The following is a 70,607-nucleotide window of genomic DNA, read 5'->3' as shown; positions in this document are numbered from 1 at the left end:
CTGGCCTGGTGACTTTTATTTCTCTGGGTAAAGGCCCTCATTCGTGTCCAGTGCCCCGCGGCCTGGAGTGGCCGGCTGCCTGCTGAAATTCCTCACGGTTGAGGATACCTCCCAGATGAAAGGTGCCCCCACAGGTAACTGTGGCTGATTTGACACTGCCAAGTGCCTCCTGCAAACTGACATCAGGAACCTGGCCTGCTGACTTTTGTTTCTCTGGGGAAAGGCCATGGTTCATGTCCATGGCCTGGGGGCCCGGAGTGGCCGGCTGCCTGCTGAAATTCTGCATGGATCCGGATGCCGCTGAGATGGAAGGTGCCACCACAGGCAACTGTGGCTGGTTTGACAGTGCCAAGTGCCTCCTGCAAACTGACATCAGGAACCTGGCCTGGTGACTTTTGTTTCTCAGGGGAAAGGCCATGGTTCATGTCCAGTGCCTGGTAGCCCGGAGTGGCCGGCTGCCTGCTGAAATTCCACATGGATCTGGATGCCTCCCAGATGAAAAATGCCCCCAGAGGAAACTGAGTCAGGTTTGACAGTGCCAAGTGCCTCCTGCAAACTGACATCAGGAACCTGACCTGGTGACTTTTGTTTCTCTGGGGAAAGGCCATGGTTCATGTCCAGGGCCTGGGGGCTCGGAGTGGCCGGCTGCCTGCTGAAATTCCGCATGGATCAGGATGCCTCCCACATGAAAAATGCCCCCACAGGCACCTGTGGCTGGTTTGACAGTGCCAAGTGCCTCCTGCCAACTGACATCTGGAACCTGGCCTGGTGACTTTTGTTTCTCTGGGGAAAGGCCATGGTTCATATCCTGAGACTGGTGTCCTGGAGTGGCCGGCTGCCTGCTGAAACTCTGCACGGACCAGGATGCCGCCCAGATGAAAGGCACCACCAGAGGCAACTGCGGCTGGTTTGACAGTGCCAAGTGCCTCCTGCAAACTGACATCAGGAACCTGGCCTGGTGACTTTTGTTTCTCTGGGGAAAGGCCATGATTCTTTTCCGGGGTACGGTGGCCCGGAGTGGCCGGCTGCCTGCTGAAATTCCAAAAGGATCAGGATGCCTCCCATACCGAAAGTACCACCCAAGGCAACTGTGGCTGGTTTGACAGTGCCAAGTGCCTCCTGCAAACAGACATCAGCGACCTGGCCTGCCGAGTTCTGTTTCTCTGGGGAAAGGCCATCGTTCCTCTCCAGGGCCCGGTGGCTCGAGTGGCAGGCTGCCTGCTGAAATTCCACATGGATCAGGAGGCCTCCCAGATGAAAGGTGCCCCCACAGGCAACTGTGGCTGGTTTGACAGTGCCAAGTGCCTCCTGCCAACTGACATCAGGAACCTGGCCTGGTGACTTTTATTTCTCTGGGGAAAGTCCATGGTTCATGTCCAGGGCCTTGTGGCCAGGAGTGGCCGGCTGCCTGCTGAAATTCCGCACGGATGAGGATACATCCCAGTTGCAAGGTGCCCCCACAGGCAACTGCGGCTGGTTTGACAGTGCCAAGTGCCACCTGCAAACTGACATCAGGAACCTGGCCTGGTGAATTTTCTTTGTCTGGGGAAAGGCCATTATTCTTGTCCGGGTCCCGGTGGCCCGGTGTGGCCGGCTGCCTGCTGAAATTCCTCACGGTTCAGGATACCTCCCAGATGCAAGGTGCTCCCACAGGCAACTGCGGCTGGTTTGACAGTGCCAAGTGCCTCCTGCAAACTGACATCAGGAACCTGGCCTGGTGACTTTTCTTTATCTGGGTAAAGGCCATGGTTCAGGTCCAGGGCCTTGTGGCCAGGAGTGGCCAGCTGCCTGCTGAAATTCCGCACGGATGAGGATACATCCCAGTTGCAAGGTGCCCCCACAGGCAACTGTGGCTGGTTTGACACTGCCAAGTGCCTCCTGCAAACTGACATCAGGAACCTGGCCTGGTGACTTTTGTTTCTCTGCGGAAAGGCCATGGTTCATGTCCAGGGCCTTGTGGCCAGGAGTGGCCGGCTGCCTGCTGAAATTCCGCACGGATGAGGATACATCCCAGTTGCAAGGTGCCCCCACAGGCAACTGCGTCTGGTTTGACAGTGCCAAGTGCCACCTGCAAACTGACATCAGGAACCTGGCCTGGTGACTTTTGTTTCTCTGGGGAAAGGCCATCATTCTTGTCCGGGGCCCAGAGTGGCCGGAGTGGCCGGCTGCCTGCTGAAATTCCACACGGTTGAGGATGCCTCCCAGATGAAACATGCCCCCACAGGCAACTGCGTCTGGTTTGACAGTGCCAAGTGCCTCCTGCAAACTGACATCAGGAACCTGGCCTGGTGTTTTTTGTTTCTCTGGGGAAAGGCCATGGTTCATGTCCAGGGCCTTGTGGCCAGGAGTGGCCGGCTGCCTGCTGAAATTCCGCACGGATGAGGATACATCCCAGTTGCAAGGTGCCCCCACAGGCAACTGCATCTGGTTTGACAGTGCCAAGTGCCACCTGCAAACTGACATCAGGAACCTGGCCTGGTGACTTTTGTTTCTCAGGGGAAAGGCCATCGTTCCTCTCCAGGGCCCGCTGGCCCGGAGTGGCCGGCTGCCTGCTGAAATTCCACATGGATCAGGAGGCCTCCCAGATGAAAGGTGCCCCCACAGGCAACTGTGGCTGGTTTGAAAGTGCCAAGTGCCTCCTGCAAACTGACATCAGGAACCTGGCCTGGTGACTTTTATTTCTCTGGGTAAAGGCCATCATTCGTGTCCAGTGCCCCGCGGCCTGGAGTGGCTGGCTGCCTGCTGAAATTCCTCACGGTTGAGGATACCTCCCAGATGAAAGGTGCCCCCACAGGTAACTGTGGCTGGTTTGACACTGCCAAGTGCCTCCTGCAAACTGACATCAGGAACCTGGCCTGGTGACTTTTGTTTCTCTGGGGAAAGTCCATGGTTCATGTCCATGGCCTGGGGGCCCGGAGTGGCCGGCTGCCTGCTGAAATTCTGCATGGATCAGGATGCCGCCGAGATGGAAGGTGCCACCACAGGCAACTGTGGCTGGTTTGACACTGCCAAGTGCCTCCTGCAAACTGACATCAGGAACCTGGCCTGCTGACTTTTGTTTCTCAGGGGAAAGGCCATCGTTCCTCTCCAGGGCCCGCTGGCCCGGAGTGGCCGGCTGCCTGCTGAAATTCCACACGGATCAGGATGCCTCCCAGATGAAAAATGCCCCCAGAGGAAACTGCGTCAGGTTTGACAGTGCCAAGTGCCTCCTGCAAACTGACATCAGGAACCTGGCCTGGTGACTTTTGTTTCTCTGGGGAAAGGCCATGGTTCATGTCCAGGGCCTGGGGGCTCGGAGTGGCCGGCTGCCTGCTGAAATTCTGCACGGACCAGGATGCCGCCCAGATGAAAGGCACCACCGGAGGCAACTGCGGCTGGTTTGACAGTGCCAAGTGCCTCCTGCAAACTGACATCAGGAACCTGGCCTGGTGACTTTTGTTTCTCTGGGGAAAGGCCATGATTCTTTTCCGGGGTACGGTGGCCCGGAGTGGCCGGCTGCCTGCTGAAATTCTGCATGGATCAGGATGCCTCCCATACCGAAAGTACCACCCAAGGCAACTGTGGCTGGTTTGACAGTGCCAAGTGCCTCCTGCAAACAGACATCAGCGACCTGGCCTGCCGAGTTCTGTTTCTCTGGGGAAAGGCCATCGTTCCTCTCCAGGGCCCGGTGGCTCGAGTGGCAGGCTGCCTGCTGAAATTCCACATGGATCAGGAGGCCTCCCAGATGAAAGGTGCCCCCACAGGCAACTGTGGCTGGTTTGACAGTGCCAAGTGCCTCCTGCCAACTGACATCAGGAACCTGGCCTGGTGACTTTTATTTCTCTGGGGAAAGTCCATGGTTCATGTCCAGGGCCTTGTGGCCAGGAGTGGCCGGCTGCCTGCTGAAATTCCGCACGGATGAGGATACATCCCAGTTGCAAGGTGCCCCCACAGGCAACTGCGTCTGGTTTGACAGTGCCAAGTGCCACCTGCAAACTGACATCAGGAACCTGGCCTGGTGACTTTTCTTTGTCTGGGGAAAGGCCATTATTCTTGTCCGGGTCCCGGTGGCCCGGTGTGGCCGGCTGCCTGCTGAAATTCCTCACGGTTCAGGATACCTCCCAGATGCAAGGTGCTCCCACAGGCAACTGCGGCTGGTTTGACAGTGCCAAGTGCCTCCTGCAAACTGACATCAGGAACCTGGCCTGGTGACTTTTCTTTATCTGGGTAAAGGCCATGGTTCAGGTCCAGGGCCTTGTGGCCAGGAGTGGCCAGCTGCCTGCTGAAATTCCGCACGGATGAGGATACATCCCAGTTGCAAGGTGCCCCCACAGGCAACTGTGGCTGGTTTGACACTGCCAAGTGCCTCCTGCAAACTGACATCAGGAACCTGGCCTGGTGACTTTCGTTTCTCTGGGGAAAGGCCATGGTTCATGTCCAGGGCCTTGTGGCCAGGAGTGGCCGGCTGCCTGCTGAAATTCCGCACGGATGAGGATACATCCCAGTTGCAAGGTGCCCCCACAGGCAACTGCGTCTGGTTTGACAGTGCCAAGTGCCACCTGCAAACTGACATCAGGAACCTGGCCTGGTGACTTTTGTTTCTCTGGGGAAAGGCCATCATTCTTGTCCGGGGCCCAGAGTGGCCGGAGTGGCCGGCTGCCTGCTGAAATTCCACACGGTTGAGGATGCCTCCCAGATGAAACATGCCCCCACAGGCAACTGCGTCTGGTTTGACAGTGCCAAGTGCCTCCTGCAAACTGACATCAGGAACCTGGCCTGGTGTTTTTTGTTTCTCTGGGGAAAGGCCATGGTTCATGTCCAGGGCCTTGTGGCCAGGAGTGGCCGGCTGCCTGCTGAAATTCCGCACGGATGAGGATACATCCCAGTTGCAAGGTGCCCCCACAGGCAACTGCATCTGGTTTGACAGTGCCAAGTGCCACCTGCAAACTGACATCAGGAACCTGGCCTGGTGACTTTTGTTTCTCAGGGGAAAGGCCATCGTTCCTCTCCAGGGCCCGCTGGCCCGGAGTGGCCGGCTGCCTGCTGAAATTCCACATGGATCAGGAGGCCTCCCAGATGAAAGGTGCCCCCACAGGCAACTGTGGCTGGTTTGAAAGTGCCAAGTGCCTCCTGCAAACTGACATCAGGAACCTGGCCTGGTGACTTTTATTTCTCTGGGTAAAGGCCATCATTCGTGTCCAGTGCCCCGCGGCCTGGAGTGGCTGGCTGCCTGCTGAAATTCCTCACGGTTGAGGATACCTCCCAGATGAAAGGTGCCCCCACAGGTAACTGTGGCTGGTTTGACACTGCCAAGTGCCTCCTGCAAACTGACATCAGGAACCTGGCCTGGTGACTTTTGTTTCTCTGGGGAAAGTCCATGGTTCATGTCCATGGCCTGGGGGCCCGGAGTGGCCGGCTGCCTGCTGAAATTCTGCATGGATCAGGATGCCGCCGAGATGGAAGGTGCCACCACAGGCAACTGTGGCTGGTTTGACACTGCCAAGTGCCTCCTGCAAACTGACATCAGGAACCTGGCCTGGTGACTTTTGTTTCTCAGGGGAAAGGCCATCGTTCCTCTCCAGGGCCCGCTGGCCCGGAGTGGCCGGCTGCCTGCTGAAATTCCACACGGATCAGGATGCCTCCCAGATGAAAAATGCCCCCAGAGGAAACTGCGTCAGGTTTGACAGTGCCAAGTGCCTCCTGCAAACTGACATCAGGAACCTGGCCTGGTGACTTTTGTTTCTCTGGGGAAAGGCCATGGTTCATGTCCAGGGCCTGGGGGCTCGGAGTGGCCGGCTGCCTGCTGAAATTCCGCATGGATCAGGATGCCTCCCAGATGAAAAATGCCCCCACAGGCAACTGCGGCTGGTTTGACAGTGCCAAGTGACTCCTGCAAACTGACATCAGGAACCTGGCCTGGTGACTTTTGTTTCTGTGTGTAAAGGCCATCATTCTTTTCCAGGGTACGGTGGCCCGGAGTGGCCGGCTGCATGCTGAAATTCCGCACGGATCAGGATACCTCCCAGACCGAAAGTACCACCCAAGGCAAATGTGGCTGGTTTGACAGTGCCAAGTGCCTCCTGCAAACAGACATCAGCGACCTGGCCTGCTGAGTTCTGTTTCTCTGGGGAAAGGCCATCGTTCCTCTCCAGGGCCCGGTGGCTCGAGTGGCAGGCTGCCTGCTGAAATTCCACATGGATCAGGATGCCTCCCAGATGAAAGGTGCCCCCACAGGCAACTGTGGCTGGTTTGACAGTGCCAAGTGCCTCCTGCAAACTGACATCAGGAACCTGGCCTGGTGACTTTTCTTTATCTGGGTAAAGGCCATGGTTCATGTCCAGGGCCTTGTGGCCAGGAGTGGCCGGCTGCCTGCTGAAATTCCTCACGGTTGAGGATACCTCCCAGATGAAAGGTGCCCCCACAGGTAACTGTGGCTGGTTTGACACTGCCAAGTGCCTCCTGCAAACTGACATCAGGAACCTGGCCTGCTGACTTTTGTTTCTCTGGGGAAAGGCCATGGTTCATGTCCATGGCCTGGGGGCCCGGAGTGGCCGGCTGCCTGCTGAAATTCTGCATGGATCCGGATGCCGCCGAGATGGAAGGTGCCACCACAGGCAACTGTGGCTGGTTTGACAGTGCCAAGTGCCTCCTGCAAACTGACATCAGGAACCTGGCCTGCTGACTTTTGTTTCTCAGGGGAAAGGCCATGGTTCATGTCCAGGGCCTGGGGGCTCGGAGTGGCCGGCTGCCTGCTGAAATTCCGCATGGATCAGGATGCCTCCCACATGAAAAATGCCCCCACCGGCACCTGTGGCTGGTTTGACAGTGCCAAGTGCCTCCTGCCAACTGACATCTGGAACCTGGCCTGGTGACTTTTGTTTCTCTGGGGAAAGGCCATGGTTCATATCCTGAGCCTGGTGTCCTGGAGTGGCCGGCTGCCTGCTGAAATTCTGCACGGACCAGGATGCCGCCCAGATGAAAGGTACCACCAGAGGCAACTGTGGCTGGTTTGACAGTGCCAGGTGCCTCCTGCAAACTGACATCAGGAACCTGGCCTGGTGACTTTTGTTTCTCTGGGGAAAGGCCATGATTCTTTTCCGGGGTACGGTGGCCCGGAGTGGCCGGCTTCCTGCTGAAATTCCAAAAGGATCAGGATGCCTCCCAGACCGAAAGTACCACCCAAGGCAACTGTGGCTGGTTTGACAGTGCCAAGTGCCTCCTGCAAACTGACATCAGGAACCTGGCCTGGTGACTTTTGTTTCTCTGGGGAAAGGCCATGGTTCATGTCCAGGGCCTTGTGGCCAGGAGTGGCAGGCTGCCTGCTGAAATTCCACATGGATCAGGAGGCCTCCCAGATGAAAGGTGCCCCCACAGGCAACTGTGGCTGGTTTGACAGTGTCAAGTGCCTCCTGCAAACTGACATCAGGAACCTGGCCTGGTGACTTTTGTTTCTCTGGGGAAAGGCCATCATTCATGTCCAGGGCCTTGTGGCCCGGAGTGGCCAGCTGCCTGCTGAAATTCCGCACGGATGAGGATACATCCCAGTTGCAAGGTGCCCCCACAGGCAACTGCGTCTGGTTTGACAGTGCCAAGTGCCACCTGCAAACTGACATCAGGAACCTGGCCTGGTGACTTTTGTTTGTCTGGGGAAAGGCCATTATTCTTGTCCGGGTCCCGGTGGCCTGGAGTGGCCGGCTGCCTGCTGAAATTCCTCACGGTTGAGGATACCTCCCAGATGAAAGGTGCCCCCACAGGTAACTGTGGCTGGTTTGACACTGCCAAGTGCCTCCTGCAAACTGACATCAGGAACCTGGCCTGGTGACTTTTGTTTCTCTGGGGAAAGGCCATGGTTCATGTCCATGGCCTGGGGGCCCGGAGTGGCCGGCTGCCTGCTGAAATTCTGCATGGATCCGGATGCCGCCGAGATGGAAGGTGCCACCACAGGCAACTGTGGCTGGTTTGACAGTGCCAAGTGCCTCCTGCAAACTGATATCAGGAACCTGGCCTGCTGACTTTTGTTTCTCAGGGGAAAGGCCATGGTTCATGTCCAGGGCCTGGGGGCTCGGAGTGGCCGGCTGCCTGCTGAAATTCCGCATGGATCAGGATGCCTCCCACATGAAAAATGCCCCCACAGGCACCTGTGGCTGGTTTGACAGTGCCAAGTGCCTCCTGCCAACTGACATCTGGAACCTGGCCTGGTGACTTTTGTTTCTCTGGGGAAAGGCCATGGTACATATCCTGAGCCTGGTGTCCTGGAGTGGCCGGCTGCCTGCTGAAATTCTGCACGGACCAGGATGCCGCCCAGATGAAAGGCACCACCAGAGGCAACTGCGGCTGGTTTGACAGTGCCAAGTGCCTCCTGCAAACTGACATCAGGAACCTGGCCTGGTGACTTTTGTTTCTCTGGGGAAAGGCCATGATTCTTTTCCGGGGTACGGTGGCCCGGAGTGGCCGGCTGCCTGCTGAAATTCCAAAAGGATCAGGATGCCTCCCATACCGAAAGTACCACCCAAGGCAACTGTGGCTGGTTTGACAGTGCCAAGTGCCTCCTGCAAACAGACATCAGCGACCTGGCCTGCCGAGTTCTGTTTCTCTGGGGAAAGGCCATCGTTCCTCTCCAGGGCCCGGTGGCTCGAGTGGCAGGCTGCCTGCTGAAATTCCACATGGATCAGGAGGCCTCCCAGATGAAAGGTGCCCCCACAGGCAACTGTGGCTGGTTTGACAGTGCCAAGTGCCTCCTGCCAACTGACATCAGGAACCTGGCCTGGTGACTTTTATTTCTCTGGGGAAAGTCCATGGTTCATGTCCAGGGCCTTGTGGCCAGGAGTGGCCGGCTGCCTGCTGAAATTCCGCACGGATGAGGATACATCCCAGTTGCAAGGTGCCCCCACAGGCAACTGCGTCTGGTTTGACAGTGCCAAGTGCCACCTGCAAACTGACATCAGGAACCTGGCCTGGTGAATTTTCTTTGTCTGGGGAAAGGCCATTATTCTTGTCCGGGTCCCGGTGGCCCGGTGTGGCCGGCTGCCTGCTGAAATTCCTCACGGTTCAGGATACCTCCCAGATGCAAGGTGCTCCCACAGGCAACTGCGGCTGGTTTGACAGTGCCAAGTGCCTCCTGCAAACTGACATCAGGAACCTGGCCTGGTGACTTTTCTTTATCTGGGTAAAGGCCATGGTTCAGGTCCAGGGCCTTGTGGCCAGGAGTGGCCAGCTGCCTGCTGAAATTCCGCACGGATGAGGATACATCCCAGTTGCAAGGTGCCCCCACAGGCAACTGTGGCTGGTTTGACACTGCCAAGTGCCTCCTGCAAACTGACATCAGGAACCTGGCCTGGTGACTTTTGTTTCTCTGGGGAAAGGCCATGGTTCATGTCCAGGGCCTTGTGGCCAGGAGTGGCCGGCTGCCTGCTGAAATTCCGCACGGATGAGGATACATCCCAGTTGCAAGGTGCCCCCACAGGCAACTGCGTCTGGTTTGACAGTGCCAAGTGCCACCTGCAAACTGACATCAGGAACCTGGCCTGGTGACTTTTGTTTCTCTGGGGAAAGGCCATCATTCTTGTCCGGGGCCCAGAGTGGCCGGAGTGGCCGGCTGCCTGCTGAAATTCCACACGGTTGAGGATGCCTCCCAGATGAAACATGCCCCCACAGGCAACTGCGTCTGGTTTGACAGTGCCAAGTGCCTCCTGCAAACTGACATCAGGAACCTGGCCTGGTGTTTTTTGTTTCTCTGGGGAAAGGCCATGGTTCATGTCCAGGGCCTTGTGGCCAGGAGTGGCCGGCTGCCTGCTGAAATTCCGCACGGATGAGGATACATCCCAGTTGCAAGGTGCCCCCACAGGCAACTGCATCTGGTTTGACAGTGCCAAGTGCCACCTGCAAACTGACATCAGGAACCTGGCCTGGTGACTTTTGTTTCTCAGGGGAAAGGCCATCGTTCCTCTCCAGGGCCCGCTGGCCCGGAGTGGCCGGCTGCCTGCTGAAATTCCACATGGATCAGGAGGCCTCCCAGATGAAAGGTGCCCCCACAGGCAACTGTGGCTGGTTTGAAAGTGCCAAGTGCCTCCTGCAAACTGACATCAGGAACCTGGCCTGGTGACTTTTATTTCTCTGGGTAAAGGCCATCATTCGTGTCCAGTGCCCCGCGGCCTGGAGTGGCTGGCTGCCTGCTGAAATTCCTCACGGTTGAGGATACCTCCCAGATGAAAGGTGCCCCCACAGGTAACTGTGGCTGGTTTGACACTGCCAAGTGCCTCCTGCAAACTGACATCAGGAACCTGGCCTGGTGACTTTTGTTTCTCTGGGGAAAGTCCATGGTTCATGTCCATGGCCTGGGGGCCCGGAGTGGCCAGCTGCCTGCTGAAATTCTGCATGGATCAGGATGCCGCCGAGATGGAAGGTGCCACCACAGGCAACTGTGGCTGGTTTGACACTGCCAAGTGCCTCCTGCAAACTGACATCAGGAACCTGGCCTGGTGACTTTTGTTTCTCAGGGGAAAGGCCATCGTTCCTCTCCAGGGCCCGCTGGCCCGGAGTGGCCGGCTGCCTGCTGAAATTCCACACGGATCAGGATGCCTCCCAGATGAAAAATGCCCCCAGAGGAAACTGTGTCAGGTTTGACAGTGCCAAGTGCCTCCTGCAAACTGACATCAGGAACCTGGCCTGGTGACTTTTGTTTCTCTGGGGAAAGGCCATGGTTCATGTCCAGGGCCTGGGGGCTCGGAGTGGCCGGCTGCCTGCTGAAATTCTGCACGGACCAGGATGCCGCCCAGATGAAAGGCACCACCAGAGGCAACTGCGGCTGGTTTGACAGTGCCAAGTGCCTCCTGCAAACTGACATCAGGAACCTGGCCTGGTGACTTTTGTTTCTCTGGGGAAAGGCCATGATTCTTTTCCGGGGTACGGTGGCCCGGAGTGGCCGGCTGCCTGCTGAAATTCTGCATGGATCAGGATGCCTCCCATACCGAAAGTACCACCCAAGGCAACTGTGGCTGGTTTGACAGTGCCAAGTGCCTCCTGCAAACAGACATCAGCGACCTGGCCTGCCGAGTTCTGTTTCTCTGGGGAAAGGCCATCGTTCCTCTCCAGGGCCCGGTGGCTCGAGTGGCAGGCTGCCTGCTGAAATTCCACATGGATCAGGAGGCCTCCCAGATGAAAGGTGCCCCCACAGGCAACTGTGGCTGGTTTGACAGTGCCAAGTGCCTCCTGCCAACTGACATCAGGAACCTGGCCTGGTGACTTTTATTTCTCTGGGGAAAGTCCATGGTTCATGTCCAGGGCCTTGTGGCCCGGAGTGGCCGGCTGCCTGCTGAAATTCCGCACGGATGAGGATACATCCCAGTTGCAAGGTGCCCCCACAGGCAACTGCGTCTGGTTTGACAGTGCCAAGTGCCACCTGCAAACTGACATCAGGAACCTGGCCTGCTGACTTTTCTTTGTCTGGGGAAAGGCCATTATTCTTGTCCGGGTCCCGGTGGCCCGGTGTGGCCGGCTGCCTGCTGAAATTCCTCACGGTTCAGGATACCTCCCAGATGCAAGGTGCTCCCACAGGCAACTGCGGCTGGTTTGACAGTGCCAAGTGCCTCCTGCAAACTGACATCAGGAACCTGGCCTGGTGACTTTTCTTTATCTGGGTAAAGGCCATGGTTCAGGTCCAGGGCCTTGTGGCCAGGAGTGGCCAGCTGCCTGCTGAAATTCCGCACGGATGAGGATACATCCCAGTTGCAAGGTGCCCCCACAGGCAACTGTGGCTGGTTTGACAGTGCCAAGTGCCTCCTGCAAACTGACATCAGGAACCTGGCCTGGTGACTTTTGTTTCTCTGGGGAAAGGCCATGGTTCATGTCCAGGGCCTTGTGGCCAGGAGTGGCCGGCTGCCTGCTGAAATTCCGCACGGATGAGGATACATCCCAGTTGCAAGGTGCCCCCACAGGCAACTGCGTCTGGTTTGACAGTGCCAAGTGCCACCTGCAAACTGACATCAGGAACCTGGCCTGGTGACTTTTGTTTCTCTGGGGAAAGGCCATCATTCTTGTCCGGGGCCCAGAGTGGCCGGAGTGGCCGGCTGCCTGCTGAAATTCCACACGGTTGAGGATGCCTCCCAGATGAAACATGCCCCCACAGGCAACTGCGTCTGGTTTGACAGTGCCAAGTGCCTCCTGCAAACTGACATCAGGAACCTGGCCTGGTGTTTTTTGTTTCTCTGGGGAAAGGCCATGGTTCATGTCCAGGGCCTTGTGGCCAGGAGTGGCCGGCTGCCTGCTGAAATTCCGCACGGATGAGGATACATCCCAGTTGCAAGGTGCCCCCACAGGCAACTGCATCTGGTTTGACAGTGCCAAGTGCCACCTGCAAACTGACATCAGGAACCTGGCCTGGTGACTTTTGTTTCTCAGGGGAAAGGCCATCGTTCCTCTCCAGGGCCCGCTGGCCCGGAGTGGCCGGCTGCCTGCTGAAATTCCACATGGATCAGGAGGCCTCCCAGATGAAAGGTGCCCCCACAGGCAACTGTGGCTGGTTTGAAAGTGCCAAGTGCCTCCTGCAAACTGACATCAGGAACCTGGCCTGGTGACTTTTATTTCTCTGGGTAAAGGCCATCATTCGTGTCCAGTGCCCCGCGGCCTGGAGTGGCTGGCTGCCTGCTGAAATTCCTCACGGTTGAGGATACCTCCCAGATGAAAGGTGCCCCCACAGGTAACTGTGGCTGGTTTGACACTGCCAAGTGCCTCCTGCAAACTGACATCAGGAACCTGGCCTGGTGACTTTTGTTTCTCTGGGGAAAGTCCATGGTTCATGTCCATGGCCTGGGGGCCCGGAGTGGCCGGCTGCCTGCTGAAATTCTGCATGGATCAGGATGCCGCCGAGATGGAAGGTGCCACCACAGGCAACTGTGGCTGGTTTGACACTGCCAAGTGCCTCCTGCAAACTGACATCAGGAACCTGGCCTGGTGACTTTTGTTTCTCAGGGGAAAGGCCATCGTTCCTCTCCAGGGCCCGCTGGCCCGGAGTGGCCGGCTGCCTGCTGAAATTCCACACGGATCAGGATGCCTCCCAGATGAAAAATGCCCCCAGAGGAAACTGCGTCAGGTTTGACAGTGCCAAGTGCCTCCTGCAAACTGACATCAGGAACCTGGCCTGGTGACTTTTGTTTCTCTGGGGAAAGGCCATGGTTCATGTCCAGGGCCTGGGGGCTCGGAGTGGCCGGCTGCCTGCTGAAATTCCGCATGGATCAGGATGCCTCCCAGATGAAAAATGCCCCCACAGGCAACTGCGGCTGGTTTGACAGTGCCAAGTGACTCCTGCAAACTGACATCAGGAACCTGGCCTGGTGACTTTTGTTTCTGTGTGTAAAGGCCATCATTCTTTTCCAGGGTACGGTGGCCCGGAGTGGCCGGCTGCATGCTGAAATTCCGCACGGATCAGGATACCTCCCAGACCGAAAGTACCACCCAAGGCAAATGTGGCTGGTTTGACAGTGCCAAGTGCCTCCTGCAAACAGACATCAGCGACCTGGCCTGCTGAGTTCTGTTTCTCTGGGGAAAGGCCATCGTTCCTCTCCAGGGCCCGGTGGCTCGAGTGGCAGGCTGCCTGCTGAAATTCCACATGGATCAGGATGCCTCCCAGATGAAAGGTGCCCCCACAGGCAACTGTGGCTGGTTTGACAGTGCCAAGTGCCTCCTGCAAACTGACATCAGGAACCTGGCCTGGTGACTTTTCTTTATCTGGGTAAAGGCCATGGTTCAGGTCCAGGGCCTTGTGGCCAGGAGTGGCCGGCTGCCTGCTGAAATTCCTCACGGTTGAGGATACCTCCCAGATGAAAGGTGCCCCCACAGGTAACTGTGGCTGGTTTGACACTGCCAAGTGCCTCCTGCAAACTGACATCAGGAACCTGGCCTGCTGACTTTTGTTTCTCTGGGGAAAGGCCATGGTTCATGTCCATGGCCTGGGGGCCCGGAGTGGCCGGCTGCCTGCTGAAATTCTGCATGGATCCGGATGCCGCCGAGATGGAAGGTGCCACCACAGGCAACTGTGGCTGGTTTGACAGTGCCAAGTGCCTCCTGCAAACTGACATCAGGAACCTGGCCTGCTGACTTTTGTTTCTCAGGGGAAAGGCCATGGTTCATGTCCAGGGCCTGGGGGCTCGGAGTGGCCGGCTGCCTGCTGAAATTCCGCATGGATCAGGATGCCTCCCACATGAAAAATGCCCCCACCGGCACCTGTGGCTGGTTTGACAGTGCCAAGTGCCTCCTGCCAACTGACATCTGGAACCTGGCCTGGTGACTTTTGTTTCTCTGGGGAAAGGCCATGGTTCATATCCTGAGCCTGGTGTCCTGGAGTGGCCGGCTGCCTGCTGAAATTCTGCACGGACCAGGATGCCGCCCAGATGAAAGGTACCACCAGAGGCAACTGTGGCTGGTTTGACAGTGCCAGGTGCCTCCTGCAAACTGACATCAGGAACCTGGCCTGGTGACTTTTGTTTCTCTGGGGAAAGGCCATGATTCTTTTCCGGGGTACGGTGGCCCGGAGTGGCCGGCTTCCTGCTGAAATTCCAAAAGGATCAGGATGCCTCCCAGACCGAAAGTACCACCCAAGGCAACTGTGGCTGGTTTGACAGTGCCAAGTGCCTCCTGCAAACTGACATCAGGAACCTGGCCTGGTGACTTTTGTTTCTCTGGGGAAAGGCCATGGTTCATGTCCAGGGCCTTGTGGCCAGGAGTGGCAGGCTGCCTGCTGAAATTCCACATGGATCAGGAGGCCTCCCAGATGAAAGGTGCCCCCACAGGCAACTGTGGCTGGTTTGACAGTGTCAAGTGCCTCCTGCAAACTGACATCAGGAACCTGGCCTGGTGACTTTTGTTTCTCTGGGGAAAGGCCATCATTCATGTCCAGGGCCTTGTGGCCCGGAGTGGCCAGCTGCCTGCTGAAATTCCGCACGGATGAGGATACATCCCAGTTGCAAGGTGCCCCCACAGGCAACTGCGTCTGGTTTGACAGTGCCAAGTGCCACCTGCAAACTGACATCAGGAACCTGGCCTGGTGACTTTTGTTTGTCTGGGGAAAGGCCATTATTCTTTTCCGGGTCCCGGTGGCCTGGAGTGGCCGGCTGCCTGCTGAAATTCCTCACGGTTGAGGATACCTCCCAGATGAAAGGTGCCCCCACAGGTAACTGTGGCTGGTTTGACACTGCCAAGTGCCTCCTGCAAACTGACATCAGGAACCTGGCCTGCTGACTTTTGTTTCTCTGGGGAAAGGCCATGGTTCATGTCCATGGCCTGGGGGCCCGGAGTGGCCGGCTGCCTGCTGAAATTCTGCATGGATCCGGATGCCGCCGAGATGGAAGGTGCCACCACAGGCAACTGTGGCTGGTTTGACAGTGCCAAGTGCCTCCTGCAAACTGATATCAGGAACCTGGCCTGCTGACTTTTGTTTCTCAGGGGAAAGGCCATGGTTCATGTCCAGGGCCTGGGGGCTCGGAGTGGCCGGCTGCCTGCTGAAATTCCGCATGGATCAGGATGCCTCCCACATGAAAAATGCCCCCACCGGCACCTGCGTCTGGTTTGACAGTGCCAAGTGCCTCCTGCAAACTGACATCAGGAACCTGGCCTGGTGACTTTTGTTTCTCTGGGGAAAGGCCATGGTTCATGTCCAGGGCCTTGTGGCCAGGAGTGGCAGGCTGCCTGCTGAAATTCCACATGGATCAGGAGGCCTCCCAGATGAAAGGTGCCCCCACAGGCAACTGTGGCTGGTTTGACAGTGCCAAGTGCCTCCTGCAAACTGACATCAGGAACCTGGCCTGGTGACTTTTGTTTCTCTGGGGAAAGGCCATCATTCATGTCCAGGGCCTTGTGGCCCGGAGTGGCCAGCTGCCTGCTGAAATTCCACACGGATGAGGATACATCCCAGTTGCAAGGTGCCCCCACAGGCAACTGCGTCTGGTTTGACAGTGCCAAGTGCCACCTGCAAACTGACATCAGGAACCTGGCCTGGTGACTTTTGTTTGTCTGGGGAAAGGCCATTATTCTTGTCCGGGTCCCGGTGGCCTGGAGTGGCAGGCTGCCTGCTGAAATTCCTCACGGATCAGGATACCTCCCAGATGCAAGGTACCCCCACAGGCAACTGTGGCTGGTTTGACAGTGCCAAGTGCCTCCTGCAAACTGACATCAGGAACCTGGCCTGGTGACTTTTGTTTCTCTGGGGAAAGGCCATGGTTCATGTCCAGGGGCTTGTGGCCAGGAGTGGCCGGCTGCCTGCTGAAATTCCGCACGGATGAGGATACATCCCAGTTGCAAGGTGCCCCTCAGGCAACTGCGTCTGGTTTGACAGTGCCAAGTGCCACCTGCAAACTGACATCAGGAACCTGGCCTGGTGACTTTTGTTTCTCTGGGGAAAGGCCATGGTTCATGTCCAGGGCTTGGTGGCCCGGAGTGGCCCGCTGCCTTCTGAAATTCCAAATGGATCAGGATACATCCCAGACCGAAAGTACCACCAGAGGCAACTGTGGCTGGTTTGACAGTGCCAAGTGCCTCCTGCAAACTGACATCAGGAACCTGGCCTGGTGACTTTTGTTTCTCTGGGGAAAGGCCATGGTTCAGGTCCAGGGCCTTGTGGCCAGGAGTGGCCGGCTGCCTGCTGAAATTCTGCACGGATGAGGATACATGCCAGTTGCAAGGTGCCCCCACAGGCAACTGTGGCTGGTTTGACAGTGCCAAGTGCCTCCTGCAAACTGACATCAGGAACCTGGCCTGGTGACTTTTGTTTCTCTGGGGAAAGGCCATGGTTCATGTCCAGGGCCTTGTGGCCAGGAGTGGCCGGCTGCCTGCTGAAATTCCACACGGATGAGGATACATCCCAGTTGCAAGGTGCCCCCACAGGCAACTGCGTCTGGTTTGACAGTGCCAAGTGCCTCCTGCAAACTGACATCAGGAACCTGGCCTGGTGACTTTTGTTTCTCTGGGGAAAGGCCATGGTTCATGTCCAGGGCCTTGTGGCCAGGAGTGGCCGGCTGCCTGCTGAAATTCCGCACGGATGAGGATACATCCCAGTTGCAAGGTGCCCCCACAGGCAACTGCGTCTGGTTTGACAGTGCCAAGTGCCACCTGCAAACTGACATCAGGAACCTGGCCTGGTGACTTTTCTTTGTCTGGGGAAAGGCCATTATTCTTGTCCGGGTCCCGGTGGCCCGGTGTGCCCGGCTGCCTGCTGAAATTCCTCACGGTTCAGGATACATCCCAGATGCAAGGTGCCCCCACAGGCAACTGCGGCTGGTTTGACAGTGCCAAGTGCCTCCTGCAAACTGACATCAGGAACCTGGCCTGGTGACTTTTCTTTATCTGGGTAAAGGCCATGGTTCAGGTCCAGGGCCTTGTGGCCAGGAGTGGCCGGCTGCCTGCTGAAATTCCGCACGGATGAGGATACATCCCAGTTGCAAGGTGCCCCCACAGGCAACTGTGGCTGGTTTGACACTGCCAAGTGCCTCCTGCAAACTGACATCAGGAACCTGGCCTGGTGTTTTTTGTTTCTCTGGGGAAAGGCCATGGTTCATGTCCAGGGCCTTGTGGCCAGGAGTGGCCGGCTGCCTGCTGAAATTCCGCACGGATGAGGATACATCCCAGTTGCAAGGTGCCCCCACAGGCAACTGCGTCTGGTTTGACAGTGCCAAGTGCCACCTGCAAACTGACATCAGGAACCTGGCCTGGTGACTTTTGTTTCTCTGGGGAAAGGCCAACATTCTTTTCCGGGTACCGGTGGACGGAGTGGCCGGCTGCCTGCTGAAATTCCTCACTGATCAGGATACCTCCCAGATGCAAGGTGCCCCCACAGGCAACTGCGGCTGGTTTGACAGTGCCAAGTGCCTCCTGCAAACTGACATCAGGAACCTGGCCTGGTGACTTTTCTTTATCTGGGTAAAGGCCATGGTTCAGGTCCAGGGCCTTGTGGCCAGGAGTGGCCGGCTGCCTGCTGAAATTCCGCACGGATGAGGATACATCCCAGTTGCAAGGTGCCCCCACAGGCAACTGTGGCTGGTTTGACACTGCCAAGTGCCTCCTGCAAACTGACATCAGGAACCTGGCCTGGTGACTTTTGTTTCTCTGGGGAAAGGCCATGGTTCATGTCCAGGGCCTTGTGGCCAGGAGTGGCCGGCTGCCTGCTGAAATTCCGCACGGATGAGGATACATCCCAGTTGCAAGGTGCCCCCACAGGCAACTGCGTCTGGTTTGACAGTGCCAAGTGCCACCTGCAAACTGACATCAGGAACCTGGCCTGGTGACTTTTGTTTCTCTGGGGAAAGGCCATCATTCTTGTCCAGGGCCCAGAGTGGCCGGAGTGGCCGGCTGCCTGCTGAAATTCCACACGGTTGAGGATGCCTCCCAGATGAAAAATGCCCCCACAGGCAACTGCGTCTGGTTTGACAGTGCCAAGTGCCTCCTGCAAACTGACATCAGGAACCTGGCCTGGTGTTTTTTGTTTCTCTGGGGAAAGGCCATGGTTCATGTCCAGGGCCTTGTGGCCAGGAGTGGCCGGCTGCCTGCTGAAATTCCGCACGGATGAGGATACATCCCAGTTGCAAGGTGCCCCCACAGGCAACTGCATCTGGTTTGACAGTGCCAAGTGCCACCTGCAAACTGACATCAGGAACCTGGCCTGGTGACTTTTGTTTCTCAGGGGAAATGCCATCGTTCCTCTCCAGGGCCCGCTGGCCCGGAGTGGCCGGCTGCCTGCTGAAATTCCACATGGATCAGGAGGCCTCCCAGATGAAAGGTGCCCCCACAGGCAACTGTGGCTGGTTTGAAAGTGCCAAGTGCCTCCTGCAAACTGACATCAGGAACCTGGCCTGGTGACTTTTATTTCTCTGGGTAAAGGCCATCATTCGTGTCCAGTGCCCCGCGGCCTGGAGTGGCTGGCTGCCTGCTGAAATTCCTCACGGTTGAGGATACCTCCCAGATGAAAGGTGCCCCCACAGGTAACTGTGGCTGGTTTGACACTGCCAAGTGCCTCCTGCAAACAGACATCAGGAACCTGGCCTGGTGACTTTTGTTTCTCTGGGGAAAGTCCATGGTTCATGTCCATGGCCTGGGGGCCCGGAGTGGCCGGCTGCCTGCTGAAATTCTGCATGGATCAGGATGCCGCCGAGATGGAAGGTGCCACCACAGGCAACTGTGGCTGGTTTGACAGTGCCAAGTGCCTCCTGCAAACTGACATCAGGAACCTGGCCTGCTGACTTTTGTTTCTCAGGGGAAAGGCCATCGTTCCTCTCCAGGGCCCGCTGGCCCGGAGTGGCCGGCTGCCTGCTGAAATTCCACACGGATCAGGATGCCTCCCAGATGAAAAATGCAACCAGAGGAAACTGCGTCAGGTTTGACAGTGCCAAGTGCCTCCTGCAAACTGACATCAGGAACCTGGCCTGGTGACTTTTGTTTCTCTGGGGAAAGGCCATGGTTCATGTCCAGGGCCTGGGGGCTCGGAGTGGCCGGCTGCCTGCTGAAATTCCGCATGGATCAGGATGCCTCCCAGATGAAAAATGCCCCCACAGGCAACTGCGGCTGGTTTGACAGTGCCAAGTGCCTCCTGCAAACTGACATCAGGAACCTGGCCTGGTGACTTTTATTTCTCTGGGTAAAGGCCCTCATTCGTGTCCAGTGCCCCGCGGCCTGGAGTGGCCGGCTGCCTGCTGAAATTCCTCACGGTTGAGGATACCTCCCAGATGAAAGGTGCCCCCACAGGTAACTGTGGCTGGTTTGACAGTGCCAAGTGCCTCCTGCAAACTGACATCAGGAACCTGGCCTGCTGACTTTTGTTTCTCAGGGGAAAGGCCATGGTTCATGTCCAGGGCCTGGGGGCTCGGAGTGGCCGGCTGCCTGCTGAAATTCCGCATGGATCAGGATGCCTCCCACATGAAAAATGCCCCCACCGGCACCTGTGGCTGGTTTGACAGTGCCAAGTGCCTCCTGCCAACTGACATCTGGAACCTGGCCTGGTGACTTTTGTTTCTCTGGGGAAAGGCCATGGTTCATATCCTGAGCCTGGTGTCCTGGAGTGGCCGGCTGCCTGCTGAAATTCTGCACGGACCAGGATGCCGCCCAGATGAAAGGTACCACCAGAGGCAACTGTGGCTGGTTTGACAGTGCCAAGTGCCTCCTGCAAACTGACATCAGGAACCTGGCCTGGTGACTTTTGTTTCTCTGGGGAAAGTCCATGATTCTTTTCCGGGGTACGGTGGCCCGGAGTGGCCGGCTGCCTGCTGAAATTCCAAAAGGATCAGGATGCCTCCCAGACCGAAAGTACCACCCAAGGCAACTGTGGCTGGTTTGACAGTGCCAAGTGCCTCCTGCAAACTGACATCAGGAACCTGGCCTGGTGACTTTTGTTTCTCTGGGGAAAGGCCATGGTTCATGTCCAGGGCCTTGTGGCCAGGAGTGGCAGGCTGCCTGCTGAAATTCCACATGGATCAGGAGGCCTCCCATTTGCAAGGTGCCCCCACAGGCAACTGCGGCTGGTTTGACAGTGCCAAGTGCCACCTGCAAACTGACATCAGGAACCTGGCCTGGTGACTTTTGTTTGTCTGGGTAAAGGCCATTATTCTTGTCCGGGTCCCGGTGGCCTGGAGTGGCAGGCTGCCTGCTGAAATTCCTCACGGATCAGGATACCTCCCAGATGCAAGGTGCCCCCACAGGCAACTGCGGCTGGTTTGACAGTGCCAAGTGCCTCCTGCAAACTGACATCAGGAACCTGGCCTGGTGACTTTTGTTTCTCTGGGGAAAGGCCATGGTTCATGTCCAGGGCCTTGTGGCCAGGAGTGGCCGGCTGCCTGCTGAAATTCCGCACGGATGAGGATACATCCCAGTTGCAAGGTGCCCCTCAGGCAACTGCGTCTGGTTTGACAGTGCCAAGTGCCACCTGCAAACTGACATCAGGATCCTGGCCTGGTGACTTTTGTTTCTCTGGGGAAAGGCCATGGTTCATGTCCAGGGCTTGGTGGCCCGGAGTGGCCCGCTGCCTTCTGAAATTCCAAATGGATCAGGATACATCCCAGACCGAAAGTACCACCAGAGGCAACTGTGGCTGGTTTGACAGTGCCAAGTGCCTCCTGCAAACTGACATCAGGAACCTGGCCTGGTGACTTTTGTTTCTCTGGGGAAAGGCCATCATTCTTGTCCGGGGCCCAGTGTGGCCAGAGTGGCCGGCTGCCTGCTGAAATTCCACACGGTTGAGGATGCCTCCCAGATGAAAAATGCCCCCACAGGCAACTGCGTCTGGTTTGACAGTGCCAAGTGCCTCCTGCAAACTGACATCAGGAACCTGGCCTGGTGACTTTTGTTTCTCTGGGGAAAGGCCATGGTTCATGTCCAGGGCCTTGTGGCCAGGAGTGGCCGGCTGCCTGCTGAAATTCCGCACGGATGAGGATACATCCCAGTTGCAAGGTGCCCCCACAGGCAACTGCGGCTGGTTTGACAGTGCCAAGTGCCACCTGCAAACTGACATCAGGAACCTGGCCTGCTGACTTTTGTTTCTCTGGGGAAAGGCCAACATTCTTTTCCGGGTACCGGTGGACGGAGTGGCCGACTGCCTGCTGAAATTCTGCACGGATCGGGATGCCTCCCAGACCGAAAGTACCACCCAAGGCAACTGCGTCTGGTTTGACAGTGCCAAGTGCCTCCTGCAAACTGACATCAGGAACCTGGCCTGGTGACTTTTGTTTCTCTGGGTAAAGGCCATGGTTCAGGTCCAGGGCCTTGTGGCCAGGAGTGGCCGGCTGCCTGCTGAAATTCCGCACGGATGAGGATACATGCCAGTTGCAAGGTGCCCCCACAGGCAACTGTGGCTGGTTTGACAGTGCCAAGTGCCTCCTGCAAACTGACATCAGGAACCTGGCCTGGTGACTTTTGTTTCTCTGGGGAAAGGCCATGGTTCATGTCCAGGGCCTTGTGGCCAGGAGTGGCCGGCTGCCTGCTGAAATTCCGCACGGATGAGGATACATCCCAGTTGCAAGGTGCCCCCACAGGCAACTGCGTCTGGTTTGACAGTGCCAAGTGCCTCCTGCAAACTGACATCAGGAACCTGGCCTGGTGTTTTTTATTTCTCTGGGGAAAGGCCATGGTTCATGTCCAGGGCCTTGTGGCCAGGAGTGGCCGGCTGCCTGCTGAAATTCCGCACGGATGAGGATACATCCCAGTTGCAAGGTGCCCCCACAGGCAACTGCGTCTGGTTTGACAGTGCCAAGTGCCACCTGCAAACTGACATCAGGAACCTGGCCTGGTGAGTTTTGTTTCTCTGGGGAAAGGCCATCATTATTGTCCAGGGCCTGGTGGCCCGGAGTGGCCGGCTGCCTGCTGAAATTCCGCATGGATCAGGATGCCGCCGAGATGGAAGGTGCCACCACAGGCAACTGTGGCTGGTTTGACACTGCCAAGTGCCTCCTGCAAACTGACATCAGGAACCTGGCCTGGTGACTTTTGTTTCTCAGGGGAAAGGCCATCGTTCCTCTCCAGGGCCCGCTGGCCCGGAGTGGTCGGCTGCCTGCTGAAATTCCACACGGATCAGGATGCCTCCCAGATGAAAAATGCCCCCAGAGGAAACTGCGTCAGGTTTGACAGTGCCAAGTGCCTCCTGCAAACTGACATCAGGAACCTGGCCTGGTGACTTTTGTTTCTCTGGGGAAAGGCCATGGTTCATGTCCAGGGCCTGGGGGCTCGGAGTGGCCGGCTGCCTGCTGAAATTCCGCATGGATCAGGATGCCTCCCAGATGAAAAATGCCCCCACAGGTAACTGTGGCTGGTTTGACAGTGCCAAGTGCCTCCTGCAAACTGACATCAGGAACCTGGCCTGGTGACTTTTATTTCTCTGGGTAAAGGCCCTCATTCGTGTCCATTGCCCCGCGGCCTGGAGTGGCCGGCTGCCTGCTGAAATTCCTCACGGTTGAGGATACCTCCCAGATGAAAGGTGCCCCCACAGGTAACTGTGGCTGGTTTGACACTGCCAAGTGCCTCCTGCAAACTGACATCAGGAACCTGGCCTGCTGACTTTTGTTTCTCTGGGGAAAGGCCATGGTTCATGTCCATGGCCTGGGGGCCCGGAGTGGCCGGCTGCCTGCTGAAATTCTGCATGGATCCGGATGCCGCTGAGATGGAAGGTGCCACCACAGGCAACTGTGGCTGGTTTGACACTGCCAAGTGCCTCCTGCAAACTGACATCAGGAACCTGGCCTGGTGACTTTTGTTTCTCAGGGGAAAGGCCATGGTTCATGTCCAGGGCCTGGTAGCCCGGAGTGGCCGGCTGCCTGCTGAAATTCCACATGGATCTGTATGCCTCCCAGATGAAAAATGCCCCCAGAGGAAACTGAGTCAGGTTTGACAGTGCCAAGTGCCTCCTGCAAACTGACATCAGGAACCTGACCTGGTGACTTTTGTTTCTCTGGGGAAAGGCCATGATTCTTTTCCGGGGTACGGTGGCCCTGAGTGGCCGGCTGCCTGCTGAAATTCCAAAAGGATCAGGATGCCTCCCATACCGAAAGTACCACCCAAGGCAACTGTGGCTGGTTTGACAGTGCCAAGTGCCTCCTGCAAACAGACATCAGCGACCTGGCCTGCTGAGTTCTGTTTCTCTGGGGAAAGGCCATCGTTCCTCTCCAGGGCCCGGTGGCTCGAGTGGCAGGCTGCCTGCTGAAATTCCACATGGATCAGGAGGCCTCCCAGATGAAAGGTGCCCCCACAGGCAACTGCGGCTGGTTTGACAGTGCCAAGTGCCTCCTGCCAACTGACATCAGGAACCTGGCCTGGTGACTTTTATTTCTCTGGGTAAAGGCCATCATTCGTGTCCAGTGCCCCGCGGGCTGGAGTGGCCGGCTGCCTGCTGAAATTCCTCACGGTTGAGGATACCTCCCAGATGAAAGGTGCCCCCACAGGTAACTGTGGCTGGTTTGACACTGCCAAGTGCCTCCTGCAAACTGACATCAGGAACCTGGCCTGGTGACTTTTGTTTCTCTGGGGAAAGGCCATGGTTCATGTCCAGGGCCTTGTGGCCAGGAGTGGCAGGCTGCCTGCTGAAATTCCACATGGATCAGGAGGCCTCCCAGATGAAAGGTGCCCCCACAGGCAACTGTGGCTGGTTTGACAGTGTCAAGTGCCTCCTGCAAACTGACATCAGGAACCTGGCCTGGTGACTTTTGTTTCTCTGGGGAAAGGCCATCATTCATGTCCAGGGCCTTGTGGCCCGGAGTGGCCAGCTGCCTGCTGAAATTCCGCACGGATGAGGATACATCCCAGTTGCAAGGTGCCCCCACAGGCAACTGCGTCTGGTTTGACAGTGCCAAGTGCCACCTGCAAACTGACATCAGGAACCTGGCCTGGTGACTTTTGTTTGTCTGGGGAAAGGCCATTATTCTTGTCCGGGTCCCGGTGGCCTGGAGTGGCCGGCTGCCTGCTGAAATTCCTCACGGTTGAGGATACCTCCCAGATGAAAGGTGCCCCCACAGGTAACTGCGTCTGGTTTGACACTGCCAAGTGCCTCCTGCAAACTGACATCAGGAACCTGGCCTGCTGACTTTTGTTTCTCTGGGGAAAGGCCATGGTTCATGTCCATGGCCTGGGGGCCCGGAGTGGCCGGCTGCCTGCTGAAATTCTGCATGGATCCGGATGCCGCCGAGATGGAAGGTGCCACCACAGGCAACTGTGGCTGGTTTGACAGTGCCAAGTGCCTCCTGCAAACTGATATCAGGAACCTGGCCTGCTGACTTTTGTTTCTCAGGGGAAAGGCCATGGTTCATGTCCAGGGCCTGGGGGCTCGGAGTGGCCGGCTGCCTGCTGAAATTCCGCATGGATCAGGATGCCTCCCACATGAAAAATGCCCCCACCGGCACCTGCATCTGGTTTGACAGTGCCAAGTGCCTCCTGCAAACTGACATCAGGAACCTGGCCTGGTGACTTTTGTTTCTCTGGGGAAAGGCCATGGTTCATGTCCAGGGCCTTGTGGCCAGGAGTGGCAGGCTGCCTGCTGAAATTCCACATGGATCAGGAGGCCTCCCAGATGAAAGGTGCCCCCACAGGCAACTGTGGCTGGTTTGACAGTGCCAAGTGCCTCCTGCAAACTGACATCAGGAACCTGGCCTGGTGACTTTTGTTTCTCTGGGGAAAGGCCATCATTCATGTCCAGGGCCTTGTGGCCCGGAGTGGCCAGCTGCCTGCTGAAATTCCGCACGGATGAGGATACATCCCAGTTGCAAGGTGCCCCCACAGGCAACTGCGTCTGGTTTGACAGTGCCAAGTGCCACCTGCAAACTGACATCAGGAACCTGGCCTGGTGACTTTTGTTTGTCTGGGGAAAGGCCATTATTCTTGTCCGGGTCCCGGTGGCCTGGAGTGGCAGGCTGCCTGCTGAAATTCCTCACGGATCAGGATACCTCCCAGATGCAAGGTGCCCCCACAGGCAACTGTGGCTGGTTTGACAGTGCCAAGTGCCTCCTGCAAACTGACATCAGGAACCTGGCCTGGTGACTTTTGTTTCTCTGGGGAAAGGCCATGGTTCATGTCCAGGGGCTTGTGGCCAGGAGTGGCCGGCTGCCTGCTGAAATTCCGCACGGATGAGGATACATCCCAGTTGCAAGGTGCCCCTCAGGCAACTGCGTCTGGTTTGACAGTGCCAAGTGCCACCTGCAAACTGACATCAGGAACCTGGCCTGGTGACTTTTGTTTCTCTGGGGAAAGGCCATGGTTCATGTCCAGGGCTTGGTGGCCCGGAGTGGCCCGCTGCCTTCTGAAATTCCAAATGGATCAGGATACATCCCAGACCGAAAGTACCACCAGAGGCAACCGTGGCTGGTTTGACAGTGCCAAGTGCCTCCTGCAAACTGACATCAGGAACCTGGCCTGGTGACTTTTGTTTCTCTGGGGAAAGGCCATCATTCTTGTCCGGGGCCCAGTGTGGCCAGAGTGGCCGGCTGCCTGCTGAAATTCCACACGGTTGAGGATGCCTCCCAGATGAAAAATGCCCCCACAGGCAACTGCGTCTGGTTTGACAGTGCCAAGTGCCTCCTGCAAACTGACATCAGGAACCTGGCCTGGTGACTTTTGTTTCTCTGGGGAAAGGCCATGGTTCATGTCCAGGGCCTTGTGGCCAGGAGTGGCCGGCTGCCTGCTGAAATTCCGCACGGATGAGGATACATCCCAGTTGCAAGGTGCCCCCACAGGCAACTGCGGCTGGTTTGACAGTGCCAAGTGCCACCTGCAAACTGACATCAGGAACCTGGCCTGCTGACTTTTGTTTCTCTGGGGAAAGGCCAACATTCTTTTCCGGGTACCGGTGGACGGAGTGGCCGACTGCCTGCTGAAATTCTGCACGGATCGGGATGCCTCCCAGACCGAAAGTACCACCCAAGGCAACTGCGTCTGGTTTGACAGTGCCAAGTGCCTCCTGCAAACTGACATCAGGAACCTGGCCTGGTGACTTTTGTTTCTCTGGGTAAAGGCCATGGTTCAGGTCCAGGGCCTTGTGGCCAGGAGTGGCCGGCTGCCTGCTGAAATTCCGCACGGATGAGGATACATGCCAGTTGCAAGGTGCCCCCACAGGCAACTGTGGCTGGTTTGACAGTGCCAAGTGCCTCCTGCAAACTGACATCAGGAACCTGGCCTGGTGACTTTTGTTTCTCTGGGGAAAGGCCATGGTTCATGTCCAGGGCCTTGTGGCCAGGAGTGGCCGGCTGCCTGCTGAAATTCCGCACGGATGAGGATACATCCCAGTTGCAAGGTGCCCCCACAGGCAACTGCGTCTGGTTTGACAGTGCCAAGTGCCTCCTGCAAACTGACATCAGGAACCTGGCCTGGTGTTTTTTATTTCTCTGGGGAAAGGCCATGGTTCATGTCCAGGGCCTTGTGGCCAGGAGTGGCCGGCTGCCTGCTGAAATTCCGCACGGATGAGGATACATCCCAGTTGCAAGGTGCCCCCACAGGCAACTGCGTCTGGTTTGACAGTGCCAAGTGCCACCTGCAAACTGACATCAGGAACCTGGCCTGGTGAGTTTTGTTTCTCTGGGGAAAGGCCATCATTATTGTCCAGGGCCTGGTGGCCCGGAGTGGCCGGCTGCCTGCTGAAATTCCGCATGGATCAGGATGCCGCCGAGATGGAAGGTGCCACCACAGGCAACTGTGGCTGGTTTGACACTGCCAAGTGCCTCCTGCAAACTGACATCAGGAACCTGGCCTGGTGACTTTTGTTTCTCAGGGGAAAGGCCATCGTTCCTCTCCAGGGCCCGCTGGCCCGGAGTGGTCGGCTGCCTGCTGAAATTCCACACGGATCAGGATGCCTCCCAGATGAAAAATGCCCCCAGAGGAAACTGCGTCAGGTTTGACAGTGCCAAGTGCCTCCTGCAAACTGACATCAGGAACCTGGCCTGGTGACTTTTGTTTCTCTGGGGAAAGGCCATGGTTCATGTCCAGGGCCTGGGGGCTCGGAGTGGCCGGCTGCCTGCTGAAATTCCGCATGGATCAGGATGCCTCCCAGATGAAAAATGCCCCCACAGGTAACTGTGGCTGGTTTGACAGTGCCAAGTGCCTCCTGCAAACTGACATCAGGAACCTGGCCTGGTGACTTTTATTTCTCTGGGTAAAGGCCCTCATTCGTGTCCATTGCCCCGCGGCCTGGAGTGGCCGGCTGCCTGCTGAAATTCCTCACGGTTGAGGATACCTCCCAGATGAAAGGTGCCCCCACAGGTAACTGTGGCTGGTTTGACACTGCCAAGTGCCTCCTGCAAACTGACATCAGGAACCTGGCCTGCTGACTTTTGTTTCTCTGGGGAAAGGCCATGGTTCATGTCCATGGCCTGGGGGCCCGGAGTGGCCGGCTGCCTGCTGAAATTCTGCATGGATCCGGATGCCGCTGAGATGGAAGGTGCCACCACAGGCAACTGTGGCTGGTTTGACACTGCCAAGTGCCTCCTGCAAACTGACATCAGGAACCTGGCCTGGTGACTTTTGTTTCTCAGGGGAAAGGCCATGGTTCATGTCCAGGGCCTGGTAGCCCGGAGTGGCCGGCTGCCTGCTGAAATTCCACATGGATCTGTATGCCTCCCAGATGAAAAATGCCCCCAGAGGAAACTGAGTCAGGTTTGACAGTGCCAAGTGCCTCCTGCAAACTGACATCAGGAACCTGACCTGGTGACTTTTGTTTCTCTGGGGAAAGGCCATGATTCTTTTCCGGGGTACGGTGGCCCTGAGTGGCCGGCTGCCTGCTGAAATTCCAAAAGGATCAGGATGCCTCCCATACCGAAAGTACCACCCAAGGCAACTGTGGCTGGTTTGACAGTGCCAAGTGCCTCCTGCAAACAGACATCAGCGACCTGGCCTGCTGAGTTCTGTTTCTCTGGGGAAAGGCCATCGTTCCTCTCCAGGGCCCGGTGGCTCGAGTGGCAGGCTGCCTGCTGAAATTCCACATGGATCAGGAGGCCTCCCAGATGAAAGGTGCCCCCACAGGCAACTGCGGCTGGTTTGACAGTGCCAAGTGCCTCCTGCCAACTGACATCAGGAACCTGGCCTGGTGACTTTTATTTCTCTGGGTAAAGGCCATCATTCGTGTCCAGTGCCCCGCGGGCTGGAGTGGCCGGCTGCCTGCTGAAATTCCTCACGGTTGAGGATACCTCCCAGATGAAAGGTGCCCCCACAGGTAACTGTGGCTGGTTTGACACTGCCAAGTGCCTCCTGCAAACTGACATCAGGAACCTGGCCTGGTGACTTTTGTTTCTCTGGGGAAAGGCCATGGTTCATGTCCAGGGCCTTGTGGCCAGGAGTGGCAGGCTGCCTGCTGAAATTCCACATGGATCAGGAGGCCTCCCAGATGAAAGGTGCCCCCACAGGCAACTGTGGCTGGTTTGACAGTGTCAAGTGCCTCCTGCAAACTGACATCAGGAACCTGGCCTGGTGACTTTTGTTTCTCTGGGGAAAGGCCATCATTCATGTCCAGGGCCTTGTGGCCCGGAGTGGCCAGCTGCCTGCTGAAATTCCGCACGGATGAGGATACATCCCAGTTGCAAGGTGCCCCCACAGGCAACTGCGTCTGGTTTGACAGTGCCAATTGCCAACTGCAAACTGACATCAGGAACCTGGCCTGGTGACTTTTGTTTGTCTGGGGAAAGGCCATTATTCTTGTCCGGGTCCCGGTGGCCTGGAGTGGCCGGCTGCCTGCTGAAATTCCTCACGGTTGAGGATACCTCCCAGATGAAAGGTGCCCCCACAGGTAACTGCGTCTGGTTTGACACTGCCAAGTGCCTCCTGCAAACTGACATCAGGAACCTGGCCTGCTGACTTTTGTTTCTCTGGGGAAAGGCCATGGTTCATGTCCATGGCCTGGGGGCCCGGAGTGGCCGGCTGCCTGCTGAAATTCTGCATGGATCCGGATGCCGCCGAGATGGAAGGTGCCACCACAGGCAACTGTGGCTGGTTTGACAGTGCCAAGTGCCTCCTGCAAACTGATATCAGGAACCTGGCCTGCTGACTTTTGTTTCTCAGGGGAAAGGCCATGGTTCATGTCCAGGGCCTGGGGGCTCGGAGTGGCCGGCTGCCTGCTGAAATTCCGCATGGATCAGGATGCCTCCCACATGAAAAATGCCCCCACCGGCACCTGCATCTGGTTTGACAGTGCCAAGTGCCTCCTGCAAACTGACATCAGGAACCTGGCCTGGTGACTTTTGTTTCTCTGGGGAAAGGCCATGGTTCATGTCCAGGGCCTTGTGGCCAGGAGTGGCAGGCTGCCTGCTGAAATTCCACATGGATCAGGAGGCCTCCCAGATGAAAGGTGCCCCCACAGGCAACTGTGGCTGGTTTGACAGTGCCAAGTGCCTCCTGCAAACTGACATCAGGAACCTGGCCTGGTGACTTTTGTTTCTCTGGGGAAAGGCCATCATTCATGTCCAGGGCCTTGTGGCCCGGAGTGGCCAGCTGCCTGCTGAAATTCCGCACGGATGAGGATACATCCCAGTTGCAAGGTGCCCCCACAGGCAACTGCGTCTGGTTTGACAGTGCCAAGTGCCACCTGCAAACTGACATCAGGAACCTGGCCTGGTGACTTTTGTTTGTCTGGGGAAAGGCCATTATTCTTGTCCGGGTCCCGGTGGCCTGGAGTGGCAGGCTGCCTGCTGAAATTCCTCACGGATCAGGATACCTCCCAGATGCAAGGTGCCCCCACAGGCAACTGTGGCTGGTTTGACAGTGCCAAGTGCCTCCTGCAAACTGACATCAGGAACCTGGCCTGGTGACTTTTGTTTCTCTGGGGAAAGGCCATGGTTCATGTCCAGGGGCTTGTGGCCAGGAGTGGCCGGCTGCCTGCTGAAATTCCGCACGGATGAGGATACATCCCAGTTGCAAGGTGCCCCTCAGGCAACTGCGTCTGGTTTGACAGTGCCAAGTGCCACCTGCAAACTGACATCAGGAACCTGGCCTGGTGACTTTTGTTTCTCTGGGGAAAGGCCATGGTTCATGTCCAGGGCTTGGTGGCCCGGAGTGGCCCGCTGCCTTCTGAAATTCCAAATGGATCAGGATACATCCCAGACCGAAAGTACCACCAGAGGCAACTGTGGCTGGTTTGACAGTGCCAAGTGCCTCCTGCAAACTGACATCAGGAACCTGGCCTGGTGACTTTTGTTTCTCTGGGGAAAGGCCATGGTTCAGGTCCAGGGCCTTGTGGCCAGGAGTGGCCGGCTGCCTGCTGAAATTCTGCACGGATGAGGATACATGCCAGTTGCAAGGTGCCCCCACAGGCAACTGTGGCTGGTTTGACAGTGCCAAGTGCCTCCTGCAAACTGACATCAGGAACCTGGCCTGGTGACTTTTGTTTCTCTGGGGAAAGGCCATGGTTCATGTCCAGGGCCTTGTGGCCAGGAGTGGCCGGCTGCCTGCTGAAATTCCACACGGATGAGGATACATCCCAGTTGCAAGGTGCCCCCACAGGCAACTGCGTCTGGTTTCACAGTGCCAAGTGCCTCCTGCAAACTGACATCAGGAACCTGGCCTGGTGACTTTTGTTTCTCTGGGGAAAGGCCATGGTTCATGTCCAGGGCCTTGTGGCCAGGAGTGGCCGGCTGCCTGCTGAAATTCCGCACGGATGAGGATACATCCCAGTTGCAAGGTGCCCCCACAGGCAACTGCGTCTGGTTTGACAGTGCCAAGTGCCACCTGCAAACTGACATCAGGAACCTGGCCTGGTGACTTTTCTTTGTCTGGGGAAAGGCCATTATTCTTGTCCGGGTCCCGGTGGCCCGGTGTGCCCGGCTGCCTGCTGAAATTCCTCACGGTTCAGGATACCTCCCAGATGCAAGGTGCCCCCACAGGCAACTGCGGCTGGTTTGACAGTGCCAAGTGCCTCCTGCAAACTGACATCAGGAACCTGGCCTGGTGACTTTTCTTTATCTGGGTAAAGGCCATGGTTCAGGTCCAGGGCCTTGTGGCCAGGAGTGGCCGGCTGCCTGCTGAAATTCCGCACGGATGAGGATACATCCCAGTTGCAAGGTGCCCCCACAGGCAACTGTGGCTGGTTTGACACTGCCAAGTGCCTCCTGCAAACTGACATCAGGAACCTGGCCTGGTGTTTTTTGTTTCTCTGGGGAAAGGCCATGGTTCATGTCCAGGGCCTTGTGGCCAGGAGTGGCCAGCTGCCTGCTGAAATTCCGCACGGATGAGGATACATCCCAGTTGCAAGGTGCCCCCACAGGCAACTGCGTCTGGTTTGACAGTGCCAAGTGCCACCTGCAAACTGACATCAGGAACCTGGCCTGGTGACTTTTGTTTCTCTGGGGAAAGGCCAACATTCTTTTCCGGGTACCGGTGGACGGAGTGGCCGGCTGCCTGCTGAAATTCCTCACTGATCAGGATACCTCCCAGATGCAAGGTGCCCCCACAGGCAACTGCGGCTGGTTTGACAGTGCCAAGTGCCTCCTGCAAACTGACATCAGGAACCTGGCCTGGTGACTTTTCTTTATCTGGGTAAAGGCCATGGTTCAGGTCCAGGGCCTTGTGGCCAGGAGTGGCCGGCTGCCTGCTGAAATTCCGCACGGATGAGGATACATCCCAGTTGCAAGGTGCCCCCACAGGCAACTGTGGCTGGTTTGACACTGCCAAGTGCCTCCTGCAAACTGACATCAGGAACCTGGCCTGGTGACTTTTGTTTCTCTGGGGAAAGGCCATGGTTCATGTCCAGGGCCTTGTGGCCAGGAGTGGCCGGCTGCCTGCTGAAATTCCGCACGGATGAGGATACATCCCAGTTGCAAGGTGCCCCCACAGGCAACTGCGTCTGGTTTGACAGTGCCAAGTGCCACCTGCAAACTGACATCAGGAACCTGGCCTGGTGACTTTTGTTTCTCTGGGGAAAGGCCATCATTCTTGTCCAGGGCCCAGAGTGGCCGGAGTGGCCGGCTGCCTGCTGAAATTCCACACGGTTGAGGATGCCTCCCAGATGAAAAATGCCCCCACAGGCAACTGCGTCTGGTTTGACAGTGCCAAGTGCCTCCTGCAAACTGACATCAGGAACCTGGCCTGGTGTTTTTTGTTTCTCTGGGGAAAGGCCATGGTTCATGTCCAGGGCCTTGTGGCCAGGAGTGGCCGGCTGCCTGCTGAAATTCCGCACGGATGAGGATACATCCCAGTTGCAAGGTGCCCCCACAGGCAACTGCATCTGGTTTGACAGTGCCAAGTGCCACCTGCAAACTGACATCAGGAACCTGGCCTGGTGACTTTTGTTTCTCAGGGGAAATGCCATCGTTCCTCTCCAGGGCCCGCTGGCCCGGAGTGGCCGGCTGCCTGCTGAAATTCCACATGGATCAGGAGGCCTCCCAGATGAAAGGTGCCCCCACAGGCAACTGTGGCTGGTTTGAAAGTGCCAAGTGCCTCCTGCAAACTGACATCAGGAACCTGGCCTGGTGACTTTTATTTCTCTGGGTAAAGGCCATCATTCGTGTCCAGTGCCCCGCGGCCTGGAGTGGCTGGCTGCCTGCTGAAATTCCTCACTGTTGAGGATACCTCCCAGATGAAAGGTGCCCCCACAGGTAACTGTGGCTGGTTTGACACTGCCAAGTGCCTCCTGCAAACAGACATCAGGAACCTGGCCTGGTGACTTTTGTTTCTCTGGGGAAAGTCCATGGTTCATGTCCATGGCCTGGGGGCCCGGAGTGGCCGGCTGCCTGCTGAAATTCTGCATGGATCAGGATGCCGCCGAGATGGAAGGTGCCACCACAGGCAACTGTGGCTGGTTTGACAGTGCCAAGTGCCTCCTGCAAACTGACATCAGGAACCTGGCCTGCTGACTTTTGTTTCTCAGGGGAAAGGCCATCGTTCCTCTCCAGGGCCCGCTGGCCCGGAGTGGCCGGCTGCCTGCTGAAATTCCACACGGATCAGGATGCCTCCCAGATGAAAAATGCAACCAGAGGAAACTGCGTCAGGTTTGACAGTGCCAAGTGCCTCCTGCAAACTGACATCAGGAACCTGGCCTGGTGACTTTTGTTTCTCTGGGGAAAGGCCATGGTTCATGTCCAGGGCCTGGGGGCTCGGAGTGGCCGGCTGCCTGCTGAAATTCCGCATGGATCAGGATGCCTCCCAGATGAAATATGCCCCCACAGGCAACTGCGGCTGGTTTGACAGTGCCAAGTGCCTCCTGCAAACTGACATCAGGAACCTGGCCTGGTGACTTTTGTTTCTCAGGGGAAAGGCCATCATTCTTTTCCAGGGTACGGTGGCCCGGAGTGGCCGGCTGCATGCTGAAATTCCGCACGGATCAGGATACCTCCCAGACCGAAAGTACCACCCAAGGCAAATGTGGCTGGTTTGACAGTGCCAAGTGCCTCCTGCAAACAGACATCAGCGACCTGGCCTGCTGAGTTCTGTTTCTCTGGGGAAAGGCCATCGTTCCTCTCCAGGGCCCGGTGGCTCGAGTGGCAGGCTGCCTGCTGAAATTCCACATGGATCAGGATGCCTCCCAGATGAAAGGTGCCCCCACAGGCAACTGTGGCTGGTTTGACAGTGCCAAGTGCCTCCTGCAAACTGACATCAGGAACCTGGCCTGGTGACTTTTATTTCTCTGGGTAAAGGCCCTCATTCGTGTCCAGTGCCCCGCGGCCTGGAGTGGCCGGCTGCCTGCTGAAATTCCTCACGGTTGAGGATACCTCCCAGATGAAAGGTGCCCCCACAGGTAACTGTGGCTGGTTTGACAGTGCCAAGTGCCTCCTGCAAACTGACATCAGGAACCTGGCCTGCTGACTTTTGTTTCTCTGGGGAAAGGCCATGGTTCATGTCCATGGCCTGGGGGCAGGAGTGGCCGGCTGCCTGCTGAAATTCTGCATGGATCCGGATGCCGCCGAGATGGAAGGTGCCACCACAGGCAACTGTGGCTGGTTTGACAGTGCCAAGTGCCTCCTGCAAACTGACATCAGGAACCTGGCCTGCTGACTTTTGTTTCTCAGGGGAAAGGCCATGGTTCATGTCCAGGGCCTGGGGGCTCGGAGTGGCCGGCTGCCTGCTGAAATTCCGCATGGATCAGGATGCCTCCCACATGAAAAATGCCCCCACCGGCACCTGTGGCTGGTTTGACAGTGCCAAGTGCCTCCTGCCAACTGACATCTGGAACCTGGCCTGGTGACTTTTGTTTCTCTGGGGAAAGGCCATGGTTCATATCCTGAGCCTGGTGTCCTGGAGTGGCCGGCTGCCTGCTGAAATTCTGCACGGACCAGGATGCCGCCCAGATGAAAGGTACCACCAGAGGCAACTGTGGCTGGTTTGACAGTGCCAAGTGCCTCCTGCAAACTGACATCAGGAACCTGGCCTGGTGACTTTTGTTTCTCTGGGGAAAGTCCATGATTCTTTTCCGGGGTACGGTGGCCCGGAGTGGCCGGCTGCCTGCTGAAATTCCAAAAGGATCAGGATGCCTCCCAGACCGAAAGTACCACCCAAGGCAACTGTGGCTGGTTTGACAGTGCCAAGTGCCTCCTGCAAACTGACATCAGGAACCTGGCCTGGTGACTTTTGTTTCTCTGGGGAAAGGCCATGGTTCATGTCCAGGGCCTTGTGGCCAGGAGTGGCAGGCTGCCTGCTGAAATTCCACATGGATCAGGAGGCCTCCCAGTTGCAAGGTGCCCCCACAGGCAACTGCGTCTGGTTTGACAGTGCCAAGTGCCACCTGCAAACTGACATCAGGAACCTGGCCTGGTGACTTTTCTTTGTCTGGGGAAAGGCCATTATTCTTGTCCGGGTCCCGGTGGCCTGGAGTGGCAGGCTGCCTGCTGAAATTCCTCACGGATCAGGATACCTCCCAGATGCAAGGTGCCCCCACAGGCAACTGCGGCTGGTTTGACAGTGCCAAGTGCCTCCTGCAAACTGACATCAGGAACCTGGCCTGGTGACTTTTGTTTCTCTGGGGAAAGGCCATGGTTCATGTCCAGGGCCTTGTGGCCAGGAGTGGCCGGCTGCCTGCTGAAATTCCGCACGGATGAGGATACATCCCAGTTGCAATGTGCCCCTCAGGCAACTGCGTCTGGTTTGACAGTACCAAGTGCCACCTGCAAACTGACATCAGGATCCTGGCCTGGTGACTTTTGTTTCTCTGGGGAAAGGCCATGGTTCATGTCCAGGGCTTGGTGGCCCGGAGTGGCCCGCTGCCTTCTGAAATTCCAAATGGATCAGGATACATCCCAGACCGAAAGTACCACCAGAGGCAACTGTGGCTGGTTTGACAGTGCCAAGTGCCTCCTGCAAACTGACATCAGGAACCTGGCCTGGTGACTTTTGTTTCTCTGGGGAAAGGCCATCATTCTTGTCCGGGGCCCAGTGTGGCCAGAGTGGCCGGCTGCCTGCTGAAATTCCACACGGTTGAGGATGCCTCCCAGATGAAAAATGCCCCCACAGGCAACTGCGTCTGGTTTGACAGTGCCAAGTGCCTCCTGCAAACTGACATCAGGAACCTGGCCTGGTGACTTTTGTTTCTCTGGGGAAAGGCCATGGTTCATGTCCAGGGCCTTGTGGCCAGGAGTGGCCGGCTGCCTGCTGAAATTCCGCACGGATGAGGATACATCCCAGTTGCAAGGTGCCCCCACAGGCAACTGCGTCTGGTTTGACAGTGCCAAGTGCCACCTGCAAACTGACATCAGGAACCTGGCCTGCTGACTTTTGTTTCTCTGGGGAAAGGCCAACATTCTTTTCCGGGTACCGGTGGACGGAGTGGCCGACTGCCTGCTGAAATTCTGCACGGATCGGGATGCCTCCCAGACCGAAAGTACCACCCAAGGCAACTGCGTCTGGTTTGACAGTGCCAAGTGCCTCCTGCAAACTGACATCAGGAACCTGGCCTGGTGACTTTTGTTTCTCTGGGGAAAGGCCATGGTTCATGTCCAGGGCCTTGTGGCCAGGAGTGGCCGGCTGCCTGCTGAAATTCCGCACGGATGAGGATACATCCCAGTTGCAAGGTGCCCCCACAGGCAACTGCGTCTGGTTTGACAGTGCCAAGTGCCACCTGCAAACTGACATCAGGAACCTGGCCTGGTGAGTTTTGTTTCTCTGGGGAAAGGCCATCATTATTGTCCAGGGCCTGGTGGCCCGGAGTGGCCGGCTGCCTGCTGAAATTCCGCATGGATCAGGATGCCGCCGAGATGGAAGGTGCCACCACAGGCAACTGTGGCTGGTTTGACACTGCCAAGTGCCTCCTGCAAACTGACATCAGGAACCTGGCCTGGTGACTTTTGTTTCTCAGGGGAAAGGCCATCGTTCCTCTCCAGGGCCCGCTGGCCCGGAGTGGCCGGCTGCCTGCTGAAATTCCACACGGATCCGGATGCCTCCCAGATGAAAAATGCCCCCAGAGGAAACTGCGTCAGGTTTGACAGTGCCAAGTGCCTCCTGCAAACTGACATCAGGAACCTGGCCTGGTGACTTTTGTTTCTCTGGGGAAAGGCCATGGTTCATGTCCAGGGCCTGGGGGCTCGGAGTGGCCGGCTGCCTGCTGAAATTCCGCATGGATCAGGATGCCTCCCAGATGAAAAATGCCCCCACAGGTAACTGTGGCTGGTTTGACAGTGCCAAGTGCCTCCTGCAAACTGACATCAGGAACCTGGCCTGGTGACTTTTATTTCTCTGGGTAAAGGCCCTCATTCGTGTCCATTGCCCCGCGGCCTGGAGTGGCCGGCTGCCTGCTGAAATTCCTCACGGTTGAGGATACCTCCCAGATGAAAGGTGCCCCCACAGGTAACTGTGGCTGGTTTGACACTGCCAAGTGCCTCCTGCAAACTGACATCAGGAACCTGGCCTGCTGACTTTTGTTTCTCTGGGGAAAGGCCATGGTTCATGTCCATGGCCTGGGGGCCCGGAGTGGCCGGCTGCCTGCTGAAATTCTGCATGGATCCGGATGCCGCTGAGATGGAAGGTGCCACCACAGGCAACTGTGGCTGGTTTGACAGTGCCAAGTGCCTCCTGCAAACTGACATCAGGAACCTGGCCTGGTGACTTTTGTTTCTCAGGGGAAAGGCCATGGTTCATGTCCAGGGCCTGGGGGCTCGGGGTGGCCGGCTGCCTGCTGAAATTCCACATGGATCTGGATGCCTCCCAGATGAAAAATGCCCCCAGAGGAAACTGAGTCAGGTTTGACAGTGCCAAGTGCCTCCTGCAAACTGACATCAGGAACCTGACCTGGTGACTTTTGTTTCTCTGGGGAAAGGCCATGATTCTTTTCCGGGGTACGGTGGCCCTGACTGGCCGGCTGCCTGCTGAAATTCCAAAAGGATCAGGATGCCTCCCATACCGAAAGTACCACCCAAGGCAACTGTGGCTGGTTTGACAGTGCCAAGTGCCTCCTGCAAACAGACATCAGCGACCTGGCCTGCTGAGTTCTGTTTCTCTGGGGAAAGGCCATCGTTCCTCTCCAGGGCCCGGTGGCTCGAGTGGCAGGCTGCCTGCTGAAATTCCACATGGATCAGGAGGCCTCCCAGATGAAAGGTGCCCCCACAGGCAACTGCGGCTGGTTTGACAGTGCCAAGTGCCTCCTGCCAACTGACATCAGGAACCTGGCCTGGTGACTTTTATTTCTCTGGGTAAAGGCCATCATTCGTGTCCAGTGCCCCGCGGGCTGGAGTGGCCGGCTGCCTGCTGAAATTCCTCACGGTTGAGGATACCTCCCAGATGAAAGGTGCCCCCACAGGTAACTGTGGCTGGTTTGACACTGCCAAGTGCCTCCTGCAAACTGACATCAGGAACCTGGCCTGGTGACTTTTGTTTCTCTGGGGAAAGGCCATGGTTCATGTCCAGGGCCTTGTGGCCAGGAGTGGCAGGCTGCTTGCTGAAATTCCACATGGATCAGGAGGCCTCCCAGATGAAAGGTGCCCCCACAGGCAACTGTGGCTGGTTTGACAGTGCCAAGTGCCTCCTGCAAACTGACATCAGGAACCTGGCCTGGTGACTTTTGTTTCTCTGGGGAAAGGCCATCATTCATGTCCAGGGCCTTGTGGCCCGGAGTGGCCAGCTGCCTGCTGAAATTCCGAACGGATGAGGATACATCCCAGTTGCAAGGTGCCCCCACAGGCAACTGCGTCTGGTTTGACAGTGCCAAGTGCCACCTGCAAACTGACATCAGGAACCTGGCCTGGTGACTTTTGTTTGTCTGGGGAAAGGCCATTATTCTTGTCCGGGTCCCGGTGGCCTGGAGTGGCAGGCTGCCTGCTGAAATTCCTCACGGATCAGGATACCTCCCAGATGCAAGGTGCCCCCACAGGCAACTGCGGCTGGTTTGACAGTGCCAAGTGCCTCCTGCAAACTGACATCAGGAACCTGGCCTGGTGACTTTTGTTTCTCTTGGGAAAGGCCATGGTTCATGTCCAGGGCCTTGTGGCCAGGAGTGGCCGGCTGCCTGCTAAAATTCCGCACGGATGAGGATACATCCCAGTTGCAAGGTGCCCCCACAGGCAACTGCGTCTGGTTTGACAGTGCCAAGTGCCACCTGCAAACTGACATCAGGAACCTGGCCTGGTGACTTTTGTTTCTCTGGGGAAAGGCCAACATTCTTTTCAGGGTACCGGTGGACGGAGTGGCCGACTGCCTGCTGAAATTCCGCACGGATCAGGATGCCTCCCAGATCGAAAGTACCACCCAAGGCAACTGTGGCTGGTTTGACAGTGCCAAGTGCCTCCTGCAAACAGACATCAGCGACCTGGCCTGCTGAGTTCTGTTTCTCTGGGGAAAGGCCATCGTTCCTCTCCAGGGCCCGGTGGCTCGAGTGGCAGGCTGCCTGCTGAAATTCCACATGGATCAGGAGGCCTCCCAGATGAAAGGTGCCCCCACAGGCAACTGTGGCTGGTTTGACAGTGCCAAGTGCCTCCTGCCAACTGACATCAGGAACCTGGCCTGGTGACTTTTATTTCTCTGGGTAAAGGCCATCATTCGTGTCCAGTGCCCCGCGGCCTGGAGTGGCCGGCTGCCTGCTGAAATTCCTCACGGTTGAGGATACCTCCCAGATGAAAGGTGCCCCCACAGGTAACTGTGGCTGGTTTGACACTGCCAAGTGCCTCCTGCAAACTGACATCAGGAACCTGGCCTGGTGACTTTTGTTTCTCTGGGGAAAGGCCATGGTTCATGTCCAGGGCCTTGTGGCCAGGAGTGGCAGGCTGCCTGCTGAAATTCCACATGGATCAGCAGGCCTCCCAGATGAAAGGTGCCCCCACAGGCAACTGTGGCTGGCTTGACAGTGCCAAGTGCCTCCTGCAAACTGACATCAGGAACCTGGCCTGGTGACTTTTGTTTCTCTGGGGAAAGGCCATGGTTCATGTCCAGGGCCTTGTGGCCAGGAGTGGCCGGCTGCCTGCTGAAATTCCGCACGGATGAGGATACATCCCAGTTGCAAGGTGCCCCTCAGGCAACTGCGTCTGGTTTGACAGTGCCAAGTGCCACCTGCAAACTGACATCAGGAACCTGGCCTGGTGACTTTTGTTTCTCTGGGGAAAGGCCATGGTTCATGTCCAGGGCTTGGTGGCCCGGAGTGGCCGGCTGCCTTCTGAAATTCCAAATGGATCAGGATACATCCCAGACCGAAAGTACCACCAGAGGCAACTGTGGCTGGTTTGACAGTGCCAAGTGCCTCCTGCAAACTGACATCAGGAACCTGGCCTGGTGACTTTTGTTTCTCTGGGGAAAGGCCATCATTCTTGTCCGGGGCCCAGTGTGGCCAGAGTGGCCGGCTGCCTGCTGAAATTCCACACGGTTGAGGATGCCTCCCAGATGAAAAATGCCCCCACAGGCAACTGCGTCTGGTTTGACAGTGCCAAGTGCCTCCTGCAAACTGACATCAGGAACCTGGCCTGGTGACTTTTGTTTCTCTGGGGAAAGGCCATGGTTCATGTCCAGGGCCTTGTGGCCAGGAGTGGCCGGCTGCCTGCTGAAATTCCGCACGGATGAGGATACATCCCAGTTGCAAGGTGCCCCCACAGGCAACTGCGGCTGGTTTGACAGTGCCAAGTGCCACCTGCAAACTGACATCAGGAACCTGGCCTGCTGACTTTTGTTTCTCTGGGGAAAGGCCAACATTCTTTTCCGGGTACCGGTGGACGGAGTGGCCGACTGCCTGCTGAAATTCTGCACGGATCAGGATGCCTCCCAGACCGAAAGTACCACCCAAGGCAACTGCGGCTGGTTTGACAGTGCCAAGTGCCTCCTGCAAACTGACATCAGCAACCTGGCCTGGTGACTTTTGTTTCTCTGGGTAAAGGCCATGGTTCAGGTCCAGGGCCTTGTGGCCAGGAGTGGCCGGCTGCCTGCTGAAATTCCGCACGGATGAGGATACATGCCAGTTGCAAGGTGCCCCCACAGGCAACTGTGGCTGGTTTGACAGTGCCAAGTGCCTCCTGCAAACTGACATCAGGAACCTGGCCTGGTGACTTTTGTTTCTCTGGGGAAAGGCCATGGTTCATGTCCAGGGCCTTGTGGCCAGGAGTGGCCGGCTGCCTGCTGAAATTCCGCACGGATGAGGATACATCCCAGTTGCAAGGTGCCCCCACAGGCAACTGCGTCTGGTTTGACAGTGCCAAGTGCCTCCTGCAAACTGACATCAGGAACCTGGCCTGGTGTTTTTTGTTTCTCTGGGGAAAGGCCATGGTTCATGTCCAGGGCCTTGTGGCCAGGAGTGGCCGGCTGCCTGCTGAAATTCCGCACGGATGAGGATACATCCCAGTTGCAAGGTGCCCCCACAGGCAACTGCGTCTGGTTTGACAGTGCCAAGTGCCACCTGCAAACTGACATCAGGAACCTGGCCTGGTGACTTTTGTTTCTCTGGGGAAAGGCCAACATTCTTTTCCGGGTACCGGTGGACGGAGTGGCCGGCTGCCTGCTGAAATTCCAAAAGGATCAGGATGCCTCCCAGACCGAAAGTACCACCCAAGGCAACTGTGGCTGGTTTGACAGTGCCAAGTGCCTCCTGCAAACAGACATCAGCGACCTGGCCTGCTATGTTCTGTTTCTCTGGGGAAAGGCCATCGTTCCTCTCCAGGGCCCGGTGGCTCGAGTGGCAGGCTGCCTGCTGAAATTCCACACGGATCAGGAGGCCTCCCAGATGAAAAATGCCCCCACAGGCAACTGCGTCTGGTTTGACAGTGCCAAGTGCCTCCTGCAAACTGACATCAGGAACCTGGCCTGGTGACTTTTATTTCTCTGGGGAAAGGCCATGGTTCATGTCCAGTGCCCCGCGGCCTGGAGTGGCCGGCTGCCTGCTGAAATTCCTCACGGTTGAGGATACCTCCCAGTTGCAAGGTGCCCCCACAGGTAACTGTGGCTGGTTTGACACTGCCAAGTGCCTCCTGCAAACTGACATCAGGAACCTGGCCTGGTGACTTTTGTTTCTCTGGGGAAAGGCCAACATTCTTTTCCGGGTACCGGTGGACGGAGTGGCCGACTGCCTGCTGAAATTCTGCACGGATCAGGATGCCTCCCAGACCGAAAGTACCACCCAAGGCAACTGCGGCTGGTTTGACAGTGCCAAGTGCCTCCTGCAAACTGACATCAGGAACCTGGCCTGGTGACTTTTGTTTCTCTGGGTAAAGGCCATGGTTCAGGTCCAGGGCCTTGTGGCCAGGAGTGGCCGGCTGCCTGCTGAAATTCCGCACGGATGAGGATACATGCCAGTTGCAAGGTGCCCCCACAGGCAACTGTGGCTGGTTTGACAGTGCCAAGTGCCTCCTGCAAACTGACATCAGGAACCTGGCCTGGTGACTTTTGTTTCTCTGGGGAAAGGCCATGGTTCATGTCCAGGGCCTTGTGGCCAGGAGTGGCCGGCTGCCTGCTGAAATTCCGCACGGATGAGGATACATCCCAGTTGCAAGGTGCCCCCACAGGCAACTGCGTCTGGTTTGACAGTGCCAAGTGCCTCCTGCAAACTGACATCAGGAACCTGGCCTGGTGTTTTTTGTTTCTCTGGGGAAAGGCCATGGTTCATGTCCAGGGCCTTGTGGCCAGGAGTGGCCGGCAGCCTGCTGAAATTCCGCACGGATGAGGATACATCCCAGTTGCAAGGTGCCCCCACAGGCAACTGCGTCTGGTTTGACAGTGCCAAGTGCCACCTGCAAACTGACATCAGGAACCTGGCCTGGTGACTTTTGTTTCTCTGGGGAAAGGCCAACATTCTTTTCCGGGTACCGGTGGACGGAGTGGCCGGCTGCCTGCTGAAATTCCAAAAGGATCAGGATGCCTCCCAGACCGAAAGTACCACCCAAGGCAACTGTGGCTGGTTTGACAGTGCCAAGTGCCTCCTGCAAACAGACATCAGCGACCTGGCCTGCTGAGTTCTGTTTCTCTGGGGAAAGGCCATCGTTCCTCTCCAGGGCCCGGTGGCTCGAGTGGCAGGCTGCCTGCTGAAATTCCACATGGATCAGGAGGCCTCCCAGATGAAAGGTGCCCCCACAGGCAACTGTGGCTGGTTTGACAGTGCCAAGTGCCTCCTGCAAACTGACATCAGGAACCTGGCCTGGTGACTTTTATTTCTCTGGGTAAAGGCCATCATTCGTGTCCAGTGCCCCGCGGGCTGGAGTGGCCGGCGGCCTGCTGAAATTCCTCACGGTTGAGGATACCTCCCAGATGAAAGGTGCCCCCACAGGTAACTGTGGCTGGTTTGACAGTGCCAAGTGCCTCCTGCAAACTGACATCAGGAACCTGGCCTGGTGACTTTTGTTTCTCTGGGGAAAGGCCATGGTTCATGTCCATGGCCTGGGGGCCCGGAGTGGCCGGCTGCCTGCTGAACTTCTGCATGGATCAGGATGCCGCCGAGATGGAAGGTGCCACCACAGGCAACTGTGGCTGGTTTGACAGTGCCAAGTGCCTCCTGCAAACTGACATCAGGAACCTGGCCTGGTGACTTTTGTTTCTCAGGGGAAAGGCCATCGTTCCTCTCCAGGGCCCGCTGGCCCGGAGTGGCCGGCTGCCTGCTGAAATTCCACACGGATCAGGATGCCTCCCAGATGAAAAATGCCCCCAGAGGAAACTGCGTCAGGTTTGACAGTGCCAAGTGCCTCCTGCAAACTGACATCAGGAACCTGGCCTGGTGACTTTTGTTTCTCTGGGGAAAGGCCATTGTTCATGTCCAGGGCCTGGGGGCGCGGAGTGGCCGGCTGCCTGCTGAAATTCCGCATGGATCAGGATGCCTCCCAGATGAAAAATGCCCCACAGGCAACTGCGTCTGGTTTGACAGTGCCAAGTGACTCCTGCAAACTGACATCAGGAACCTGGCCTGGTGACTTTTGTTTCTCTGGGGAAAGGCCATCATTCTTTTCCAGGGTACGGTGGCCCGGAGTGGCCGGCTGCCTGCTGAAATTCCGCACGGATCAGGATGCCTCCCAGACCGAAAGTACCACCCAAGGCAAATGTGGCTGGTTTGACAGTGCCAAGTGCCTCCTGCAAACAGACATCAGCGACCTGGCCTGCTGAGTTCTGTTTCTCTGGGGAAAGGCCATCGTTCCTCTCCAGGGCCCGGTGGCTCGAGTGGCAGGCTGCCTGCTGAAATTCCACATGGATCAGGTTGCCTCCCAGATGAAAGGTGCCACCACAGGCAACTGTGGCTGGTTTGACAGTGCCAAGTGCCTCCTGCAAACTGACATCAGGAACCTGGCCTGGTGACTTTTATTTCTCTGGGTAAAGGCCCTCATTCGTGTCCAGTGCCCCGCGGCCTGGAGTGGCCGGCTGCCTGCTGAAATTCCTCACGATTGAGGATACCTCCCAGATGAAAGGTGCCCCCACAGGTAACTGTGGCTGGTTTGACACTGCCAAGTGCCTCCTGCAAACTGACATCAGGAACCTGGCCTGCTGACTTTTGTTTCTCTGGGGAAAGGCCATGGTTCATGTCCAGGGCCTGGGGGCTCGGAGTGGCCGGCTGCCTGCTGAAATTCTGCATGGATCCGGATGCCGCCGAGATGGAAGGTGCCACCACAGGCAACTGCGGCTGGTTTGACACTGCCAAGTGCCTCCTGCAAACTGACATCAGGAACCTGGCCTGGTGACTTTTGTTTCTCTGGGGAAAGGCCATGGTTCATGTCCAGGGCCTGGTAGCCCGGAGTGGCCGGCTGCCTGCTGAAATTCCACATGGATCAGGATGCCTCCCAGATGAAAAATGCCCCCAGAGGAAACTGAGTCAGGTTTGACAGTGCCAAGTGCCTCCTGCAAACTGACATCAGGAACCTGGCCTGGTGACTTTTGTTTCTCTGGGGAAAGGCCATGGTTCATGTCCAGGGCCTGGTGGCTCGGAGTGGCCGGCTGCCTGCTGAAATTCCGCATGGATCAGGATGCCTCCCACATGAAAAATGCCCCCACAGGCACCTGTGGCTGGTTTGACAGTGCCAAGTGCCTCCTGCCAACTGACATCTAGAACCTGGCCTGGTGACTTTTGTTTCTCTGGGGAAAGGCCATTGTTTATATCCTGAGCCTGGTGTCCTGGAGTGGCCGGCAGCCTGCTGAAATTCTGGACGGACCAGGATGCCGCCCAGATGAAAGGTACCACCAGAGGCAACTGCGTCTGGTTTGACAGTGCCAAGTGCCTCCTGCAAACAGACATCAGCAACCTGGCCTGGTGACTTTTGTTTCTCTGGGGAAAGGCCATGGTTCCTCTCCAGGGCCCGGTGGCTCGAGTGGCAGGCTGCCTGCTGAAATTCCACATGGATCAGGAGGCCTCCCAGATGAAAGGTGCCCCCACAGGCAACTGCGGCTGGTTTGACAGTGCCAAGTGCCTCCTGCAAACTGACATCAGGAACCTGGCCTGGTGACTTTTATTTCTCTGGGTAAAGGCCATCATTCGTGTCCAGTGCCCCGCGGCCTGGAGTGGCCGGCTGCCTGCTGAAATTCCTCACGGTTGAGGATACCTCCCAGATGAAAGGTGCCCCCACAGGTAACTGTGGCTGGTTTGACAGTGCCAAGTGCCTCCTGCAAACTGACATCAGGAACCTGGCCTGGTGACTTTTGTTTCTCTGGGGAAAGTCCATGGTTCATGTCCATGGCCTGGGGGCCCGGAGTGGCCGGCTGCCTGCTGAAATTCTGCATGGATCAGGATGCCGCCGAGATGGAAGGTGCCACCACAGGCAACTGTGGTTGGTTTGACACTGCCAAGTGCCTCCTGCAAACTGACATCAGGAACCTGGCCTGCTGACTTTTGTTTCTCTGGGGAAAGGCCATGGTTCATGTCCAGGGCCTGGTAGCCCGGAGTGGCCGGCTGCCTGCTGAAATTCCACACGGATCAGGACGCCTCCCAGATGAAAAATGCCCCCAGAGGAAACTGCGTCAGGTTTGACAGTGCCAAGTGCCTCCTGCAAACTGACATCAGGAACCTGGCCTGGTGACTTTTGTTTCTCTGGGGAAAGGCCATGGTTCATGTCCAGGGCCTGGGGGCTCGGAGTGGCCGGCTGCCTGCTGAAATTCCGCATGGATCAGGATGCCTCCCAGATGAAAAATGCCCCCACAGGCAACCGCGTCTGGTTTGACAGTGCCAAGTGACTCCTGCAAACTGACATCAGGAACCTGGCCTGGTGACTTTTGTTTCTGTGTGTAAAGGCCATGATTCTTTTCCGGGGTACGGTGGCCCGGAGTGGCGGGCTGCCTGCTGAAATTCCGCACGGATCAGGATGCCTCCCAGACCGAAAGTACCACCCAAGGCAAATGTGGCTGGTTTGACAGTGCCAAGTGCCTCCTGCAAACAGACATCAGCGACCTGGCCTGCTGAGTTCTGTTTCTCTGGGGAAAGGCCATCGTTCCTCTCCAGGGCCTGGGGGCTCGGAGTGGCCGGCTGCCTGCTGAAATTCCGCATGGATCAGGATGCCTCCCACATGAAAAATGCCCCCACAGGCACCTGTGGCTGGTTTGACAGTGCCAAGTGCCTCCTGCCAACTGACATCAGGAACCTGGCCTGGTGACTTTTGTTTCTCTGGGGAAAGGCCATGGTTCATATCCTGAGCCTGGTGTCCTGGAGTGGCCGGCTGCCTGCTGAAATTCCGAACGGACCAGGATGCCGCCCAGATGAAAGGTACCACCAGAGGCAACTGCGTCAGGTTTGACAGTGCCAAGTGCCTCCTGCAAACTGACATCAGGAACCTGGCCTGGTGACTTTTGTTTCTCTGGGGAAAGGCCATGATTCTTTTCCGGAGTACGGTGGCCCGGAGTGGCCGGCTGCCTGCTGAAATTCCAAAAGGATCAGGATGCCTCCCAGACCGAAAGTACCACCCAAGGCAACTGTGGCTGGTTTGACAGTGCCAAGTGCCTCCTGCAAACAGACATCAGCGACCTGGCCTGCTGAGTTCTGTTTCTCTGGGGAAAGGCCATGGTTCATGTCCAGGGCCCGGTGGCTCGAGTGAGAGGCTGCCTGCTGAAATTCCAAACGGATCAGGATGCCTCCCAGATCGAAAGTACCACCACAGGCAACTGTGGCTGGTTTGACAGTGCCAAGTGCCTCCTGCAAACTGACATCAGGAACCTGGCCTGGTGACTTTTGTTTCTCTGGGGAAAAGCCATGGTTCATGTCCAGGGCCTGGTGGCCCGGAGTGGCCGGCTGCCTGCTGAAATTCCGCACGGATCAGGATGCCTCCCAGACCAAAAGTACCACCCAAGGCAACTGTGGCTGGTTTGACAGTGCCAAGTGCCTCCTGCAAACTGACATCAGGAACCTGGCCTGGTGACTTTTGTTTCTCTGGGGAAAGGCCATGGTTCATGTCCAGGGCCTTGTGGCCAGGAGTGGCCAGCTGCCTGCTGAAATTCCGCACGGATGAGGATACATCCCAGTTGCAAGGTGCCCCCACAGGCAACTGCGTCTGGTTTGACAGTGCCAAGTGCCACCTGCAAACTGACATCAGGAACCTGGCCAGGTGACTTTTGTTTGTCTGGGGAAAGGCCATTATTCTTGTCCGGGTCCCCGTGGCCCGGACTGGCAGGCTGCCTGCTGAAATTCCAAAAGGATCAGGATACCTCCCAGATGCAAGGTGCCCCCACAGGCAACTGCGGCTGGTTTGACAGTGCCAAGTGCCTCCTGCAAACTGACATCAGGAACCTGGACTGGTGACTTTTGTTTCTCTGGGGAAAGGCCATGGTTCATGTCCAGGGCTTGGTGGCCCGGAGTGGCCGGCTGCCTGCTGAAATTCCAAATGGATCAGGATACCTCACAGACCGAAAGTACCACCAGAGGCAACTGTGGCTGGTTTGACAGTGCCAAGTGCCTCCTGCAAACTGACATCTGGAACCTGGCCTGGTGACTTTTGTTTCTCTGGGGAAAGGCCATCATTCTTGTCCGGGGCCCAGAGTGGCCGGAGTGGCCGGCTGCCTGCTGAAATTCCAAAAGGATCAGGATGCCTCCCAGATGAAAAATGCCCCCACAGGCAACTGCGTCTGGTTTGACAGTGCCAAGTGCCTCCTGCAAACTGACATCAGGAACCTGGCCTGGTGACTTTTGTTTCTCTGGGGAAAGGCCATGGTTCATGTCCAGGGCCTTGTGGCCAGGAGTGGCCGGCTGCCTGCTGAAATTCCGCACGGATGAGGATACATCCCAGTTGCAAGGTGCCCCCACAGGCAACTGCGTCTGGTTTGACAGTGCCAAGTGCCACCTGCAAACTGACATCAGGAACCTGGCCTGGTGACTTTTGTTTCTCTGGGGAAAGGCCAACATTCTTTTCAGGGTACCGGTAGACGGAGTGGCCGACTGCCTGCTGAAATTCCGCACGGATCAGGATGCCTCCCAGACCGAAAGTACCACCCAAGGCAACTGTGGCTGGTTTGACAGTGCCAAGTGCCTCCTGCAAACTGACATCAGGAACCTGGCCTGGTGACTTTTATTTCTCTGGGGAAAGGCCATCATTCATGTCCAGTGCCCCGCGGCCTGGAGTGGCCGGCTGCCTGCTGAAATTCCTCACGGTTGAGGATACCTCCCAGATGAAAGGTGCCCCCACAAGTAACTGTGGCTGGTTTGACAGTGCCAAGTGCCTCCTGCAAACTGACATCAGGAACCTGGCCTGGTGACTTTTGTTTCTCTGGGGAAAGTCCATGGTTCATGTCCATGGCCTGGGGGCCCCAGAGTGGCAGGCTGCCGGCTGAAATTCTGCATGGATCAGGATGCCGCCGAGATGGAAGGTGCCCCCAGAGGCAACTGTGGCTGGTTTGACAGTGCCAAGTGCCTCCTGCAAACTGACATCAGGAACCTGGCCTGCTGACTTTTGTTTCTCAGGGGAAAGGCCATGGTTCATGTCCAGGGCCTGGTAGCCCGGAGTGGCCGGCTGCCTGCTGAAATTCCATATGGATCAGGATGCCTCCCAGATGAAAAATGCCCCCAGAGGAAACTGCGTCATGTTTGACAGTGCCAAGTGCCTCCTTCAAACTGACATCAGGAACCTGGCCTGGTGACTTTTGTTTCTCTGGGGAAAGGCCATGTTTCATGGCCAGGGCCTGGGGGCTCGGAGTGGCCGGCTGTCTGCTGAAATTCCGCATGGATCAGGATGCATCCCAGATGAAAAATGCCCCCACAGGCAACTGCGTCTGGTTTGACAGTGCCAAGTGCCTCCTGCAAACTGACATCAGGAACCTGGCCTGGTGACTTTTGTTTCTGTGTGTAAAGGCCATCATTCTTTTCCAGGGTACGGTGGCCCGGAGTGGCCGGCTGCCTGCTGAAATTCCGCACGGATCAGGATGACTCCCAGACCGAAAGTACCACCCAAGGCAAATGTGGCTGGTTTGACAGTGCCAAGTGCCTCCTGCAAACAGACATCAGCGACCTGGCCTGCTGAGTTCTGTTTCTCTGGGGAAAGGCCATCGTTCCTCTCCAGGGCCCGGTGGCTCGAGTGGCAGGCTGCCTGCTGAAATTCCACATGGATCAGGATGCCTCCCAGATGAAAGGTGCCCCCACAGGCAACTGTGGCTGGTTTGACAGTGCCAAGTGCCACCTGCAAACTGACATCAGGAACCTGGCCTGGTGACTTTTGTTTCTCTGGGGAAAGGCCAACATTCTTTTCCGGGTACCGGTGGACGGAGTGGCCGACTGCCTGCTGAAATTCTGCACGGATCAGGATGCCTCCCAGACCGAAAGTACCACCCAAGGCAACTGCGGCTGGTTTGACAGTGCCAAGTGCCTCCTGCAAACTGACATCAGGAACCTGGCCTGGTGACTTTTGTTTCTCTGGGTAAAGGCCATGGTTCAGGTCCAGGGCCTTGTGGCCAGGAGTGGCCGGCTGCCTGCTGAAATTCCGCACGGATGAGGATACATCCCAGTTGCAAGGTGCCCCCACAGGCAACTGTGGCTGGTTTGACAGTGCCAAGTGCCTCCTGCAAACTGACATCAGGAACCTGGCCTGGTGACTTTTGTTTCTCTGGGGAAAGGCCATCATTCATGTCCAGGGCCTTGTGGCCAGGAGTGGCCGGCTGCCTGCTGAAATTCCGCACGGATGAGGATACATCCCAGTTGCAAGGTGCCCCCACAGGCAACTGCGTCTGGTTTGACAGTGCCAAGTGCCTCCTGCAAACTGACATCAGGAACCTGGCCTGGTGTTTTTTGTTTCTCTGGGGAAAGGCCATGGTTCATGTCCAGGGCCTTGTGGCCAGGAGTGGCCGGCTGCCTGCTGAAATTCCGCACGGATGAGGATACATCCCAGTTGCAAGGTGCCCCCACAGGCAACTGCGTCTGGTTTGACAGTGCCAAGTGCCTCCTGCAAACTGACATCAGGAACCTGGCCTGGTGACTTTTGTTTCTCTGGGGAAAGGCCATGATTCTTTTCTGGGGTACGGTGGCCCGGAGTGGCCGGCTGCCTGCTGAAATTCCAAAAGGATCAGGATGCCTCCCAGACCGAAAGTACCACCCAAGGCAACTGTGGCTGGTTTGACAGTGCCAAGTGCCTCCTGCAAACAGATATCAGCGACCTGGCCTGCTGAGTTCTGTTTCTCTGGGGAAAGGCCATGGTTCCTCTCCAGGGCCCGGTGGCTCGAGTGGCAGGCTGCCTGCTGAAATTCCACATGGATCAGGAGGCCTCCCAGATGAAAGGTGCCCCCACAGGCAACTGTGGCTGGTTTGACAGTGCCAAGTGCCTCCTGCAAACTGACATCAGGAACCTGGCCTGGTGACTTTTATTTCTCTGGGTAAAGGCCATCATTCGTGTCCAGTGCCCCGCGGCCTGGAGTGGCCGGCTGCCTGCTGAAATTCCTCACGGTTGAGGATACCTCCCAGATGAAAGGTGTCCCCACAGGTAACTGTGGCTGGTTTGACAGTGCCAAGTGCCTCCTGCAAACTGACATCAGGAACCTGGCCTGGTGACTTTTGTTTCTCTGGGGAAAGTCCATGGTTCATGTCCATGGCCTGGGGGCCCGGAGTGGCCGGCTGCCGGCTGAAATTCTGCATGGATCAGGATGCCGCCGAGATGGAAGGTGCCACCACAGGCAACTGTGGTTGGTTTGACACTGCCAAGTGCCTCCTGCAAACTGACATCAGGAACCTGGCCTGCTGACTTTTGTTTCTCAGGGGAAAGGCCATGGTTCATGTCCAGGGCCTGGTAGCCCGGAGTGGCCGGCTGCCTGCTGAAATTCCACACGGATCAGGATGCCTCCCAGATGAAAAATGCCCCCACAGGCAACTGCGTCTGGTTTGACAGTGCCAAGTGACTCCTGCAAACTGACATCAGGAACCTGGCCTGGTGACTTTTGTTTCTGTGTGTAAAGGCCATGATTCTTTTCCGGGGTACGGTGGCCCGGAGTGGCGGGCTGCCTGCTGAAATTCCGCACGGATCAGGATGCCTCCCAGACCGAAAGTACCACCCAAGGCAACTGTGGCTGGTTTGACAGTGCCAAGTGCCTCCTGCAAACAGACATCAGCGACCTGGCCTGCTGAGTTCTGTTTCTCTGGGGAAAGGCCATCGTTCCTCTCCAGGGCCTGGGGGCTCGGAGTGGCCGGCTGCCTGCTGAAATTCCGCATGGATCAGGATGCCTCCCACATGAAAAATGCCCCCACAGGCACCTGTGGCTGGTTTGACAGTGCCAAGTGCCTCCTGCCAACTGACATCTGGAACCTGGCCTGGTGACTTTTGTTTCTCTGGGGAAAGGCCATGGTTCATATCCTGAGCCTGGTGTCCTGGAGTGGCCGGCTGCCTGCTGAAATTCCGAACGGACCAGGATGCCGCCCAGATGAAAGGTACCACCAGAGGCAACTGCGTCAGGTTTGACAGTGCCAAGTGCCTCCTGCAAACTGACATCAGGAACCTGGCCTGGTGACTTTTGTTTCTCTGGGGAAAGGCCATGATTCTTTTCCGGAGTACGGTGGCCCGGAGTGGCCGGCTGCCTGCTGAAATTCCAAAAGGATCAGGATGCCTCCCAGACCGAAAGTACCACCCAAGGCAACTGTGGCTGGTTTGACAGTGCCAAGTGCCTCCTGCAAACAGACATCAGCGACCTGGCCTGCTGAGTTCTGTTTCTCTGGGGAAAGGCCATGGTTCATGTCCAGGGCCCGGTGGCTCGAGTGAGAGGCTGCCTGCTGAAATTCCAAACGGATCAGGATACCTCCCAGATCGAAAGTACCACCACAGGCAACTGCTGCTGGTTTGACAGTGCCAAGTGCCTCCTGCAAACTGACATCAGGAACCTGGCCTGGTGACTTTTGTTTCTCTGGGGAAAAGCCATGGTTCATGTCCAGGGCCTGGTGGCCCGGAGTGGCCAGCTGCCTGCTGAAATTCCGCACGGATCAGGATGCCTCCCAGACCGAAAGTACCACCCAAGGCAACTGTGGCTGGTTTGACAGTGCCAAGTGCCTCCTGCAAACTGACATCAGGAACCTGGCCTGGTGACTTTTATTTCTCTGGGGAAAGGCCATGGTTCATGTCCAGGGCCTTGTGGCCAGGAGTGGCCGGCTGCCTGCTGAAATTCCGCACGGATGAGGATACATCCCAGTTGCAAGGTGCCCCCACAGGCAACTGCGTCTGGTTTGACAGTGCCAAGTGCCACCTGCAAACTGACATCAGGAACCTGGCCTGGTGACTTTTGTTTGTCTGGGGAAAGGCCATTATTCTTGTCCGGGTTCCGGTGGCCCGGACTGGCAGGCTGCCTGCTGAAATTCCAAAAGGATCAGGATACCTCCCAGATGCAAGGTGCCCCCACAGGCAACTGCGGCTGGTTTGACAGTGCCAAGTGCCTCCTGCAAACTGACATCAGGAACCTGGACTGGTGACTTTTGTTTCTCTGGGGAAAGGCCATGGTTCATGTCCAGGGCTTGGTGGCCCGGAGTGGCCGGCTGCCTGCTGAAATTCCAAATGGATCAGGATACCTCCCAGACCGAAAGTACCACCAGAGGCAACTGTGGCTGGTTTGACAGTGCCAAGTGCCTCCTGCAAACTGACATCAGGAACCTGGCCTGGTGACTTTTGTTTCTCTGGGGAAAGGCCATCATTCTTGTCCGGGGCCCAGAGTGGCCGGAGTGTCCGGCTGCCTGCTGAAATTCCGCATGGATCAGGATGCCTCCCAGATGAAAAATGCCCCCACAGGCAACTGCGTCTGGTTTGACAGTGCCAAGTGCCTCCTGCAAACTGACATCAGGAACCTGGCCTGGTGACTTTTGTTTCTCTGGGGAAAGGCCATGGTTCATGTCCAGGGCCTTGTGGCCAGGAGTGGCCGGCTGCCTGCTGAAATTCCGCACGGATGAGGATACATCCCAGTTGCAAGGTGCCCCCACAGGCAACTGCGTCTGGTTTGACAGTGCCAAGTGCCTCCTGCAAACTGACATCAGGAACCTGGCCTGGTGACTTTTGTTTCTCTGGGGAAAGGCCAACATTCTTTTCAGGGTACCGGTGGACGGAGTGGCCGACTGCCTGCTGAAATTCCGCACGGATCAGGATGCCTCCCAGACCGAAAGTACCACCCAAGGCAACTGTGGCTGGTTTGACAGTGCCAAGTGCCTCCTGCAAACTGACATCAGGAACCTGGCCTGGTGACTTTTATTTCTCTGGGGAAAGGCCATCATTCGTGTCCAGTGCCCCGCGGCCGGGAGTGGCCGGCTGCCTGCTGAAATTCCACACGGTTGAGGATGCCTCCCAGATGAAAGGTGCCCCCACAAGTAACTGTGGCTGGTTTGACAGTGCCAAGTGCCTCCTGCAAACTGACATCAGGAACCTGGCCTGGTGACTTTTGTTTCTCTGGGGAAAGTCCATGGTTCATGTCCATGGCCTGGGGGCCCCAGAGTGGCAGGCTGCCGGCTGAAATTCTGCATGGATCAGGATGCCGCCGAGATGGAAGGTGCCCCCAGAGGCAACTGTGGCTGGTTTGACAGTGCCAAGTGCCTCCTGCAAACTGACATCAGGAACCTGGCCTGCTGACTTTTGTTTCTCAGGGGAAAGGCCATGGTTCATGTCCAGGGCCTGGTAGCCCGGAGTGGCCGGCTGCCTGCTGAAATTCCGCATGGATCAGGATGCCTCCCAGATGAAAAATGCCCCCACAGGCAACTGCGTCTGGTTTGACAGTGCCAAGTGCCTCCTGCCAACTGACATCTGGAACCTGGCCTGGTGACTTTTGTTTCTCTGGGGAAAGGCCATGGTTCATATCCTGAGCCTGGTGTCCTGGAGTGGCCGGCTGCCTGCTGAAATTCCGAACGGACCAGGATGCCGCCCAGATGAAAGGTACCACCAGAGGCAACTGCGTCAGGTTTGACAGTGCCAAGTGCCTCCTGCAAACTGACATCAGGAACCTGGCCTGGTGACTTTTGTTTCTCTGGGGAAAGGCCATGATTCTTTTCCGGAGTACGGTGGCCCGGAGTGGCCGGCTGCCTGCTGAAATTCCAAAAGGATCAGGATGCCTCCCAGACCGAAAGTACCACCCAAGGCAACTGTGGCTGGTTTGACAGTGCCAAGTGCCTCCTGCAAACAGATATCAGCGACCTGGCCTGCTGAGTTCTGTTTCTCTGGGGAAAGGCCATGGTTCCTCTCCAGGGCCCGGTGGCTCGAGTGGCAGGCTGCCTGCTGAAATTCCACATGGATCAGGAGGCCTCCCAGATGAAAGGTGCCCCCACAGGCAACTGTGGCTGGTTTGACAGTGCCAAGTGCCTCCTGCAAACTGACATCAGGAACCTGGCCTGGTGACTTTTATTTCTCTGGGTAAAGGCCATCATTCGTGTCCAGTGCCCCGCGGCCTGGAGTGGCCGGCTGCCTGCTGAAATTCCTCACGGTTGAGGATACCTCCCAGATGAAAGGTGCCCCCACAGGTAACTGTGGCTGGTTTGACAGTGCCAAGTGCCTCCTGCAAACTGACATCAGGAACCTGGACTGGTGACTTTTGTTTCTCTGGGGAAAGTCCATGGTTCATGTCCATGGCCTGGGGGCCCGGAGTGGCCGGCTGCCTGCTGAAATTCTGCATGGATCAGGATGCCGCCGAGATGGAAGGTGCCACCACAGGCAACTGTGGTTGGTTTGACACTGCCAAGTGCCTCCTGCAAACTGACATCAGGAACCTGGCCTGCTGACTTTTGTTTCTCAGGGGAAAGGCCATGGTTCATGTCCAGGGCCTGGTAGCCCGGAGTGGCCGGCTGCCTGCTGAAATTCCACACGGATCAGGATGCCTCCCAGATGAAAAATGCCCCCACAGGCAACTGCGTCTGGTTTGACAGTGCCAAGTGACTCCTGCAAACTGACATCAGGAACCTGGCCTGGTGACTTTTGTTTCTGTGTGTAAAGGCCATGATTCTTTTCCGGGGTACGGTGGCCCGGAGTGGCGGGCTGCCTGCTGAAATTCCGCACGGATCAGGATGCCTCCCAGACCGAAAGTACCACCCAAGGCAAATGTGGCTGGTTTGACAGTGCCAAGTGCCTCCTGCAAACAGACATCAGCGACCTGGCCTGCTGAGTTCTGTTTCTCTGGGGAAAGGCCATCGTTCCTCTCCAGGGCCTGGGGGCTCGGAGTGGCCGGCTGCCTGCTGAAATTCCGCATGGATCAGGATGCCTCCCACATGAAAAATGCCCCCACAGGCACCTGTGGCTGGTTTGACAGTGCCAAGTGCCTCCTGCCAACTGACATCTGGAACCTGGCCTGGTGACTTTTGTTTCTCTGGGGAAAGGCCATGATTCTTTTCCGGAGTACGGTGGCCCGGAGTGGCCGGCTGCCTGCTGAAATTCCAAAAGGATCAGGATGCCTCCCAGACCGAAAGTACCACCCAAGGCAACTGTGGCTGGTTTGACAGTGCCAAGTGCCTCCTGCAAACAGACATCAGCGACCTGGCCTGCTGAGTTCTGTTTCTCTGGGGAAAGGCCATGGTTCATGTCCAGGGCCCGGTGGCTCGAGTGAGAGGCTGCCTGCTGAAATTCCAAACGGATCAGGATACCTCCCAGATCGAAAGTACCACCACAGGCAACTGTGGCTGGTTTGACAGTGCCAAGTGCCTCCTGCAAACTGACATCAGGAACCTGGCCTGGTGACTTTTGTTTCTCTGGGGAAAAGCCATGGTTCATGTCCAGGGCCTGGTGGCCCGGAGTGGCCAGCTGCCTGCTGAAATTCCGCACGGATCAGGATGCCTCCCAGACCGAAAGTACCACCCAAGGCAACTGTGGCTGGTTTGACAGTGCCAAGTGCCTCCTGCAAACTGACATCAGGAACCTGGCCTGGTGACTTTTGTTTCTCTGGGGAAAGGCCATGGTTCATGTCCAGGGCCTTGTGGCCAGGAGTGGCCGGCTGCCTGCTGAAATTCCGCACGGATGAGGATACATCCCAGTTGCAAGGTGCCCCCACAGGCAACTGCGTCTGGTTTGACAGTGCCAAGTGCCACCTGCAAACTGACATCAGGAACCTGGCCTGGTGACTTTTGTTTGTCTGGGGAAAGGCCATTATTCTTGTCCGGGTTCCGGTGGCCCGGACTGGCAGGCTGCCTGCTGAAATTCCAAAAGGATCAGGATACCTCCCAGATGCAAGGTGCCCCCACAGGCAACTGCGGCTGGTTTGACAGTGCCAAGTGCCTCCTGCAAACTGACATCAGGAACCTGGACTGGTGACTTTTGTTTCTCTGGGGAAAGGCCATGGTTCATGTCCAGGGCTTGGTGGCCCGGAGTGCCCGGCTGCCTGCTGAAATTCCAAATGGATCAGGATACCTCCCAGACCGAAAGTACCACCAGAGGCAACTGTGGCTGGTTTGACAGTGCCAAGTGCCTCCTGCAAACTGACATCAGGAACCTGGCCTGGTGACTTTTGTTTCTCTGGGGAAAGGCCATCATTCTTGTCCGGGGCCCAGAGTGGCCCGGAGTGGCCGGCTGCCTGCTGAAATTCCACATGGATCAGGATGCCTCCCAGATGAAAAATGCCCCCACAGGCAACTGCGTCTGGTTTGACAGTGCCAAGTGCCTCCTGCAAACTGACATCAGGAACCTGGCCTGGTGACTTTTGTTTCTCTGGGGAAAGGCCATGGTTCATGTCCAGGGCCTTGTGGCCAGGAGTGGCCGGCTGCCTGCTGAAATTCCGCACGGATGAGGATACATCCCAGTTGCAAGGTGCCCCCACAGGCAACTGCGTCTGGTTTGACAGTGCCAAGTGCCTCCTGCAAACTGACATCAGGAACCTGGCCTGGTGACTTTTGTTTCTCTGGGGAAAGGCCAACATTCTTTTCAGGGTACCGGTGGACGGAGTTGCCGACTGCCTGCTGAAATTCCGCACGGATCAGGATGCCTCCCAGACCGAAAGTACCACCCAAGGCAACTGTGGCTGGTTTGACAGTGCCAAGTGCCTCCTGCAAACTGACATCAGGAACCTGGCCTGGTGACTTTTATTTCTCTGGGGAAAGGCCATCATTCGTGTCCAGTGCCCCGCGGCCGGGAGTGGCCGGCTGCCTGCTGAAATTCCTCACGGTTGAGGATACCTCCCAGATGAAAGGTGCCCCCACAAGTAACTGTGGCTGGTTTGACAGTGCCAAGTGCCTCCTGCAAACTGACATCAGGAACCTGGCCTGGTGACTTTTGTTTCTCTGGGGAAAGTCCATGGTTCATGTCCATGGCCTGGGGGCCCCAGAGTGGCAGGCTGCCGGCTGAAATTCTGCATGGATCAGGATGCCGCCGAGATGGAAGGTGCCCCCAGAGGCAACTGTGGCTGGTTTGACAGTGCCAAGTGCCTCCTGCAAACTGACATCAGGAACCTGGCCTGCTGACTTTTGTTTCTCAGGGGAAAGGCCATGGTTCATGTCCAGGGCCTGGTAGCCCGGAGTGGCCGGCTGCCTGCTGAAATTCCGCATGGATCAGGATGCCTCCCAGATGAAAAATGCCCCCACAGGCAACTGCGTCTGGTTTGACAGTGCCAAGTGCCTCCTGCCAACTGACATCTGGAACCTGGCCTGGTGACTTTTGTTTCTCTGGGGAAAGGCCATGGTTCATATCCTGAGCCTGGTGTCCTGGAGTGGCCGGCTGCCTGCTGAAATTCCGAACGGACCAGGATGCCGCCCAGATGAAAGGTACCACCAGAGGCAACTGCGTCAGGTTTGACAGTGCCAAGTGCCTCCTGCAAACTGACATCAGGAACCTGGCCTGGTGACTTTTGTTTCTCTGGGGAAAGGCCATGATTCTTTTCCGGAGTACGGTGGCCCGGAGTGGCCGGCTGCCTGCTGAAATTCCAAAAGGATCAGGATGCCTCCCAGACCGAAAGTACCACCCAAGGCAACTGTGGCTGGTTTGACAGTGCCAAGTGCCTCCTGCAAACAGACATCAGCGACCTGGCCTGCTGAGTTCTGTTTCTCTGGGGAAAGGCCATGGTTCATGTCCAGGGCCCGGTGGCTCGAGTGAGAGGCTGCCTGCTGAAATTCCAAACGGATCAGGATACCTCCCAGATCGAAAGTACCACCACAGGCAACTGTGGCTGGTTTGACAGTGCCAAGTGCCTCCTGCAAACTGACATCAGGAACCTGGCCTGGTGACTTTTGTTTCTCTGGGGAAAAGCCATGGTTCATGTCCAGGGCCTGGTGGCCCGGAGTGGCCAGCTGCCTGCTGAAATTCCGCACGGATCAGGATGCCTCCCAGACCGAAAGTACCACCCAAGGCAACTGTGGCTGGTTTGACAGTGCCAAGTGCCTCCTGCAAACTGACATCAGGAACCTGGCCTGGTGACTTTTGTTTCTCTGGGTAAAGGCCATGGTTCATGTCCAGGGCCTTGTGGCCAGGAGTGGCCGGCTGCCTGCTGAAATTCCGCACGGATGAGGATACATCCCAGTTGCAAGGTGCCCCCACAGGCAACTGCGTCTGGTTTGACAGTGCCAAGTGCCACCTGCAAACTGACATCAGGAACCTGGCCTGGTGACTTTTGTTTGTCTGGGGAAAGGCCATTATTCTTGTCCGGGTCCCGGTGGCCCGGACTGGCAGGCTGCCTGCTGAAATTCCAAAAGGATCAGGATACCTCCCAGATGCATGGTGCCCCCACAGGCAACTGCGGCTGGTTTGACAGTGCCAAGTGCCTCCTGCAAACTGACATCAGGAACCTGGACTGGTGACTTTTGTTTCTCTGGGGAAAGGCCATGGTTCATGTCCAGGGCTTGGTGGCCCGGAGTGGCCGGCTGCCTGCTGAAATTCCAAATGGATCAGGATACCTCCCAGACCGAAAGTACCACCAGAGGCAACTGTGGCTGGTTTGACAGTGCCAAGTGCCTCCTGCAAACTGACATCAGGAACCTGGCCTGGTGACTTTTGTTTCTCTGGGGAAAGGCCATCATTCTTGTCCGGGGCCCAGAGTGGCCGGAGTGTCCGGCTGCCTGCTGAAATTCCACATGGATCAGGATGCCTCCCAGATGAAAAATGCCCCCACAGGCAACTGCGTCTGGTTTGACAGTGCCAAGTGCCTCCTGCAAACTGACATCAGGAACCTGGCCTGGTGACTTTTGTTTCTCTGGGGAAAGGCCATGGTTCATGTCCAGGGCCTTGTGGCCAGGAGTGGCCGGCTGCCTGCTGAAATTCCGCACGGATGAGGATACATCCCAGTTGCAAGGTGCCCCCACAGGCAACTGCGTCTGGTTTGACAGTGCCAAGTGCCTCCTGCAAACTGACATCAGGAACCTGGCCTGGTGACTTTTGTTTCTCTGGGGAAAGGCCAACATTCTTTTCAGGGTACCGGTGGACGGAGTGGCCGACTGCCTGCTGAAATTCCGCACGGATCAGGATGCCTCCCAGACCGAAAGTACCACCCAAGGCAACTGTGGCTGGTTTGACAGTGCCAAGTGCCTCCTGCAAACTGACATCAGGAACCTGGCCTGGTGACTTTTATTTCTCTGGGGAAAGGCCATCATTCGTGTCCAGTGCCCCGCGGCCGGGAGTGGCCGGCTGCCTGCTGAAATTCCTCACGGTTGAGGATACCTCCCAGATGAAAGGTGCCCCCACAAGTAACTGTGGCTGGTTTGACAGTGCCAAGTGCCTCCTGCAAACTGACATCAGGAACCTGGCCTGGTGACTTTTGTTTCTCTGGGGAAAGTCCATGGTTCATGTCCATGGCCTGGGGGCCCCAGAGTGGCAGGCTGCCGGCTGAAATTCTGCATGGATCAGGATGCCGCCGAGATGGAAGGTGCCCCCAGAGGCAACTGTGGCTGGTTTGACAGTGCCAAGTGCCTCCTGCAAACTGACATCAGGAACCTGGCCTGCTGACTTTTGTTTCTCAGGGGAAAGGCCATGGTTCATGTCCAGGGCCTGGTAGCCCGGAGTGGCCGGCTGCCTGCTGAAATTCCGCATGGATCAGGATGCCTCCCACATGAAAAATGCCCCCACAGGCAACTGCGTCTGGTTTGACAGTGCCAAGTGCCTCCTGCAAACTGACATCAGGAAGCTGGCCTGGTGACTTTTATTTCTCTGGGGAAAGGCCATCATTCGTGTCCAGTGCCCCGCGGCCGGGAGTGGCCGGCTGCCTGCTGAAATTCCTCACGGTTGAGGATACCTCCCAGATGAAAGGTGCCCCCACAAGTAACTGTGGCTGGTTTGACAGTGCCAAGTGCCTCCTGCAAACTGACATCAGGAACCTGGCCTGGTGACTTTTGTTTCTCTGGGGAAAGTCCATGGTTCATGTCCATGGCCTGGGGGCCCCAGAGTGGCAGGCTGCCGGCTGAAATTCTGCATGGATCAGGATGCCGCCGAGATGGAAGGTGCCCCCAGAGGCAACTGTGGCTGGTTTGACAGTGCCAAGTGCCTCCTGCAAACTGACATCAGGAACCTGGCCTGCTGACTTTTGTTTCTCAGGGGAAAGGCCATGGTTCATGTCCAGGGCCTGGTAGCCCGGAGTGGCCGGCTGCCTGCTGAAATTCCGCATGGATCAGGATGCCTCCCAGATGAAAAATGCCCCCACAGGCAACTGCGTCTGGTTTGACAGTGCCAAGTGCCTCCTGCCAACTGACATCTGGAACCTGGCCTGGTGACTTTTGTTTCTCTGGGGAAAGGCCATGGTTCATATCCTGAGCCTGGTGTCCTGGGGTGGCCGGCTGCCTGCTGAAATTCCGAACGGACCAGGATGCCGCCCAGATGAAAGGTACCACCAGAGGCAACTGCGTCAGGTTTGACAGTGCCAAGTGCCTCCTGCAAACTGACATCAGGAACCTGGCCTGGTGACTTTTGTTTCTCTGGGGAAAGGCCATGATTCTTTTCCGGAGTACGGTGGCCCGGAGTGGCCGGCTGCCTGCTGAAATTCCAAAAGGATCAGGATGCCTCCCAGACCGAAAGTACCACCCAAGGCAACTGTGGCTGGTTTGACAGTGCCAAGTGCCTCCTGCAAACAGACATCAGCGACCTGGCCTGCTGAGTTCTGTTTCTCTGGGGAAAGGCCATGGTTCATGTCCAGGGCCCGGTGGCTCGAGTGAGAGGCTGCCTGCTGAAATTCCAAACGGATCAGGATACCTCCCAGATCGAAAGTACCACCACAGGCAACTGTGGCTGGTTTGACAGTTCCAAGTGCCTCCTGCAAACTGACATCAGGAACCTGGCCTGGTGACTTTTGTTTCTCTGGGGAAAAGCCATGGTTCATGTCCAGGGCCTGGTGGCCCGGAGTGGCCAGCTGCCTGCTGAAATTCCGCACGGATCAGGATGCCTCCCAGACCGAAAGTACCACCCAAGGCAACTGTGGCTGGTTTGACAGTGCCAAGTGCCTCCTGCAAACTGACATCAGGAACCTGGCCTGGTGACTTTTGTTTCTCTGGGGAAAGGCCATGGTTCATGTCCAGGGCCTTGTGGCCAGGAGTGGCCGGCTGCCTGCTGAAATTCCGCACGGATGAGGATACATCCCAGTTGCAAGGTGCCCCCACAGGCAACTGCGTCTGGTTTGACAGTGCCAAGCGCCACCTGCAAACTGACATCAGGAACCTGGCCTGGTGACTTTTGTTTCTCTGGGGAAAGGCCATTATTCTTGTCCGGGTCCCGGTGGCCCGGACTGGCAGGCTGCCTGCTGAAATTCCAAAAGGATCAGGATACCTCCCAGATGCAAGGTGCCCCCACAGGCAACTGCGGCTGGTTTGACAGTGCCAAGTGCCTCCTGCAAACTGACATCAGGAACCTGGACTGGTGACTTTTGTTTCTCTGGGGAAAGGCCATGGTTCATGTCCAGGGCTTGGTGGCCCGGAGTGGCCGGCTGCCTGCTGAAATTCCAAATGGATCAGGATACCTCCCAGACCGAAAGTACCACCAGAGGCAACTGTGGCTGGTTTGACAGTGCCAAGTGCCTCCTGCAAACTGACATCAGGAACCTGGCCTGGTGACTTTTGTTTCTCTGGGGAAAGGCCATCATTCTTGTCCGGGGCCCAGAGTGGCCGGAGTGTCCGGCTGCCTGCTGAAATTCCACATGGATCAGGATGCCTCCCAGATGAAAAATGCCCCCACAGGCAACTGCGTCTGGTTTGACAGTGCCAAGTGCCTCCTGCAAACTGACATCAGGAACCTGGCCTGGTGACTTTTGTTTCTCTGGGGAAAGGCCAACATTCTTTTCAGGGTACCGGTGGACGGAGTGGCCGACTGCCTGCTGAAATTCCGCACGGATCAGGATGCCTCCCAGACAGAAAGTACCACCCAAGGCAACTGTGGCTGGTTTGACAGTGCCAAGTGCCTCCTGCAAACTGACATCAGGAACCTGGCCTGGTGACTTTTATTTCTCTGGGGAAAGGCCATCATTCGTGTCCAGTGCCCCGCGGCCAGGAGTGGCCGGCTGCCTGCTGAAATTCCTCACGGTTGAGGATACCTCCCAGATGAAAGGTGCCCCCACAAGTAACTGTGGCTGGTTTGACAGTGCCAAGTGCCTCCTGCAAACTGACATCAGGAACCTGGCCTGGTGACTTTTGTTTCTCTGGGGAAAGTCCATGGTTCATGTCCATGGCCTGGGGGCCCCAGAGTGGCAGGCTGCCGGCTGAAATTCTGCATGGATCAGGATGCCGCCGAGATGGAAGGTGCCCCCAGAGGCAACTGTGGCTGGTTTGACAGTGCCAAGTGCCTCCTGCAAACTGACATCAGGAACCTGGCCTGGTGACTTTTGTTTCTCAGGGGAAAGGCCATGGTTCATGTCCAGGGCCTGGTAGCCCGGAGTGGCCGGCTGCCTGCTGAAATTCCGCATGGATCAGGATGCCTCCCACATGAAAAATGCCCCCACAGGTAACTGCGTCTGGTTTGACAGTGCCAAGTGCCTCCTGCAAACTGACATCAGGAACCTGGCCTGGTGACTTTTGTTTCTGTGTGTAAAGGCCATCATTCTTTTCCAGGGTACGGTGGCCCGGAGTGGCCGGCTGCCCGCTGAAATTCCGCACGGATCAGGATGACTCCCAGACCGAAAGTACCACCCAAGGCAAATGTGGCTGGTTTGACAGTGCCAAGTGCCTCCTGCAAACAGACATCAGCGACCTGGCCTGCTGAGTTCTGTTTCTCTGGGGAAAGGCCATCGTTCCTCTCCAGGGCCCGGTGGCTCGAGTGGCAGGCTGCCTGCTGAAATTCCACATGGATCAGGATGCCTCCCAGATGAAAGGTGCCCCCACAGGCAACTGTGGCTGGTTTGACAGTGCCAAGTGCCACCTGCAAACTGACATCAGGAACCTGGCCTGGTGACTTTTGTTTCTCTGGGGAAAGGCCAACATTCTTTTCCGGGTACCGGTGGACGGAGTGGCCGACTGCCTGCTGAAATTCTGCACGGATCAGGATGCCTCCCAGACCGAAAGTACCACCCAAGGCAACTGCGGCTGGTTTGACAGTGCCAAGTGCCTCCTGCAAACTGACATCAGGAACCTGGCCTGGTGACTTTTGTTTCTCTGGGTAAAAGCCATGGTTCAGGTCCAGGGCCTTGTGGCCAGGAGTGGCCGGCTGCCTGCTGAAATTCCGCACGGATGAGGATACATGCCAGTTGCAAGGTGCCCCCACAGGCAACTGCGTCTGGTTTGACAGTGCCAAGTGCCTCCTGCAAACTGACATCAGGAACCTGGCCTGGTGACTTTTGTTTCTCTGGGGAAAGGCCAACATTCTTTTCCGGGTACCGGTGGACGGAGTGGCCGGCTGCCTGCTGAAATTCCATAAGGATCAGGATGCCTCCCAGACCGAAAGTACCACCCAAGGCAACTGCGTCTGGTTTGACAGTGCCAAGTGCCTCCTGCAAACAGACATCAGCGACCTGGCCTGCTAAGTTCTGTTTCTCTGGGGAAAGGCCATCGTTCCTCTCCAGGGCCCGGTGGCTCGAGTGGCAGGCTGCCTGCTGAAATTCCACATGGATCAGGAGGCCTCCCAGATGAAAGGTGCCCCCACAGGCAACTGTGGCTGGTTTGACAGTGCCAAGTGCCTCCTGCAAACTGACATCAGGAACCTGGCCTGGTGACTTTTATTTCTCTGGGTAAAGGCCCTCATTCGTGTCCAGTGCCCCGCGGCCTGGAGTGGCCGGCTGCCTGCTGAAATTCCTCACGGTTGAGGATACCTCCCAGATGAAAGGTGCCCCCACAGGTAACTGTGGCTGGTTTGACAGTGCCAAGTGCCTCCTGCAAACTGACATCAGGAACCTGGCCTGGTGACTTTTGTTTCTCTGGGGAAAGGCCATGGTTCATGTCCATGGCCTGGGGGCCCGGAGTGGCCGGCTGCCTGCTGAAATTCTGCATGGATCCGGATGCCGCCGAGATGGAAGGTGCCACCACAGGCAACTGTGGCTGGTTTGACACTGCCAAGTGCCTCCTGCAAACTGACATCAGGAACCTGGCCTGGTGACTTTTGTTTCTCTGGGGAAAGGCCATGGTTCATGTCCAGGGCCTGGTAGCCCGGAGTGGCCGGCTGCCTGCTGAAATTCCACATGGATCAGGATGCCTCCCACATGAAAAATGCCCCCAGAGGAAACTGAGTCAGGTTTGACAGTGCCAAGTGCCTCCTGCAAACTGACATCAGGAACCTGGCCTGGTGACTTTTGTTTCTCTGGGGAAAGGCCATGGTTCATGTCCAGGGCCTTGTGGCCAGGAGTGGCCGGCTGCCTGCTGAAATTCCGCACGGATGAGGATACATCCCAGTTGCAAGGTGCCCCCACAGGCAACTGCGTCTGGTTTGACAGTGCCAAGCGCCACCTGCAAACTGACATCAGGAACCTGGCCTGGTGACTTTTGTTTGTCTGGGGAAAGGCCATTATTCTTGTCCGGGTCCCGGTGGCCCGGACTGGCAGGCTGCCTGCTGAAATTCCAAAAGGATCAGGATACCTCCCAGATGCAAGGTGCCCCCACAGGCAACTGCGGCTGGTTTGACAGTGCCAAGTGCCTCCTGCAAACTGACATCAGGAACCTGGACTGGTGACTTTTGTTTCTCTGGGGAAAGGCCATGGTTCATGTCCAGGGCTTGGTGGCCCGGAGTGGCCGGCTGCCTGCTGAAATTCCAAATGGATCAGGATACCTCCCAGACCGAAAGTACCACCAGAGGCAACTGTGGCTGGTTTGACAGTGCCAAGTGCCTCCTGCAAACTGACATCAGGAACCTGGCCTGGTGACTTTTGTTTCTCTGGGGAAAGGCCATCATTCTTGTCCGGGGCCCAGAGTGGCCGGAGTGTCCGGCTGCCTGCTGAAATTCCACATGGATCAGGATGCCTCCCAGATGAAAAATGCCCCCACAGGCAACTGCGTCTGGTTTGACAGTGCCAAGTGCCTCCTGCAAACTGACATCAGGAACCTGGCCTGGTGACTTTTGTTTCTCTGGGGAAAGGCCATGGTTCATGTCCAGGGCCTTGTGGCCAGGAGTGGCCGGCTGCCTGCTGAAATTCCGCACGGATGAGGATACATCCCAGTTGCAAGGTGCCCCCACAGGCAACTGCGTCTGGTTTGACAGTGCCAAGTGCCTCCTGCAAACTGACATCAGGAACCTGGCCTGGTGACTTTTGTTTCTCTGGGGAAAGGCCAACATTCTTTTCAGGGTACCGGTGGACGGAGTGGCCGACTGCCTGCTGAAATTCCGCACGGATCAGGATGCCTCCCAGACCGAAAGTACCACCCAAGGCAACTGTGGCTGGTTTGACAGTGCCAAGTGCCTCCTGCAAACTGACATCAGGAACCTGGCCTGGTGACTTTTATTTCTCTGGGGAAAGGCCATCATTCGTGTCCAGTGCCCCGCGGCCAGGAGTGGCCGGCTGCCTGCTGAAATTCCTCACGGTTGAGGATACCTCCCAGATGAAAGGTGCCCCCACAAGTAACTGTGGCTGGTTTGACAGTGCCAAGTGCCTCCTGCAAACTGACATCAGGAACCTGGCCTGGTGACTTTTGTTTCTCTGGGGAAAGTCCATGGTTCATGTCCATGGCCTGGGGGCCCCAGAGTGGCAGGCTGCCGGCTGAAATTCTGCATGGATCAGGATGCCGCCGAGATGGAAGGTGCCCCCAGAGGCAACTGTGGCTGGTTTGACAGTGCCAAGTGCCTCCTGCAAACTGACATCAGGAACCTGGCCTGGTGACTTTTGTTTCTCAGGGGAAAGGCCATGGTTCATGTCCAGGGCCTGGTAGCCCGGAGTGGCCGGCTGCCTGCTGAAATTCCGCATGGATCAGGATGCCTCCCACATGAAAAATGCCCCCACAGGTAACTGCGTCTGGTTTGACAGTGCCAAGTGCCTCCTGCAAACTGACATCAGGAACCTGGCCTGGTGACTTTTGTTTCTGTGTGTAAAGGCCATCATTCTTTTCCAGGGTACGGTGGCCCGGAGTGGCCGGCTGCCCGCTGAAATTCCGCACGGATCAGGATGACTCCCAGACCGAAAGTACCACCCAAGGCAAATGTGGCTGGTTTGACAGTGCCAAGTGCCTCCTGCAAACAGACATCAGCGACCTGGCCTGCTGAGTTCTGTTTCTCTGGGGAAAGGCCATCGTTCCTCTCCAGGGCCCGGTGGCTCGAGTGGCAGGCTGCCTGCTGAAATTCCACATGGATCAGGATGCCTCCCAGATGAAAGGTGCCCCCACAGGCAACTGTGGCTGGTTTGACAGTGCCAAGTGCCACCTGCAAACTGACATCAGGAACCTGGCCTGGTGACTTTTGTTTCTCTGGGGAAAGGCCAACATTCTTTTCCGGGTACCGGTGGACGGAGTGGCCGACTGCCTGCTGAAATTCTGCACGGATCAGGATGCCTCCCAGACCGAAAGTACCACCCAAGGCAACTGCGGCTGGTTTGACAGTGCCAAGTGCCTCCTGCAAACTGACATCAGGAACCTGGCCTGGTGACTTTTGTTTCTCTGGGTAAAAGCCATGGTTCAGGTCCAGGGCCTTGTGGCCAGGAGTGGCCGGCTGCCTGCTGAAATTCCGCACGGATGAGGATACATGCCAGTTGCAAGGTGCCCCCACAGGCAACTGTGGCTGGTTTGACAGTGCCAAGTGCCTCCTGCAAACTGACATCAGGAACCTGGCCTGGTGACTTTTGTTTCTCTGGGGAAAGGCCAACATTCTTTTCCGGGTACCGGTGGACGGAGTGGCCGGCTGCCTGCTGAAATTCCATAAGGATCAGGATGCCTCCCAGACCGAAAGTACCACCCAAGGCAACTGCGTCTGGTTTGACAGTGCCAAGTGCCTCCTGCAAACAGACATCAGCGACCTGGCCTGCTAAGTTCTGTTTCTCTGGGGAAAGGCCATCGTTCCTCTCCAGGGCCCGGTGGCTCGAGTGGCAGGCTGCCTGCTGAAATTCCACATGGATCAGGAGGCCTCCCAGATGAAAGGTGCCCCCACAGGCAACTGTGGCTGGTTTGACAGTGCCAAGTGCCTCCTGCAAACTGACATCAGGAACCTGGCCTGGTGACTTTTATTTCTCTGGGTAAAGGCCCTCATTCGTGTCCAGTGCCCCGCGGCCTGGAGTGGCCGGCTGCCTGCTGAAATTCCTCACGGTTGAGGATACCTCCCAGATGAAAGGTGCCCCCACAGGTAACTGTGGCTGGTTTGACAGTGCCAAGTGCCTCCTGCAAACTGACATCAGGAACCTGGCCTGGTGACTTTTGTTTCTCTGGGGAAAGGCCATGGTTCATGTCCATGGCCTGGGGGCCCGGAGTGGCCGGCTGCCTGCTGAAATTCTGCATGGATCCGGATGCCGCCGAGATGGAAGGTGCCCCCAGAGGCAACTGTGGCTGGTTTGACACTGCCAAGTGCCTCCTGCAAACTGACATCAGGAACCTGGCCTGGTGACTTTTGTTTCTCTGGGGAAAGGCCATGGTTCATGTCCAGGGCCTGGTAGCCCGGAGTGGCCGGCTGCCTGCTGAAATTCCACATGGATCAGGATGCCTCCCACATGAAAAATGCCCCCAGAGGAAACTGAGTCAGGTTTGACAGTGCCAAGTGCCTCCTGCCAACTGACATCTGGAACCTGGCCTGGTGACTTTTGTTTCTCTGGGGAAAGGCCATGGTTTATATCCTGAGCCTGGTGTCATGGAGTGGCCGGCAGCCTGCTGAAATTCTGGACGGACCAGGATGCCGCCCAGATGAAAGGTACCACCAGAGGCAACTGCGTCTGGTTTGACAGTGCCAAGTGCCTCCTGCAAACTGACATCAGGAACCTGGCCTGGTGACTTTTGTTTCTCTGGGGAAAGGCCATGATTCTTTTCTGGGGTACGGTGGCCCGGAGTGGCCGGCTGCCTGCTGAAATTCCAAAAGGATCAGGATGCCTCCCAGACCGAAAGTACCACCCAAGGCAACTGTGGCTGGTTTGACAGTGCCAAGTGCCTCCTGCAAACAGACATCAGCGACCTGGCCTGCTGAGTTCTGTTTCTCTGGGGAAAGGCCATGGTTCATGTCCAGGGCCCGGTGGCTCGAGTGGCAGGCTGCCTGCTGAAATTCCACATGGATCAGGAGGCCTCCCAGATGAAAGGTGCCCCCACAGGCAACTGTGGCTGGTTTGACAGTGCCAAGTGCCTCCTGCAAACTGACATCAGGAACCTGGCCTGGTGACTTTTATTTCTCTGGGTAAAGGCCATCATTCGTGTCCAGTGCCCCGCGGCCTGGAGTGGCCGGCTGCCTGCTGAAATTCCTCACGGTTGAGGATACCTCCCAGATGAAAGGTGCCCCCACAGGTAACTGTGGCTGGTTTGACAGTGCCAAGTGCCTCCTGCAAACTGACATCAGGAACCTGGCCTGGTGACTTTTGTTTCTCTGGGGAAAGTCCATGGTTCATGTCCATGGCCTGGGGGCCCGGAGTGGCCGGCTGCCTGCTGAAATTCTGCATGGATCAGGATGCCGCCGAGATGGAAGGTGCCACCACAGGCAACTGTGGTTGGTTTGACACTGCCAAGTGCCTCCTGCAAACTGACATCAGGAACCTGGCCTGCTGACTTTTGTTTCTCAGGGGAAAGGCCATGGTTCATGTCCAGGGCCTTGTGGCCAGGAGTGGCCGGCTGCCTGCTGAAATTCCACACGGATCAGGACGCCTCCCAGATGAAAAATGACCCCAGAGGAAACTGAGTCAGGTTTGACAGTGCCAAGTGCCTCCTGCAAACTGACATCAGGAACCTGGCCTGCTGACTTTTGTTTCTCTGGGGAAAGGCCATGGTTCATGTCCAGGGCCTGGGGGCTCGGAGTGGCCGGCTGCCTGCTGAAATTCCGCATGGATCAGGATGCCTCCCAGATGAAAAATGCCCCCACAGGCAACTGCGTCTGGTTTGACAGTGCCAAGTGACTCCTGCAAACTGACATCAGGAACCTGGCCTGGTGACTTTTGTTTCTGTGTGTAAAGGCCATGATTCTTTTCCGGGGTACGGTGGCCCGGAGTGGCGGGCTGCCTGCTGAAATTCCGCACGGATCAGGATGCCTCCCAGACCGAAAGTACCACCCAAGGCAAATGTGGCTGGTTTGACAGTGCCAAGTGCCTCCTGCAAACAGACATCAGCGACCTGGCCTGCTGAGTTCTGTTTCTCTGGGGAAAGGCCATCGTTCCTCTCCAGGGCCTGGGGGCTCGGAGTGGCCGGCTGCCTGCTGAAATTCCGCATGGATCAGGATGCCTCCCACATGAAAAATGCCCCCACAGGCACCTGTGGCTGGTTTGACAGTGCCAAGTGCCTCCTGCCAACTGACATCTGGAACCTGGCCTGGTGACTTTTGTTTCTCTGGGGAAAGGCCATGGTTCATATCCTGAGCCTGGTGTCCTGGAGTGGCCGGCTGCCTGCTGAAATTCCGAACGGACCAGGATGCCGCCCAGATGAAAGGTACCACCAGAGGCAACTGCGTCAGGTTTGACAGTGCCAAGTGCCTCCTGCAAACTGACATCAGGAACCTGGCCTGGTGACTTTTGTTTCTCTGGGGAAAGACCATGATTCTTTTCCGGAGTACGGTGGCCCGGAGTGGCCGGCTGCCTGCTGAAATTCCAAAAGGATCAGGATGCCTCCCAGACCGAAAGTACCACCCAAGGCAACTGTGGCTGGTTTGACAGTGCCAAGTGCCTCCTGCAAACTGACATCAGGAACCTGGCCTGGTGACTTTTGTTTCTCTGGGGAAAGGCCATCATTCTTGTCCGGGGCCCAGAGTGGCCGGAGTGTCCGGCTGCCTGCTGAAATTCCACATGGATCAGGATGCCTCCCAGATGAAAAATGCCCCCACAGGCAACTGCGTCTGGTTTGACAGTGCCAAGTGCCTCCTGCAAACTGACATCAGGAACCTGGCCTGGTGACTTTTGTTTCTCTGGGGAAAGGCCATGGTTCATGTCCAGGGCCTTGTGGCCAGGAGTGGCCGGCTGCCTGCTGAAATTCCGCACGGATGAGGATACATCCCAGTTGCAAGGTGCCCCCACAGGCAACTGCGTCTGGT

The sequence above is a fragment of the Passer domesticus genome, chromosome 9 (assembly GCF_036417665.1).
Source record: "Passer domesticus isolate bPasDom1 chromosome 9, bPasDom1.hap1, whole genome shotgun sequence".
Lineage (NCBI taxonomy): Eukaryota > Metazoa > Chordata > Aves > Passeriformes > Passeridae > Passer > Passer domesticus.
Note: the sequence above shows the minus strand (reverse complement) of the source record.